Source organism: Mustelus asterias, chromosome 17, assembly GCF_964213995.1.
Source record: "Mustelus asterias chromosome 17, sMusAst1.hap1.1, whole genome shotgun sequence".
NCBI lineage: Eukaryota > Metazoa > Chordata > Chondrichthyes > Carcharhiniformes > Triakidae > Mustelus > Mustelus asterias.
In genome coordinates this window covers 59,375,327-59,445,436 of record NC_135817.1, presented here as the reverse complement: position 1 = coordinate 59,445,436, position 70,110 = coordinate 59,375,327, and the positions used below count along the sequence as shown (strand labels likewise).

The window sequence follows — 70,110 nt, the reverse complement described above, 5'->3', positions numbered from 1 at the left end:
ATAAACCCCAAGTCAATGCGCCAATTAATTTAACAGTCCAGGATATCTAACTAGGAAGGGCATCAGTAAAAATGCAGCAGTATATCCACAGGCACTAAGGAAACATTAAGGGCTAACTTTGCTAACCTATGCCAAAATTCTCTGGCCTTAGGTAAATGGGATGTGTCCAAAAGCAAAAGGTTGGGGCAGCATGGTGGTACAGTGATTAACACTGCTGCCTCAGAGCGCCAGAGACCCAGGTTCAATTCCAGCCTTGGGTCACTGTCTGTGTGGAGTTTGTACGTTCTCCCCATGTCTGTGTGGGTTTCCTCCCACAGTCCAAAGATGTGCGAGTTAGGTTGATTGGCCATGCTGAATTGACCCTAGTGTCAGGGGGATTAGCAGTGAGGATATGTGGGGTTACGGAAGTGGGGCCTGTGTGGGATTGTAGTCAGTGCAGAATTGATGGGCTGAATGGCCTCCTTCTGCACTGTAGGGATTCTATTCTATGATATTCCCTGTATATTGGTCAATCAGAATCTCTACCTTCTCATAAGAAGGGTTGTGGGATGAAGGGGGAGGATTCGGATGAGAGGAAATTTTATAAATCAAAGGAGGAAATTCATGGCCATAGAGCAGTGAAATGATGTGGGCAAAAATAAGAGCATAATAGGAAGGGACAAATAATTTAATGGTAATAATGCATTAGTGAGTAAGGTTCATTCAGGGAAAAGGGGTAAACTTTGGAAACTAAAGGCATTTTATCTGACTGCCCCAAGTATTCATTATAAGAGATAAATTAATAATGCAGATAAAAATTACTGTTTGATCTAATAGCCATCATGGAGAAGGGGTTGTACGGTGACCAAGATTGGCAAATAAACATTCCAGGGTATTTGACGTTTCAAATTGACTGATAAAATGGTAAACAAGGAGGTTAGTCCTGATAATAAAGAATGGCATAAGGTCAGTAGGAAGGAAGGATTCTTGGTTAGAAAGACCAGAAAGTAGAATTAGTATCGGTGGACTTTCGGAACATCGAGGGTTAGAAAACCTATTGAGAATAATTTATAGGTGCCTAACAGTAGCTGTACATTGGGAAGAGTGTTAGAGATTTACAGCATGGAAACAGGCCCTTCGGCCCAACTTGTCCATGCCGCCCTTTTTTTTTTTAAAACACCTAAGCTAATCCCAATTGCCCACATTTGGCCCATATCCCTCTATATCCATCTTACCCATCGCTTGTGCAAAGGCACTGTAACAATCATGGGAGATTTCATATAGACTGAACAAATCAAATTGGCAGAAGTTACCTTGGAGGAGGAGTTCATGGAATGCTTTTGAGGTGGTTTTCTCAAACTATATGTCGAGAAACCAACTAGGGAACAAGTTATTTTAAATCTTGTCTTCTGTAAGAGAGACTGGTTTAATTAGGAATCTTATTTTTATTCATACAAGGGAAGTGGGTTTCGCTATCTAGGCCAGCATCCACTTTCTATCCCTAAGGATGGCACGGTGGCACCGTGGTTAGCACTGCTGCCTCACAACGCCAGGGACCTGGGTTCAATTCCTGACTTGGGTCGCTGTCTGTGCGGAGTTGCACATTCTCCCGGTGTCTGTGTGAGTTTCCTCCGGGTGCTCCGATTTCCTCCCACAGTTGGAAAGACGCGCTGGTTAGGTGCATTGGCCATGCTAAATTCTCCCGAAGTGTACCCCAACAGGCGCCGGAGTGTGGCGACTACGGGATTTTCATAGTAACTTCATTGCAATGTTAATGTAAGCTTACTTGTGAAACAAGTAGATAAAACTAATTCCCCTTGAGAATGTGGTGGTGAGTTGACTTCTTGAACCCATAGTAAGGAATTCGCTGGGACAGAGTGATCACAATAGAATTTTGCATTATCACAAAAAGTGGTGAGCAAGAGGATTTGAAGCATTTTGGACACCAACAAAGGGTGACCTAAGATTAATGATGAGAAAATTAAATGAGAGTAATATATCACTATGAAAGGGAAATTATATTTGACAATCTTTGAGAATATAATTAGCAAGTAGAGAGCCAATGACTAACATATTTGAATTTCCAAAAGTCATTCAATAAGGTGAGACACAAAAAGTAAGTCTACTACATATGGGCTCATGGGTTTGGGGCAATATATTAGGATGGGAAGGATTGGTTAGATGACAGAAAATGCAGTAGAAATAGATGAATCATTTTCAAATTGGCTGGCTGTTGCTAGTGGGCTATTGCAAGAATCAGTGCTGGAGCCTCAGACACTTACAATATTTTATCTATAATGACTTAAATTAATTGATTTAGTGTAATATATCTAAGTTTTCTGATGATAGATAACTAGGCGGGAAAACAAGATGCGAGGAGAACACAAAATTTGCCAAGGGACATAGATAGGTTAAGTGAGCAGACAAGAGGGTGGCTGCTGAAGTACAATGTGAAGAGGCATGGTAGGAAGAATAGCAAACCAAATAAAACCTAAAAATTATTAAATGTCGGTGTTTAAAGGCATTTGGGCATCATTGCGCATGAATCACAGAACGTTAACATATAGGCACAGCAACTATAAGGAAAGTAAATTATATGTTGACCTCTATTGCAAAGAATTGAAGCAAGTAGGTATTGCTGCAAATGTTCAGGGCTTTGGTGATACTCCATCTGGACAACGGTGTATAGTTTTGGTCTCCATATCTAAAGAAGGGTAAACTTGCCTCAGAGACGGGGCGGCAAAGTTGGCCAGACTGATTTCTGGGATGAGAGGCTGTCCAAGGGGACAAGGTTGAGTAGAATGAACCAATACTCTCTGGAGATGAGGAGAAAAAAAAGAGGCGATACTATTGGAAAAGATAGAATTATGATGGGACTCACTCGGCGAGAAGCTGGGAGACTGTTTCCCCGGCTGAAGAGTCTATTAAGATGGGCCAGTGTCAGGATAAAGGGTTGGCCATTTAGGACTAAGATGAAAATAAATTTCTTTAGTCAGAGCGTAAATCTTTCCTCATTACCCAGGGTGGACACGGGTTTGTTGATGCTCAAATCATTAAATATGTTTTTGGCTGAAATTGATTAAATTTTGAACACTGAGGGAATCAAGGGAGATGGGAATCGGGCAGGAAAGTGGAATTAAGGTTGAAGATTAGCCATGACCATGGGAATCCTTCCACCTGAATTACAGAACAGGTTCAAGGTGCTGCATGGTCTACCCTCCTACTCATGTTCTTAAGTTGCTTATGAACAGAGATTTCTGTGACAGTGTCTCTCATGTGATGCATTGTCGATTTGTATCGTTATTCTTTTTAAAGTTCTATTCCGATTTGTTGTAAGAATGACACCACCTGAGCTTCAGCTGAATGAACAAGAATAATTCTTGAATGCAACCCTTGTGCTGGTTGTGGAAACATTTATTAAAATTGTTTGGAATCTTACTACAAAGAACTTTTGCACTGAAGTAATATAGGCTTGGCTATGCAAGTGTGAGAAAGAGATAATGGATCTCAGTTAATGTTTCGTTTAGCTTCTGGGAATATTTCATTACCGAAACATTCTTGTGATTCTGGGCAGTTAACAACCTTTTTGAAGGAAATTTTCCTGTTTCAAATGTCTTGTGTGCACCAGTACCTGGGAAGCTATCAGCTGAAAAAAAACAACTTACGAAGACCAGTTCCTCACAGATTTATGCTCTTGTTGTGCAGGGAATGTAAATCTTGGACAATCCTGGCAACATCCTCACAAATCTCCTTTCTATCCTCTCCTGTAATACGGTTAATTCTTAAGAGTGAGCCCAGCTTGTCACAGGCTCAATATCGTCAGTGGACAGGCACTATACTTCAACAATGAGCAGACCACTGGACAGGATCCAGCAAAGAACAATTTCTACAAACACTGAAATAAGCAATCAGATATGTCATCTAATGTTTCTATTGCCGTTAGAAAAAAGGTTTTGTGGCACGGTGGTAGTGTCCCTGACTCTAGACCAGAAGCTCCGGGACCAAGTCAACAGCAGGACTTATTGACCATGGAAAAAGCTTTATAACCTGGTTCAACAGGCTGACAATTAACTTGGGAATTCTTCCATCACTTCTCCCACTGTTTTTTTTTATACTTTTCCAATTCAATCAAATCAAATCCAATTCAGAGTCTCAACAAGTTGAGACATTTCAGATCCAGGCTGACAAGACAGGACGGGAGACCAAAACCACCCTGTCCTGGGCCTGATCTACATGAGTCAAGCTGATTGGAGAAGGGGGAGGATCCTCCTCCAAGACTTGAGCTCATTTGCATCTTAGCCAAAAGGCCGAGATGCCGCTTTTAAAAATTGCTTCATATGGAACATATGAAGCCTCAGCGTAACCCAATGACCTCGACCAAGTGCGGCCGACAATGGGGTGCCGACCATACACTTGATCTTAGCCAAAAGGCGCTCTGTTTCTCCAGGGACATTGGTGGTGGACGTTATGTTTCTCCAGGGAGAAACAGTGGAAGTGTGAAGATAAGCTGAAAACTGATAGGTTTCTAACTGACTTTAAAGTGACACTGATCACTACTTTGGTGTATACTTATTGCATGTATTTCTTCGAAACCAGTAAGTTAAAATTCGAACCACCTGAAATATTTGTCAAAGCTTTTTGTCTTGCGCTCATCAGGACAATTGCAAGAATACCAATGTCAGGGAAAACAACAACTTCATACAATTTGAGAAGAGGATGCTGATTGGTTGGCAAGTCAACTCTGATTGGTAGAGACATTGCAATGGAGAATGCACCAGTTAATGGTGAATGGCCAAGCACTGTTTGAAATTCAAACTAGGCAGCTTGACTCCGAATGGTCAATGAACCTGCGAATGGCTATCATTTATTTTGTCTAGCTGAAACAGGCGCAATATGTGTGCGTGTTCTTTCTATCTGCAAAGAACAGGGTCCCGTGTATGTAGCTTTCAGTACACACAAATGTGCCACACTGTGAACCAGACTAACAATCTGAAATTGTTTGTCAGCGTAATTTTTAACACACTGAGGATTATTTGCAAATGTTGTCCAATAGCAGAATCACATCTAATGGTGGACATTGTGTTTTGTAAGTAAGGGCTGGATGGGTCTGGTCAATACTCAGCTGTTGTAAACAGAAGAAGGGGCATGTTGTTTGATACAATCTGCCAGTCTTTGGGACGTATGGCCTATCATACCTAGCAGTACACTGGCGCTGAAATTCATATACCACCTTACTCCTGTTTCAGTGAAACAAAACAAGTGATAGCCATTCATGGTTCATTCCACAGGACAATGCCTTGACCAGACTCAATCTGCCTGGTTTAAATCTCAAAAATGCTTGGCAGTTAACTGTCAGTCACCATCAATTGGTGCATTCTCTATAGCAACAACCAGAGTCTACTTGCCACCCTCTTCTCATACAGTATAACGTTGCTGTTTTCCCTGACATTGGTATTCTTTTGATTGTCCTGATGACTGGAAGATGAAAAGCTTTGACAAAATGTATTTTTTCAACCTTTAAACAAGATGACAACAATTCAGTTTCAATTATTTCTGGCCCTTAATTTCACTATGCATGACATAGCCTATAGTAAACTAGGAGTACAATCAAAACAAGATAACTTACCAGAAGCTGCACTTGCAAGGTATATCTTTCTGTCGCAGTTCCAATTGAATTCTTATCTTCTCTTTCTTATTCCAACTATCTCCAGTCCAATAAAAGCCCAAGGACAATCTCATAAGATACAGAAAAAAAATTCTAATTAAATGAAGATGTAACTACTTGATGGCTTATGGTGTAAAATTTCACAGCTACCAAGCTACACAGATATTCAGACAGTATCTAGTAGATTGATGGAAGGAAAATAGGTCTAATCAGTCAACAACAGCAGCAACAACTTGCATTTAGTTGGTGCCCTTAGCATAGCAAAATGTCTCAAGATGCTTCAAACAAAATTTAACACCAAGCCCCATAAGGGGACATTAAGTGATGTTCTGAAAATCTTGGTCAAAGAGGTAGATTTTAAGGAGCATCTTAATGGAGGAAAGGGTGGTGGAGTGGTGGAAAGGGTTGAGGAAGGAATTCCAGAGTTTAGGGTCTTGGCAAATAAAGGCATAGCCACCAATGGTGGAGCGAGGAAAATCAGATATGCACAAGAGGTCAAAATTGGAGATGCCCAGAGATCCTGAAGGGTGGTAGAAAGTTACTGAGATGAGGAGGGGTGAAGCAATGGAGGAACATGTAAACATGGCTAACTATTTTAACATTATCAGGCTGATTCATTAAAAGACAAACTAAAAGTATGTTAGTTTTTTTTGTAATCTTACTTATGAAATAACTTTAAGCATAATTTTCACAAATCTTTTAATGACCTGAATGTGTATTCTTTTGAACTTGGCAGTTTGTATTGAAAGATAAACAATACAATACAAATTATACAGACTGATGTTTCCCCCTGGTGGCTAGTATACCTGTATGCAAGATTGTTTATTTATCCATGTGTGGGCATCGCTGGCTAGATCAGGTTTTACTGCCCATCCCTAATTGCCCTCGAAAAGCTGGTGGTGAGCTGCCTTCTTGAACTGCTGAAGTCCATGTGGTGTAGGCATATACACAGCACTGTTAGGAAGGGGGGTTCTGGAAATTTGACCCAGCAACGATGCGACATATTTCCAAGTCAGGATGGTATGTGGATTTAGGGGAAATTTCAGGTGATGGTATTCCTGTGCAGCTGCTGCCATTTTCTTTCTAGATGTTAATGGCCATGGGTTTGGAAGGTGCTGTTTAAGGAACCTTTAAGGAGATGAGTTATTCATTGCAAGACTCCTATCCTCGGACCTGCCCTTGTAACCACATTGTTTATATGACTAGTCCAATTTAGTTTCTGGTCAGTGGTAACTCTCAGAATGTTGAAGGGGTGGGAGGGGTTCAGCTATGGCAATGCCATTGAATGTCATGGGGTGAGATTCGTTCTGGTTGCAGATGGTCACTGCTTGGTGCCCGTGTGGTGTGAATGTTACTTAACACTTGTCAGCCCAAGCCTTGATATTTTCCAGGACTCTGAGCAGTGGCACAGTGGTTAGCACTGCTGCCTCACAGCGCCAGGGACCCAGGTTCGATTCCTGGCTTGGGTCACTGTCTGTGTGGAGTCTGCATGTTCTCCCCATGTCTGCGTGTGTATTCTCCGGGTGTTCTGGTTTCCTCCCACAGTCCAAAGACGTGCTGATTAGATGCATTGGCCATACTAAATTCTCCCTCAGTGTACCCAGAACAGGCACTGGAGTGTGGCGAGTAGGGGATTTTCACAGTAACCTAATTGCAGCATTAATGTAAGCCTACTTGTGACACTAATAAATTTTTTAATTTTAAAAGACATTTCCCAGACCTGACCATCTGCCTTGTATTGTGTGGTAACTATAAGCCGGATTTGACTTATAAATACTTAATTTGGATGGTGTCTGCGGACAGGAGAGGCTTAAGAAGTTCAGGGTTTGCAGTATTTTAGAACAAGGGGTAATTTCTGTACAAACAGTGTGTCTGTTTAGTAATCTGTGTATTTAATTGTATTACAGTGTTATAGTCCTAGTTGTCTGTATTTGTCGTTTCTTCAGTTTAATAAATAGTCTTTAGCAATTATTGCACGGTGACTGAGCTGGTTATTCTCACTGGGGGTTTCATGCCATTCCAAAACAAAACCATACACCACCACAAACCACCTGTTTCAAGTTGAGGTGCCCTCAAATATAACATCTATGTGGTTTGTGACAAGCCCTTCCTCTCAAATGTTTGAATTTGATCTGAGCATAGCATGGACCTGGGGTTGATAAATGGAAGTTCGAGGAGGAATTACTCATTCATGCCAAGGACAAAGACAAAATTAACCAGCTAAAAAGAGGAAAGTTATACACAAATTTTGATCGAACAGCCCCTGTCCAGTTCTCCAGCATTGCACTGCAAAGATGATGTCAATACTTGGATCAACATACACGTGTGAACAGACATTTTTCTGCCATGGGACACATCAAATGTAAGAAACGCAACCGACTAATGAATGGGAACCTCAGTGCTGAATTGTGAACCATCTGCACATCCCAGAGTCCTAATCTAAGAAAGGTTGTGAAGGACAGATCCAACCAGAAGTCGTATTAATGCAGGTAAGTGTAAATACCACATTTGTTTTTGCCATTTGAAGTTTATTACTTAAGCATGTTCCGTAACTGGTTATGAAATATTTGGCCTGTATTAAGTGGTATTTAGTTTTATTCATGAGGTCAGGGTTAGCTTCACTCACAAGAAACTACAAAGGATCATGAACAAAGCCCAGTCCATCACTCAAACCAGCCTCCCATCAATTGACATGGTCCATACTTCCATAACCACCATAACACTACACATCCTGGAAAAGCAGCCAGCATAATTAAGGACCCCTCACATACTCCCTTCCGCCTTTTTCCATCGGAAAAAAACCTCAAAAGTCTGAGGACACATACTAACTGACTCAAAAATAGCTTCTTCCCTGCTGCCACCAGACATTTGAATGGACCTACCTTGCATTAAGTTGATCTTTCTCTACACCCTAGCTATGACTGTAGCACTACATTCTGCACTCTCTCCTTTCCTTCCCTATGTACGGTATGTTTTGTCTGTATAGCACGCAAGAAACAATACTTTTCACTGTATATTAATACATGTGACAATAACAAATCAAATAAAAAACAATTTTGCAGCCCACTAAGTTGAAGGAGGGCAACTGATGTGGCCCACTCACTAGCCTAGGTTGTCCATCACTGGTGTATGTAGTGCATGTGCAGAGACTGACTAGAATCGGAAACAAGTTGGTAATGCATGAGAACAGTTATTGTAATGGGGTTAACTCAAATTACTCTCACTTCATCTTCCCCTTTGAATGCTGGCTTACTGCTGTTGCAAGGCAGGGTCTTATCTATTGCTGGGCAGATCAATGACAGGCTTCAAATCACTCGGAGAAGAAAAGCAATTCTCAAAACGCTCTGCCAGTGTATCCAGCACTTCTATGCGTACTGATGGATCAAATTAACTTCCTTGATCAGAGTGTTTTTCCAGCATTTTTTTACAAATTTGAGAAATGATCATAGTCACATGAAGGTAATTGATTGGACATTAACTGCAGGTGCAGCATGGATTGTCTTACACTAGCAACCAGTGTGGACAAGAGGTGATTTCCGCCCCCTCCCCCCCCCCGCCCGCCATTACTCATTCAACAAGTTCAGGTGTCCGCTGATGCCGGCCAGAAAAGCCACATCCAAAACCCAGCTTTCATCTTCTGACCCTCGGTATATTTGAGATTTCTGTGCAAGAAACTGCTGGATTCAAGTGCCAAGAAGCAGTTCAGTACTTTACCATGGATTAGCAAGCGCAGTGCACTTCAGTATACACAACAAGGTCTCCAAATTCTGCTTCAATTGGTGCACAAGTTCCACAAACCGATAGTGATGCAGAAAGTGAAAGCATATGATGTTGGGAATCTCTACCACTTTGCCCATTACAGCTTTCAGTCTGTCTTTTCAAGTTTAGCGCAGAAATCCTCTTGGTGTATTATTCAATGCACATTAAATAGGTCAAACAGTCAGCAAAACTACAAATCCATGGTGTATTCCTGTCATGGAGGGGCACCCACCTGTTGTAACTGATACAATTTTTTCTAAAAATAAAAAAATTAGTAAATGCCTCAAACAAAATACTGAGTCCTGTGCTCACTCGTGTATTCCCAAGAGATCTAAAAATTCTTCTGTCACGTTCAGATCACTGTAAACACAACAAAACCATTTGCAGAGCTGAGAAATGTCATTAAGATCTTTGCATTCATCCAGTGTTACACTTAAAGCCTCACCTGAGTGTACAGATCTGAAAAGCTGCTCTGCCCGATCGGCAGTGACTTCTTGCCCTCTGCCACTCACAGAATGCCTGCTAAGTTACAGATATTTAACACGTTTGATAATTTTGTGACGCGAGTGTACCTTTAAATATTTGTTTCCTGAAATCATGTTCTCTGCAGTTAAGCAGCTTTATTTTTTTTTATTGTTGCCGGGCTGTCTGCCAGAAGTCCTTTTATTGCTGCTTCAATGGTTTAAATGGGGTTTTGTTTACTTTTACTCTGGGCCTCAGGTACTTTCTGGGATTTTTTTATGACCCTGCATTATGGGAGGGAAGATCAATTGACAAGTCAAAGTAAGGTGGTTCCGCCCCAGAAGAATGCAAGGATTCACTTTCAGTTTTGATTTTGAGTCAGAAGCTCTCCTGGTTGTTAAGCGGCAGGCAGGTTTTTTTCTCTCTCGCTCTTCGGTCTTGTAAATTCTGCTGGCTAGCTGGAAACAGGTATTCTTGCCTTCCTGGAGTGACAATTCTGCTGTTGGCGGTTTGCTAGCTAGTACCTAGAGTCTCTCTCTCTCCCTGGTGTTTTGGGAAGCTGTTCTGACTCCAAGCTTGTCTGTGTGTGCATCAAGAGAACTGCAGCACCCAACCAAAGGACTAAGTTCCAGCATCATGTGAGCATTTGTATTTTCTGTGTTAAACCTGTGGCAAAGGTTTTGTTTATGGGACTTGTTTGGTTAGAACAGTATTTAGATGTTAAGGTTTATACAATATCATGGTTGGTTTTTTTTCTTGTTTGTAATTGGTAAATGTTATTGCTAATTTTCTTTCCAACCGTATTCCTAAATAAACTTTGTTTGGTAAAAGCTCCCTAGTGGGTCAGTTGAATCGTACCTGAAGTGAAACATCTCATGCTTACCCCAGCCAAATTCAAATCGCAAAGCTTATGATCCAGGCGGACTTCATAAAACACTTTGGAGTTCCTGACCTGAATTATAACAATTTCCTCTTGGTTTTTAAACCCAAGAAATAAAACATCTGAGGATTTGATGATGCAATCTTTCACTAATTCGCCTTCCAAGAATACCTTTCCATTTTTTTTGCAAGTAACCAAGCATAACAAAAGTTAGCCAAAGTCACTGCATCATTCAATGTTTGCCCAAGTACATTGGGCAGAACCCACTGGAAAGTTTGCCATGCGAGAGAAATGGCGTATTTCATAAGGTCTGTTAACATTGTATTTTTTTGGAACTGCTATCACCTCATTGCAAATTGGTCTCCCTTTCTGTTTAGAAACAAAATAATCCAGTTTCCAACTCTCTTTTACCATTCTGCCCTCATTACCGACTTCTCTTTTTGGCTACTTCTTCCTCTGGAATTTTAGTTTTGCATTTGATTCTTCTGCTTCACCATACCACTTCAACGCAAAGTGATCCATTGGGCGGGGCAAGGTAAACAGCTGCCAAAATGTAATATCAAAAAGTGCAACCTCCTCCATCTGGTGTCATGAACACACAGCAGTCTTCCTGCACATGCTTACCCAGAATGTGCTGTGCATGCTGTTTAAACTGCATCAACCGTAGCAGTGCGACCCAAGCATGAACTGTAGCAATGCAATTCATATGTCATTGTTTCAATAAAAATAAGCATACTGCAAAACAAAAGATTGGATTCTTGAATTGCACCTTGCGCCAAATATATTTATTAGATGAACTCAATACAAACACCTTTGTTTTTAAGAATATAAATTGCAGTTACATTAAAATTATTTTAAGACACAGGTACCTGGCATATTTTTCCCAGCCCTTAAATATGGAGTACGAGAATATTACTTTTATTTTTAATATAGAGTATTCCAATCTTCTATGAATAATTCGCACAACAAACTCGAGATAGGATAACATAAGTTTGTGTATTTCACACACGCACTCAACGCGGGGAAGCAGTTTCACAATATCTACCCCTTTTGCACTCATGCAATAAAGGAGAGATAAGGGAAAGAGGTACAGGGCCAGACCACAAGAAAAATACAAGTTATGGTTTTACCTGAATCCAGAATCAAAAGTCTAATGGAGCGTTTCTTCAGAGGGTTGTTTGGTTGACTGTCACAGGGTGATCAGTCACTCCAGATGTGAGACTTCCACAAAGAGAGATGGCACGTAGAGCTAAATTAGTCTTCAATGCACCAGATCCAATGTTCCAGTAATTCAGTGTAGATGAGTTCCTTCTGCTACTACCTGGTCGATGGTAAGATGGTAGACAGACACAGGCTGCTACCTTGAGTCCTGTGCTCTTTGGAGGTCAGACAATGACTGAAGACAAGATCCAACAGCTTATTCATTAAAGGAATTCAGACAGCTCAATCTCGGTCGTGTTACAGTGTAGTTTCAGGTTGACTAATGAGGTCCCTGATTCAAACCCATTGTGTTTGGGAGTAGGTAACAGGCAGGCCATTAACATAACATTGGATATTAGGAGTCACAGACAGCTACTTGTGTCCTTGTAGACACATCTCTGGTGGCCAAAATTCTTATTTAAAATGCAAAGAAGCTTTGTGCAACTCCAGGAGGGGCATTAATGCCTTTTAAAAAAAATAAGACTGCTGGTTTGTCTGAAGGTTAGAAATTTCTCTAGTATGAGTCATAGCTAGTCATGGTAATAAAAATAATAATTTTAGAGTCACCCAGCTGATATAGATATGTGTTTATATTTTCTTTCCCATCTCAACTGGGAGTCCAATTTCCTCCTCAGTATTTCAATCAACAAAGAACAAAGAACAAAACAGCGCAGGAACAGGCCCTTCGGCCCTCCATGCCCGTGCCGCTCCCTGGTCCAAACTAGACCATTCTTTTGTATCCCTCCATTCCCACTCCGTTCATATGGCTATCTAGATAAGTCTTAAACGTTCCCAGTGTGTCCGCCTCCACCACCTTGCCTGGCAGCGTATTCCAGGCCCCCACCACCCTCTGTGTAAAATATGTCCTTCTGATATCTGTGTTAAACCTCCCCCCCTTCACCTTGAACCTATGACCCCTCGTGAACGTCACCACCGACCTGGGGAAAAGCTTCCCACCGTTCACCCTATCTATGCCTTTCATAATTTTATACACCTCTATTAAGTCTCCCCTCATCCTCCGTCTTTCCAGGGAGAACAACCCCAGTTTACCCAATCTCTCCTCATAACTAAGCCCCTCCATACCAGGCAACATCCTGGTAAACCTCCTCTGTACTCTCTCCAAAGCCTCCACGTCCTTCTGGTAGTGTGGCGACCAGAACTGGACGCAGTATTCCAAATGTGGCCAAACCAACGTTCTATACATCTGCAACATCAGACCCCAACTTTTATACTCTATGCCCCATCCTATAAAGGCAAGCATGCCATATGCCTTCTTCACCACCTTCTCCACCTGTGACGTCACCTTCAAGGATCTGTGGACTTGCACACCCAGGTCCCTCTGCGTATCTACACCCTTTATGGTTCTGCCATTTATCGTATAGCTCCTCCCTACATTATTTCTACCAAAATGCATCACTTCGCATTTATCAGGATTGAACTCCATCTGCCATTTCTTTGCCCAAATTTCCAGCCTGTTTATATCCTTTTGTAGCTTCTGACAATTTTCCTCACTATCTGCAAGTGCTGCCAATTTTGTGTCGTCCACAAACTTACTGATCACCCCAGTTACACCTTCCAGATCATTTATATAAATCACAAACAGCAGAGGTTCCAATACAGAGCCCTGCGGAACACCACTAGTCACAGGCCTCCAGCCGGAAAAAGACCCTTCCACTACCACCCTCTGTCTTCTGTGACCAAGCCAGTTCTCCACCCATCTAGCCACCTCCCCCTTTATCCCATGAGATCCAACCTTTTGCACCAGCCTACCATGAGGGACCTTTGTGATCTTTCTGCTGTTAAGGCCTGGAATATTGATTAGCTTAAGACAAGGCCTGGTCTGTTCTGCCATGGATATGTCTGATGATTTACAACCTCAGCACTTCTGCACGTCAATCATTTTCTTGATAATTAGTTTCTCCTCTGTCAGTAGATATACTCTCAATGAAGGATCTCTTGCCCAAGACAAGCCTAGCTTAAATTAGATCATCTTTAAGTTGTCTAAATTCAACAGAATCTGCAAGCCATGCTACTGTAGTCACATAATAATCAATAAACTCTTCTTCCCCTTGAGGCCTAAAGTTAAACACATGATGTTCATAAGTTACTTTCACTACTAATTCAAAGCATGCCTTCAAGGCTTTAGGTAACATGGCTGTTTCCAATCAGTGTCTCATGGCAGAGGTCATCTGACTACAGCAAGCCACCAAATAAATACATCACAATAACCTTAACTTCAGTAGTGGGGAAGATTCTAGAAACAATTATTCAGGATAGAATTAGTAGTCGCATGGAAAAAAAAGTGGGTTGATTAGGAAAAGCCAGTATGGATTTCTAAAGGGGAAAATCACATTTAACTAACTTGCTTGAGTTTTTTGAAGAGGTAACAGAAAGGGTGAACGCTGTTGATGTGGTATATATGGACTTTCAAAACGCATTCAATACAGTTCCACAAAACTAACTTGTGAGAAAAGTTGTAGCTCATGGAATAAAAAGGACAGTAGCAACATGGATACAAAATTGGCTGAGTAATAGGAAGCAGAAAGTAATAGTCGATAGATATTTTTCAGCTGGGGGAAGGTTTTTAGTGGAGGTCCTCAGAAGTCAGTACTGAGACACTTGCTTTTACTTTATTGATATAGTTTTATGATCTAGATCTTGTTGTACAGAGGACAGATTACAATGTTTGCAGATTGCATGGAGCTTGAAAGCATTGTAAATTGTGAGGACAGAGTAGAACTTCAAAAGGACATAGATAAATTGGGGGAAGCAGGCAGATAAGTGACAGATTAAGTTCAATGCGGAAAAGTGTGAGGTGATGCATTTTGGTGGGAAGAACATGAGAGACAATATAAAATAAGGGGTACAATTCTTAAGGGAGTGCAGGAGCAGAGCGACCTGGATGTTTATGTGCATAGATCATTGGAGATAGCAGGACGGGTGGAGATAGCAGTTAATAAAGCATGCATTTTCCTGGACTGTAATAAGGGCATAGAATAAAAGACCATGGAAGTTACACTGAACTTATGCAAAACACTTGTTAGACCTTAGCGGGAGAATTGCATACAGTTCTGAGTACCACACTACAAGAAGGATGTGAGAACATTGGAGCGAGTGCAGAAGAGGTTTACAAGAATGGTTTGAGGGATGAGAAACTTCAGTTATGAAGATAAATTAGAGATTAGGACAGTTTTCCTTGAAGAGAAAGCCAAGAGGAGATTTGCTAGAGGTGTTCAAAATCATGAGAGAGAGGGTAGGTAGGGAGAAACTGTTCCCACTCGTAAAAAGACTGAGAGCGAGTGTGTGCACATTTAAAGCGATTTGCAAAAGAAGCAAACGTGATGTGAGAAAAAAACTTTTTCACACACAGCAAGTGATTCAAGCCTGAAATGCACTGCCCAGAAGTGTGATGGAGGCAACTTCAGTTGAGGTTTTCAAGAAGGTTTTAGATGATTATCTGAATAGAAACAATATGCAGGGGTATGGGGAAAAGACAGTAGAATGGCACAAAGTCATAATGCTCATTGGAGACCCAGTGCAGACATGATGGGCCAAACAAGTCTGTAATAACCATAGAATCCCTGCAGTGCAGAAGGAGGTCATTCAGCCCATCAAGTCTGCACCAAATTTCCGAAAGAGCATCCCACCCAAGCCTTTCCGCCCACCCTATCCCTGCAACCCCATGCATTACTTGGCTAATCCACTTAACTAAGGCAGCTTTGGATACAAAGGGGCCATTTAGCATGTCCAATGCGCTTAACCTTTTTGCTTCTTTTGCAAATCGCTTTAAAATGTGCACACTCTCGCTCTCAGTCTTTTTACGAGTGGGAACAGTTTCTCCCTATCTACCCTGTCTAGTCTCTCATGATTTTGAACACCTCTAGCAAATCTCTTCTTGGCCTTCTCTTCAAGGAAAACGGTCCTAATCTCTAATTTATCATCCCTATCACAGTGGTTAGCATTGCTGCCTGAAAGCACCAGGGACCCGGGTTCGATTCCTGCCTTAGATCACTGTTTGCACGTTCTCCCCATATCTGCGTGGGTTTCCTCCCACAGTCGGAATATTCTGTCTCTAATCTGTCAATTTGGCCTAATTCGTCAAATAAATTCCACTGCAGGGATACAAGACAACCATCAGACGATGAACACGAATCATACGGACTGCAAAGGCTAACTCTGTTTCCCTAACACTGCCGTCTGTTTGCAGCATTCAGTCGGTGGCCTCAACCCTGTGGGTGAGGGGAGAGGGACAGTCAGCTGCCTCTCGCGCGAGAGTTGTCCACCGATCCCGTGGGCCGCCTGGTGCCGCAGAGGCCGCCGGGAGCTGTAGTCGGTACTACCAAAGGTTTTATTCTTCCAGCCAACAGGTCCCAGGATGCATTGGGCGCAGCCGCGCCTGCGTAGAAAGCCTTCCTCCGGTCCCAGCCGCGCCTGCGTGGAAAGCCTTCCTCCCGTCCCAGCCGCGCCTGCGTGGAAAGCCTTCCTCCCGTCCCAGCCGCGCCTGCGTGGAAAGCCTTCCTCCCGTCCCAGCCGCGCCTGCGTGGAAAGCCTTCCTCTTGTGGCAGCAAGGCCTTGGGTTGACCTACATCAGGGGCAAAGAAGATGGCGACCACGGCTCGGCTGGGTTTGAAGGTGATGGAGAGATGCCTTAATTCAAGTCATGTCGCGGGTGAAATCTGTGTTGTTAAGTTTTCTATAGTTTCTAATGTTTGCAATAAATCCGCGTGTATTTAAGAAAACGGAAAATTCTGGAAAGTCTCAGCAGGTCTGACAGCATCTGTGGAGAGAGAATAAATCATAGAATCCCTACAGTGCGGAAAGAGGCCATTCGGTCCATCCAGTCTGCACTGGCGACAAGCCCACCCAGGCCCTATCCCTGTAGCCCTGCTAATCCCCCTGACACTAAGGGCCAATTTTCCATGGCCAGTCAACCTAACCTACACACCCTTGGGCTCTGGTTGGGACCGGAGGAAACCGGAGCACCTGGAGGAAACCCACGCCAATGTATCGAGTCTGGATGACCCTTTGTCAGAGCTGAAGACGAGGAATATCGGATAAGATTTATACTGAGGGAGAGGAGGGAAACATAGAGTCACCCTGACTTGAAATATTGGCACTGTTCTCTCGCTCCACAGATGCTTTTAGTTCATTTATTAGTGTCACAATTAGGCTTACATTAACACTGCAGTGAAGTTACTGTGAAAATCCCCTGTCAAACCTGCTGAGATTTTCCAGCCTTTTCTGTTTTTGTTTCAGATTCCAATATCTGCAGTGCATGCTTTTGTATTAAAATAAGGTTTAATTTAGTGAATTTACTTGTAACACCATTGCTGTCTGCTTGTGTCAAATTGAAATGTTGCAAATATATCATGGCCATTTATGGTTTTGATTTTTATAACATTTAATAATTTGCAGCCATGTTTTAAGTACAGCAGGTTTGTGACATGGTTTTCAAACCTACACATGGCTCTTCAAAGTGACCCACTCTAATTCACTTGTTATTTATTGTGTAACTACAGTATCTATTTTAATACAGCAGAAATTATGGCATGGTGGCACAGTGGTTAGCACTGCTACCTCACAGCTCCAGGGACGTGGGTTTAATTCTGGCCTTGAGTGACCGTGTGGAGTTTGCACATTCTCCCTGTATCTGCATGGATTTCCTTCGGGTGCACCGGTTTTCTTCCATAGCCCAAAGATGTGCAGGTTAGGTGAATTAGGAACCATGTTAATTTGCTGCTTAGTGTCCCAAAATGGATTAGATGGATTAGCCATGGGAAACTTTTGGGGTTATGTGAGATAGGGTGCGGGGGGGAGGGCCTGGGTAAGATGCTCTTTGAGTTTTAACAACACCAGGTTAAAGTCCAACAGGTTTATTTGGTAGCAAATGCCATTAGCTTTCGGAGCGCTACTCCTTCGTCAGATGGAGTGAAAAGATGCTCTTGACAGAGTGTCAATGCAGACTCAATGGGCCGAATGGTGTCTTCTGCACCATAGGGATTCTTTGATATCAACTGTGTTGATATCAACTGGACTGCATATTCTCCTGACAAACAAAGTCCACTTCTGGCTCGGAAGCAGTACTGCATGAAGTGTACAAAGGATGGTCTGAAAGTTGCCCGTAAATGTAGAGTCTCCAAATTTAGGTCTCTGCCTGACCGATTGAGGAATTGTGCCTTTTGGATTGAAAAATTGTAAATGTTATACCATGATCTAAGGAGGGAAAACCTACAGTTCAACATCAATTGTGGGCAAGTTACTGAATCTATTGTCAGAGACAATGATGAGCACTTTAGTCATCAACCAATCAGAGAAATTGTGTAATCATGCCTGTAGTCTAACTGAATTATTTGAGGTTATGCGTGTGGTGTGTCATGGAATGTCTATACCTGTTGTTTATTTTGGACTTCCAGAAGGCATTTGATAAGGCTTTGCCCAAGAGAATATTAGCAAATATGGGAGCATACAGAATTGTGGATAACCTTATGCCTCGCAACATTTAAGAAGCATTTAGATGAGCACTTGAAACGCCATAGCATATAAGGCTATAGACTGTTGATAACTTGACTGAAAAATGGTAAATGAAAAAGTTTGAACGTGCAGGCAACATTAAGTTAGGAGGGATGCTTTAAGTTGTGAGGACAGGAGCAAGAAATTACAAAGAAACATGAACAGATTAAATGAGTGGGTATAGGTATTGCAGATGCAAACAAAATGTTGCAAATACTCAGCAAATCAGATGGCATCTGTGGGGAAAGAAACAGTTAATGTTTCAATTTGGTAACCTTCCATTAGAACTGAAAAAATTTCCAGAGGCAATGGATTTTAAGCAGGTACAGAGACAGGAATGTGTCGGGGGAGAGGAGGAAAGAACAAAAGAAGTTAAACTTCGATAGGTTGAAAGGCAGAATGATTTAAATATCATGGGATGATGGTGCAAGGAAAAAGGATGGATAATGGGACGATAGATGGGTCAAGAGATGCTGTAAATGGCAAAAACAGAATCATTACCAACATCAGCAATCTGAAAAAGCAAAGAGCAGTTGTTGTTCTTTGAAATTGTTGAATCAATGTTGAACCCAGAAGTTATTGTAGAAGTCATTCAATCTGGAGAAATGTGTGGTCATTCACTTTGGATCTGATAAATTGGACAAATCTAATATAAAATATAGTGAACAGGCACAAAACACAATCAAAACGTTCTTCATCTCAAGTGTGTTCAAAATGTAAGTGTATAGAACTTTGGTGATATGAATCTGGTGCATCACATTCAGCTTGGATGTTGGATGGGCAACAGTGTAGATTCACAGAATGACATTGGGTCTGAAATATTTAATATTAAGGAAAGGTTTCATAGAATTAACTTGCATTACCTTGAATTAAGGCATTTTTGAGGGGTGATTTAATCAGTGTATGTAAAATTACAAATGGATTTGATCGGGCAGATGCAGAAAACTATTTGCTTTGGCAATCAGAAGAGGACATAATCTTAAAATTAGTGTCTGGTCAAAGAGGACTGAAATCAGGAAGCAATTTTTCATGCACAAGATGGTAGAAATCTGGAGCTTATTCCCGAGAACTAAATCCACACACAAGCACAAGCAGTTATGTACCCAGGTTACGTATCCTAATCTTTTATGTGCCTCAATAGCTTACATTGTACGCTAAACTATGTGCTTGATCCATGTCTACAGAATGTGACTCTAAATGTGAATTAAAGCTAACACATTTTCCTTGACAATTTTAGGTTCGTTACTTCAGCACCACGGTGGTCAAACCAGTGAGCAAACTGGTGACAGTAAGTGATTGGCTGCATTTTAAAGCTTTTAATTTATCTTTTAGTTTTGATAAAATCCAGTTGCGGAAGTAGTTTCGCAGGAGAGATCAATACTTTTACTGGCTGCCTACAAAACTGTTTCTCATAATACAGCAATAAAAGCTGGAAATACTGGGCTGGTCTGGCAGCAGCTCTGGAGTGGGAAACTTAATGTTTCAGATTGCATCATGAACCCTTTTATTATTTAATCGCTCCTGTTTTCCACCCTATCACACAGGCCTTGCCTCTTGTTTTTTTTTTGCCCATTCACACCCCTTTCTCACCCACACTTAAAATCTATTACATCTCCTTAAAGATATTCAATGACCCTATCTCCACCATCTTCTGAGGCAGCGAGTTCCAAAGTCACACAACCCTCAGAGAGAATTTTTCCTCATCTCTTTCCTAAAAGGGTGATCCCTAATTTTAAAACAGTGTCCCCTAGTTTGGGACTATGCCACAAGAGGAAAAGTTCTTTTCACATCCACATTGTGGAGACCTTCAGGATCTTATTTACTTGAACCAAGGCACCCCTCACTCTTCTGGAAACAGGCCCACTCTGTCCATCCTTAACACATAAGACACTCACTCATTCCAGGAATAAATCTAGTAAACCTCATCTGAACCGCCTCCAATGCATTTACATCTTTCCTTAAATAAGGAGACCAAAACTGCACACTGTTTTCAAGATGTGGTCTCACTAATCCCCTATCTAACTGAAGAACGATATCCTTTACTTTTATATTTAATTCCTCTCATAAAAATAAAGAACAGTATCCATTAGCCATAAGATATAGGAGCAGAATTAGGCCATTCAGCCCATCGAGTCTGCTCTGCTATTCAATCATGGCTGATCTTTTTCTCATCCCCATTCTCCTGCCTTTTCCCTATTACCCCTGACCCCCTTATTAATCGAGAACCTATCTATCTCTGTCTTAAAGACACTCAATGACCTGGCCTCCACAGCTTTCTGCAGCAAAGAGTTCCACAGATTCACCACTCTCTGGCTGAAGAAATTCCTCCTCATCTCTGTTTTAAAGGATCGTCCCTTTAGCCTGAGGTTGTGCCCTCTTCTTCCAGTTTTTCCTACTAGTGGAAACATCCTCTCTATCCAGGCCTTGCAGTATCCTGTAAGTTTCAATAAGATCCTCCCTCATCCTTCTAAACTCCAACAAGTACAGACCTAGGATCCTCAACCATTCCTCATACGACAAGCTCTTCATTCCAGGGATCATTCTTGTGAACCTCCTCTGGACCCTTTCCAAGGCCAGCACATCCTTCCTTAGATATGGGGCCCAAAACTGCTCACAATACTCCAAACAGGGTCTGACCAGTGCCTTATATGGCCTCAGAAGTACATTCCTGCTCTTGTACTCTAGCCCTCTCGACATGAATGCTAACATTGCATTTGCCTTCCTAACTGCTGACTGAACTTACATGTTAACCTTAAGAGAATCTTGAACAATGACTTCCAAGTACCTTTGTGTTTCTGATTTCCTAAGCATTTCCCCATTTAGAAAATAATCTATGCCTCCATTCCTCCTTCCAAAGTGCATAACCTTGCATTGTATTCCATCTGTCACTTCTTTGCCCAATCTCCAAACCTGTCCAAGTCCTTCTGCAGTCCCCCTGCTTCCTCAATACTACTTATCCCTCTACATATCTTTGTATCAGCTGCAAACTTAGCAACAGTGCCTTCAGTTCCTTCTTTCAAATCGTTAATGTATATTGTGAAAAGTCGTGGTCCCAGCACCGATCCCTGAGGCAGACCACGAGTCACCGACTGCCATGCTGAAAAAGACCCCTTTATCCCCACTCTGCTTTCTGCCAGTCAGCCAATCCTCTATCCATGCCAGGATCTTATCAACACCATGGGCTCTTAACTTATTTAACAATCTCCTATGTGGCACCTTTGGAAATCTGAATAAATCACGTCCACTGGTTCTCCTTCAACTTCCTTGTTACCTCCTCAAAGAACTCTAACAGATTTGTCAGACATGACCTCCCCTTCACGAAGCCGTGCTGACTCAGTCCTACTTTATCATGCACTTCCAAGTACTCCGCGATCTCATCTTTAATAATGGATTCTAAAATCTTGCCAATGACCGAAGTCAGGCTAACCGGCCTATAATTTCCCATCTGCTGCCTCCCTCCCTTCTTAAACAACAGTGTTACATTAGCTATTTTCCAGTCCTCTGGGACCCTCCCTGCCCGAAGCTCTAAGCCCCTTCTTCAGGTGAGTCACTCACCTGAAGAAGGGGCTTAGAGCTTCGAAAGCTTGTGTGGCTTTTGCTACCAAATAAACCTGTTGGACTTTAACCTGGTGTTGTTAAACTTCTTACTGTGTTTACCCCAGTCCAACGCCGGCATCTCCACATCACCCTCCCTGCCTCCAGTGATTCATGAAAGATCAGTCTTAGTTACTTGCTTTACCTGCATACCAACTTCTTGTGGCTCACGCATAATACCTAGATTTTCTGCATCTCAGAATTCTCCATTGAAGTAACATTCTGCTTTTTTATTTTTCCTGCTAAAGTGAACAACTTCACATTTTCCCACATTATTACTCCATCTGACAGATTTTTGCTCTTTCATTCAACCTATCTATCTCATCTGCGACCTCCTTATGTCCTTTTCACAGCATGTTTTTCTACCTATATTTGTGTCATCTGCATAGTTAGCTATCATGCCTTCACTCTCCTTATCTAAGTGATTGATATAAATTGTAAAAAGTTGAAGCATTATCACAGACTGCCGCGTGACTCCACCTGTCACATCCTGACAATCAGAAAAAGACCAATTTATGCATATTTGTTGTCTGGAGTCAAACAATCTTTTATCCATGCTAATATGTTACCACCTACACCGTGAGCTTTTTATTTTCTACAATAACCTTTGACGTGGCACCTTATCAAATGCCTTCTGGGAATCCAAGTCCAGTACATCCACAGGCTCACCTTTGACCACAGTGCATGTTACTCCTTCCAAGCCCTCTGATAAGCTGGTTAAACATAATTTCCCTTTCACAAAACCATGCTGACTCTTCTTGATTACCTTCATTTTTTCTAAATTTCAGCTATAATCTCTTTAATGATAGATTCTAACACCTTTCCCATGACAGACATTAGACCAATAGGCCTATAATTTTCTGTTTTCTGCCTCCCTCCCTTCTTGTATAGAAGGATTATATTTGTCACTTTCCAATCTGATGGAACCTTTCTAGTATGGCAAAATTTGGAAAATTAACATCAACGCATCTCATTTGCCACCTCTTTTAAGACCTTATGGTGAAGACCATCAGGACCCGGAGACTTGTTTGCCCACAGTTTCATCAGTTTACTCAGTACCGCTACCCTAGTGATATCTTTTACACTGAAGACAGAAGCAAAACATTTGTTCATTTCATCTGCCATTTCCTTATTATATACTGTTAACTCCCCATTGTCACTCTAGAGGACTAAACACTCACTTCACTTAGACATTTCCTTTATAAGTACCTGTCGAAACTCTTGCTACCTGTTTTACATTTCTAGCTGGCTTCTCCCATACTCTAATTCTTTCTCCTAATTAATTTTTTAGTCATGCTCTGATGTTGTTTATACTCTGACCAATCATCTGATTTGCCACCCATCTTTCCACAGTTATATGCTGTTTCCTCGAGTTTGATCATAGAGTCATGGAGGTTTACAGCATGGAAACAGGCCCTTCGGCCTAACTTGTCCATGCCGCCCTTTTTTTTTTAAAAACCCATAAGCTAATCTCAATTGCCTGCATTTGGCCCATATCCCTCTATACCCATCGTACCCATGTAACTACCTAAATGCTTTTTAAAAGACAAAATCGTACCCGTCTCTATTACTACCTCTGGCAGCTTGTTCCAGACACTCCCCACCCTCTGTGAAAAAATTGCCCCTCTGGACACTTTTGTATCTCTCCCCTCTCACCTTAAACCTATGCCCTCTAGTTTTAGACTCCCCTACCTTTGGGAAAAGATATTGACTATCTAGCTGATCTGTGCCCCTCATTATTTTATAGACCTCTATAAGATCACCCCTCAGCCTCCTATGCTCCAGAGAAAAAAGTCCCAGTCTATCCAGCCTCTCCTTATAACTCAATCCATCAAGTCCCAGTAGCATCCTAGTAAATCTTTTCTGCACTTTTTTTCTAGTTTAATAATATCCTTTCTATAATAGTGTGACCAGAATTGCACACAGTATTATAGACCTCTATAAGATCACCCCTCAGCCTCCTACACTCCAGAGAAAAAAGTCCCAGTCTATCCAGCCTCTCCTTATAACTCAATCCATCAAGTCCCAGTAGCATCCTAGTAAATCTTTTCTGCACTCTTTTTCTAGTTTAATAATATCCTTTCTATAATAGTGTGACCAGAATTGCACACAGTATTCCAAGTGTGGCCTTACCAATGTCTTTTACAACTTCAACAAGACATTCCAACTCCTGTATTCAATGTTCTGACCGATGAAACCAAGCATGCTGAATGCCTTCTTCACCACTCTGTCCACCTGTGACTCCATTTCCAAGGAGCTATGAACTTGTACCCCTAGATCTCTTTGTTCTGTAACTCTCCCCAACGCCCTACCATTAACTGAGTAAGTCAGTTCAATCTACCAAAATGCATCACCTCGCATTTGTCTAAATTAAACTCCATCTGCTATTCGTCAGCCCACTGGCCCAATTGATCAAGATCCCGCTGCAATCGGAGATAACTTTCTTTACTGTCCACTATGCCACCAATCTTAGTGTCATCTGCAAACTTACTAACCATGCCTCCTAAATTCTCATCCAAATCATTAATATAAATGACAAATAAAAGTGGACCCAGCACTGATCCCTGAGGCACACCGCTGGTCACAGGCCTCCAATTTAAAAAAACAATTCTCTGCAACCACCCTCTGGCGTCTGTCAATTCTCTGCAACCACCTGGCTTCTGTCCTTCCCTTAATTTATTTAATTAACCATAGATGGTGGGTCCTCCCCTTAGAATTGGAATATGCTTATTCTGGAACATCCGCTTTATTTGTCTGCCACTGCGTCTCTTTTGATCTAACCTCTAGGCTCGTATCCCAGTTCACTTCAGCTAACTCAACTGCCATGTCCACATAGTTGCCCTTATTTAAATTCAAAATACCTGCTTAGACCCACTCTTCTCCCTTTCAAACTCAATGTAAAATTTAATCATATTCTGGTCACTGCTAACTAGGGGTGCCTCTACTCTGAGGACATTAATTAATCCTGTCATGTTACATAATACGAAATCTAATATAACCTGCTCAGTGGTTGTTTCTAAAACATGCTCTTCTAAGAAACTATCTCAAAATCATTCTATGAACTCCTCATCCAGGCTACTACTGTCAATCTGATTTTTGATGTGTAGATCAAAATCCTCCATGATTATTACCGTCTCTTTATCGCAAGCAACCAATATTTCTTCTTGTGTGCTTTGTTCTGTCTTGTGGTTACTGTAATGGGACCTGTAGACCACTCCCACTGGTGACTTCTTTCTCCTGCATTTCCACCCAAGCCAACTCTACATCTCATCTCCTGAACCAAGGTCATCTCTAACTACTGCACCAATACCATCCTTGATTAACAGTGCTAACCCCCATCTTTACCTAGTTTCCTGTTCTTTTGAATGTCGTATGCCCCTCAATGTTCAGGACCCACTCTTGTCATCCTGCAGACACCACCTCCGTAATGGCTATCAGATCAAATTTATTGTCTTCAATGTGTGCTATTAACTAATTTACTTTGTGACAAATGCTGCACACAATCAGATACAGAACCTGTAGTTTGTCTTTTTGTTATCAATGTAAAATCTAGTCTTGAGTCTTGGTATATTCTTAGGGGTTTTTTTTCCTCATTGTCCCTTCTTACCATTCTCCAATCCTTATGTCCCATATTACTATTTTGTCCACCTGCCTTGACTCTACCCCTTGATGTGCGACCTATATCCAAGCTTGATTCCCTCACCTAGATGACATTCTACTACAAATTACTTTCTAATTTATTCCCACTCATATACCCTTTTGGAGGAGATGGCAATAAAATTCTGTTCTAGTCTACCTATATGACTCATTCCCATAGTAATATAGCGTGAGAAACATTTTTTTAAAGATTATTAAAGTTACTGTTGCAGCATTGATTCAATGTTTTGATCCATCAATGCACTTGTACTGGTGGTGGAGATGCCCTTGTTCCCCCTTCCCTCCCTGACTACCTCAAACAAGATGTGCATTAAGAATGGAAGGGATTAAGGGTGAATAGACTCCATCCATTACTTGCAATCTCGTTGATGGAGTATTAGGGTTGGTTTTCTGTGCAGGGTCCAGTGTCTCCAAGATGACGGGAAGAATTGGAAATTAACATTACTGTTTGGAGCTGGGGGGTGATGGTGGAAAATGATTTTCAACAAGAAACAGCTTTAAAATATGTGAATGTTATTTAAATTAATTGGCAACCAAATTGTTCTCGTCCTCTCCTGCCACCCCAACATATTGCGGTGAAGTCAAATCCCAAATTGTCAGTAAAGCATATTGTTGAGCGCTTGAAATGTTCTTACAATGTTCACTTTATCTGTGTGAAAAACATTGAGCACTATAATTATAGATTATTGCCTTTCCCGCTCCTTCTACAAGCCTGGACTGTTAACTGGGCAGCATTTTGGGATGTATGATATTAAGATGATGGTGATTACAAATGACAATGTGAGGTAATAAATTATGGCTTATCACACAAGGCAGCATGCATCACAATAAGTTCATTAGCTTGAATCAATTTTGCTGCAGCAAAATAGATGCTATAATAAATCACTTCACTGTGTATCATTGGTACGTATTTAATTGTGAAATTTAGAGAACTATTACTTTTCATTTATTATTTGCTGTACTGAAATTTGCCATGTATTTAATAGTGGATCTTTTTACCCCTAGCCACCTATTCAAGTCTATGGAGTTGAAGGTAGATATGCCACAGCTTTATACTCTGCTGCTAGCAAGCAGAAGAAACTAGACCAAGTGGAACAGGAACTACACAAGATAGTTGTAAGTTGGATATTCTTTCCAGCCTTTATATTGAATGAAAGAGAGATTAATTTAAAGTTGTAGAACCTTGGCGTTTTAAAGGTAACTGTAAAATTGGGGTCAAAATGAAAAACATTGTCATGGAGTGGTAAAGATTCCTAATTTCTGATGCTGCTCAGAGAGGCAACATCAATGAGAAGAAGCAGCATCTTTCCCCTTGATGCAGATGATACCAAGTTATGTGGAGGGTGAACTGTAAGGATGATGCAAAGATGCTTCAGCATGATTTGGACAGGTTGAGTGGTGGGCATATGCATGGCAGTTGCAGTATAATGTGGATAAATGTGAGGTTATCCACTTTGATAGCAAAAATAGGAAGGCCGATTATTATTTGAAGAGGTGGATATTCAGCGAGACCCTGGTGTCCTTGTGCATCAGTCGCTGAAAGTAAGCACACAGGTACACGAAGCAGTAAAGAAGGCCAATGACCTTCATAGCGAGAGGATTTGAGTATAGAAATAAGGATTTTTTACTGCAATTGTATAGGGCATTGGTGAGTTTAAAATTATTTATAAGTGTCCCAAGTAGGCTTACATTAACATTGCAATGAAGTGATTGTGAAAATCCCCTAGTCGCCACACTCCGGTACACTGAGGGAGAATTTAGCATGACAATGCACCTAACCAGCACGTCTTTTGGACTGGGAGGAAGCCGGAGGACCCAGAGGAACCCCACGCAGACACGGGGAGAATGTGCAGACTCCAGACAGACTGTGACCCAAACCAGAAATCGAACCCAGGTCCCTGGTGCTGTGAGGCAGCAGCGCTAATCACTGCGCCACCCATATTTCCATCATTCTGGATATCGTCTTTAAAAAAACACTCTTATTTGCTATGATTTGACTTGTTAACAGTTTCATCTCCTTGTTTATGTTGCAGTTGCTGATGAAAGATCCCAAGTTCTTTGGAGTGGTCAACAATCCCCACATTAAGCGCAATATCAAGCAAAAAACTGTGAGTGACGTCTTGTCGAAGCAGAAAATTTCCCCAATGATGCTCAACTTTGTCAGTAAGTGATTGTCAGTACTTTTGCATTTGACAATATTTTCAGTAATCCGTACAACATTGCAAAAACAGAGGGTGAAATTTTACCGGCATGCCCGCCCGAATTTTGTACAATCCCGCCCAAGGCCAGCAAAGAATGCCACTCTCCGAGCCTCGCCCGCCTCAGGAATCGGGACAGGCGTGCCAGTAAAATTCCGGCTAGAATGTTTGAATAAGAAGTCATAATACAACTGTAGCTAGTCAATATTTCGATAATTTTAATGTCAAATCATTGATAACAGCATCTCAATATAGATGGGTAGCATGGTGGCACAGTGGTTAGTATTGCTGCTTCACAGCATCAGGGACCCGGGTTCAATTACCGGCTTGGGTCACTGTCTGTGCGGAGTCTGCACGTTCTCCCCGTGTCTGCGTGGGTTTCCTCCGGGTGCTCTGGTTTCCTTCCACAATCGGAAAGATGTGCTGGTTAGGTGCATCGGCCTTGCTATATTCTCCCTCACTGTACCCAAACAGGCACCGGAGTGTGGCGACTCGGGGATTTTCACAGTAACTTCATTGCAATGTTAATGTGAGCCTACTTGTGACGTTAATAAATAAACTTAAACTTAAAACTAACTTAAATTGAGTAGCTACTTTATAAACACAATAGTGTCAGTTAGAAAACTGTATTTCCGCTATAGTGAGAAAATATTTTTATTGATTGGCCATAAAGGGGACACAATTGTTGTCTGATTATGTGCGAACTGAACATGTTTACCTAATCCTACCTGAACGATGAATCAGCTGGTAATAAAGGAACAATCTCAAAACAGTATTAACTAAGTACATCAGCCATAATTTTCTGGTCATTGTGTTAAAATGGATGCATTCTTGAAGAAATAATCAGAAAAGGAAGCCCTGATGTCTTAATTGTTGCCCTGCATTAGTCTATAAACATAGCTTTTAAGTAGTATGAAAATTGATGCAAAAAGCAGGGTTATCTTCCAGTTATCTGATAGATAAATAGAGGAACATAACTTTGCAGACTGGAAGGAGGCTGTTTGGCTCTTTAAATTTCTGCTGGCTGTAGAGCACTCTGAAATTAATTGCACCTTCCTATAATACATCATCTTCCTCCACTTCAAATGTTTATCCAGTTTTACTTCAGAAGTTACAATATTCCTCACGATTTCCTTCATGATTTATTAACCTTAATTTTATCATTTGCCACCTTTTGAAATTTCAAACAACGCAAAAACCATTTCAAATAGCTCCTAATATTGAACTGGTAAAATTGGTTGATTAAATACAAAATAGATCAAAAAGATTTCATGAATGATATCCCAACCTCTCTGTGACTAAATTCTCCTACTTTTGCACTCCACTTGGTTCTTGCAGCTTAAGATTGTGTATTTGTCCAAAGTTCAGTGCACTGTACACAGGCAGATGGACAGCAGCCATTCAAGGAGATGGCCCATCACCACTTTCTCAAGGGCAATTAGGGATGGCAACACATGCTGGCCTTTCCAGTGACACCGTAAGAACTAAAAAAATTAAAACACATCTTCCAAGCGCAAAAATATATAATATATTTGTCTCAATTCATAATGCAACATTCCTGTGGAAGATCTCAATACACTGTAAACCCTCCAGTCCAGAATGCTTGGGGCCAAGTAATTTTTGGATTTCTGAATTTTCTATGCATAACCACAATTGCGTAAACAGAAAAGTACCAAAGCTATAAATATTTACCTGAAGCGATAAAACATTTTGGGCATAAAAATTATTTTATTTATCCAAATACTGTATCTTCCATGTTTCCACTCCCAAAGTACAATACTGAAATGATGTCACAAGTTGCTTGGGTTTGCTCAAAAGATTTCTGGACAAATGGTATTTCCAAACAATAGATTTCAGGACTGGAGAGGTTAAATTTTAAATTATTTTACATGTAAGTATTGCAAAAAGCATATAATTGTCATTTCAGGTGAAATTGAAATCCCTCTTCAATTGCAGAGCTGAAGACATATTTGGAACCAAATCCCAGTATGAGTTTCTACCTCCAGACCAAAGCATTTTAACCTTTCTGTTAACTCTTCATTACAGTTGAAAAGTGCTGATAACTGGCCTTCAAGATTAAGTGTTAAGTGGTGGTTATGTAGAGATCTTATTTATTTTTTCAGATTTGCTAGCTGAGAATGGCCGGTTGCGCCAGACCTCTGATGTTGCTTCTGCTTTTGGTAAGATCATGAGTGCGCATCGTGGGGAAGTTCTCTGCTCAGTCACTACTGCTCAGGTAAAATGATTTCTTTAGTGTAAAGTTGTATTGGTAAAGTGTGTTAAATGTTAAGATCTGCACTGTCGGTGTATTTACACCAGATGGTCTGCATGTTTCAAGAAGGCCTCTCACCATCACCATTTCCAGGGCAATTTGCAATGAGCAGCGGATACTGGTTTTGCCAATAATGTTTATATTCCCATGAAGGAATTTTAAAAAAGACTTCGAGCAGTTTTTCTCACTTATATTGGTCACTAGGGAAGAGAATCATAGAATCTCTACAGTGCAGAAGGAAGCCATTTGGCCCATCGAAACTACACCGACAACAAACCCACCCAGGCCCTAACACCATATCCCCATGTATTTACCCTGCTAATCTCCCCGACACTGAGGGGCAATTCAGCATGACCAATCAACCTAACCTGCATATCTTTGGAGTTTGGAATTAAACCAGAGCACCCGGAGAAAACCCATGCAGAAACAGGGAGCATATGCAACTCCACAAAGACAATCACCCGAGGCCAGAATTGAACCTGGGTCCCTGGCACTGTGAGGCAGCAATGCTATCCACTGTACCGCCGTGCTGCCCTTTTTATTGTTTTTATTGAAAAAGTGAGGTAAAGCACCAAGGATTAAAGTTAAAGTTTATTTATTAGTCACAAGTAGGCTTATATTCACACTGCAATGAAGTTACTGTGAAAATCCCCTCGCAGGGGATTCTCCAACCACATTGAAAAGAGAGGATGAGGTAACACAAAGTTTAGACTTCTAAGCCTCAAGAATATTAGAGAAATGAAGAGAAAGGACAAAATAATGAAAGATGCAGAATATTACAATGGGAAGAGAGAGTTGATGGTGAAGCTTTTTCCTGTACATATCTAGGGCTGAAAAAAATTCCCACTTATGGGAAAAATATAATAGTCTCAGATCAATTTGTGCTCTTGTACAGATTTAATAGTTATCGAAGGGGAAAACAGTATTTGGCTTGAAGAAGTAAAAACTGAGCACTTGGAGATGACATTAGTAACAGAAAATTTGAGATAAGCGAAAGTGAGGCCAAAAATCCTGATGGGGTTAAGGAGAATTGAGGATGAAAGCTAAGCACTGCTGGCTAATATTTGAAAGGTGTAAAAAACAAAATGTAATGATCCAGCCAAATTGTTTGTACTAGGAGTACTTGAGCCAAAGGAAATTAACAAAGATAAAATGGGCCAGTTACCAAGAGAGAATTGAGCAGAAGAGGTAATTGATGTGAAGGCCTAGGGAAACTTGAGATTTAGCAGGAAAGGGCTGAGTTTGAAGACAAGTGGAGCCATTTGAGCGAAAAACAGAACATTAATTTGCTGGGAATCTATATGGGTCAGCAAGATTTAGAGTGTCAGCTTTAAAGCTATTTCTTCTCTGAGCACAGTGAGAATTAATTGACGGAAGAAGCAGTCACTGACCTGTACAAGCAAAGGAACATTGCAGGAAATGAAATCAGCTGTTGGGCGCCATGGACTGCCACAACTGTTTGTTGTATGGATACCAGAGTAATTATTGAGCCTGATTGTGAAGTTAGTTAGTTACATAGATAACTAAACCATGTAAGGAACTGCAAGTTGAACAAAGGCTGCTTGATAATCTAAATTGCACATTTTCTTTCTTCGTTTGGCAGCCCCTGGATGAAGTAAATCTTTCAGAGCTAAAATCTGCTCTTAATGGTTTTCTGAAGAAAAATGAAACCCTGAAACTGGAGACCAAGGTAAGAAGCATAAACAATTGGCCAGAATTGGCTGTGGCTCTTTTTGCTAAAAAGCAGAAAGCTGAAGGGTGACCTATAAGAGGACTTCAAGATTATGAAAGCGTTTGATATTGAAGATGCAGAGGAAACATTTCCACTTAAGTGGGGACCACTTTCTGCTATAACACTAACTACTTTCCTGTCATGCTTATATATTTATCTTCATGTTTAGCCAAGACAGGCAACTTAAAAACCAAAATAAAGAAGTTTATTGGAGCATAGAAGTCTTCTTGTGGTACAGGGAGATGTAAAACCTCAACGTCAAGTTGCTACTGTTGAGGGAAGGTGTAATTACAGCACGACAAGTTTTCTTAAGTCAGTTTCATTAGAAATGTGGACACATTTTAATGGGAATATTTAAAACTCAGTTTGGTGAACAAGAGCGGACATGAACAGAAAAACTTTAAAGTTTTTTATAATAAAATAACAATACATGGACACAATTTATTTCATTTTGAGGGTGGTAAAGCAAATTGTGATTGGATCCTAGCATCTACTGACTAGTTTACACTCAAGCTCCCACCGCCATATTATTCATGCAGATATTCAATTTCTAAAATTTTTGTTTTCAATTTTTCTGTCTTTTCCTAAATTCCAATTTTAATTTTTATCATCTTCTCTTCCCAGAAGAAATAGTGAGCAAGTCAAAAAAAAGTGACGAATTACAGAAAACAAAAGGGAGAAAATCCCCAAAACAGTAAACGTTCAAGCAACATTTGTACCTTTTTCAGCTCATTTTTATCTTGCCCTTCCTGAGAAGTTTACTTCTTGCTACAGTACATGTCTACATGTGCTAGCCTGACTCAAAATTTGGTGGCTGAATAAATCAAAATCGACTTTACCTGGATTATTTGTGATTCTGTTTATATTACCACGTGAACCACAAATTATGCCCCTGCTGCTCAGCTGCTGTTCACACAGATGCACTTCCAGTAGAAGTTACTAGAAAGCACTCTGTTGGTTTTCCGACTGTACCCCCACCACCCTGCCCTTCGTACCTCCACATTAAACAAATCAAGTGCTAGTGTAGCTAGTTATATAATTCCTGCCACTTGTCCAGGTGAGATCAACTAACTTGACATAGATTGGAAATTATCTTTCTTGTTTGTCTGCTTCAAGTATTTGTTGCTTAAAATCAGCGAGTTATCAAGAGAACCAGATGAATACTTCTCACGTTTCATATGATTTATCATCAAGCACTAACTTTGAAAGCACATCATAAGAAAGTAACAAACTTTTTTTTAAATTGTAGACTGATCCGTCAATCCTGGGTGGAATGATTGTCAGTGTTGGTGATAAGTACGCTGATATGTCCACGAAAACCAAGATTCAAAAACTCAGCAAACTAATAAATGAAGCTGTATAACTGCATCGCCTAAATCTGAGGAATTTTCTGTTGGATGTTATTGTAAATCAGCTGCACTGTGTACAGTGATCACCGTCTGTGTGATTGACTTTCATTAGTGTGTTAAAGATTTAATAAAAGTACCTTTGAAACTGTTTGCCACCTCCGTTAATACACATAATAGAGAACTTTATTTTGCAGCATGTCATGATGTTTAGAACAGTAGTAGCATCCTGCTAGAAACTCCAGGTTTGAATTCCACTCCAGGACTTGATGACTTGTTCATAATGTGGTCAACCAGATTGAGTATCAACCTGCAAATCCTATGCCTATGATGTAGTAAAATTGGGAGAGTGCACTGGTGGGCTACAACATGTAAAAGGCAACTGCAAGCCCCTGCAGTACTTTATCAAGAATAATCATGGACCAACACATGGAAGTCCATGGTCGCCAATGCCCTCTTAGGGCATGGTATCTGAAGAGAGAGAGAGAATGACATTCATGATCTGAACATAATGGGACAGAAATTGCTAGCACGACGCATTTCACAGCAAGTACCTTAGATTGGACTTTTTTCACCTTGACCTTCAGATCATATTTATCATAAAGAACTAGAAATCAAATTGGAAATGATGCAGCTATGTCATTTTGGGCATTGACCTCAGGAACATCAGGTGAAATGATCAGGTCGGAAAACAATTATATGTATGAATGGAGAAAGAATCTGCAAATGACAGAAGGAGATGGGGTGAATTAAGGGGAAAAGATTGGAGTGAGAGAAAAAAAAAAGTAAAAATCCTCCAGAAACAGTTTACAGTCCGTAGAATTGAGACTCCCAAGGTTTAAGTTGATCCCTTTCTGGATCTCCAAGGTTATTTTTCAGTCTAGACCATAAATCATGTCATTACGGGGCCCTTGTGACTTGGAAGTATCAGCTCTAATATCTGTTCTGAGCTTAATTTAAATTAATGGTGCAAAGCCAGCAATTTCCTGAAGCTCAGAGAAGGTTGACAGTTCTGTTTCTTGTGAGGCAGTAACACCATTGTGAATTGTACAGCAACATGTGATTTGCACCTATCAACACATTTCTCCCCACAATTTGCTGGACTTTTATGCATTAATAATGATGGACACCCTGAATTTGGTATTATTTGTCCGGCAATATTTGGGCCATTTAACAGAGCGCACACATTTTGAAATTGCATGATTAGAGCCACTGAACTGGTATGGCGACAATAATCTCTCCCTCAATGTCAACAAAACGAAGGAGATTGTCATTGACTTCAGGAAGCATAAAGGAGAACATGCCCCTGTCTACATCAACGTGGACAAAGTAGAAAGGGTCGAGAGCTTCAAGTTTTTAGGTGCCCAGATCATCAACAATCTGTCCTGGTCCTTCCATGCTGACACAATAGTCAAGAAAGCCCACCAATGCCTCTACTTTTTCAGAGGACTAAGGAAATTTGGCATATCAGCTATGATTCTCACCAACCTTTACAGATGCACCATAGAAAGCATCCTTTCTGGTTGTATCACAGTTTGATATGGCTTCTGCTCTGCCGAAGACCACAAGAAACTATAAAAGGTCGTGAATGTAGCCCAATCCATTACGCAAACCAGCCTCCCATCCATTGACTTTGACTACACTTCCCGCTGCCTAGGCAAAGCAGCCAGCATAATTAAGGACCCCATGCACCCCAGACTCTCTCTTCCACCTTCTTCCATTGGGAAAAAGATACAAAAGTCTGAGGTCATGTACCAACCGACTCAAGAACAGCTTCTTCCCTGCTGCCATTTTGAATGGACCTACTTTGCATAAAGTTGATTTTTTTTCTACACCCTAGTTATGACTGTAACACTATATTCTGCACTCTCTTGTTTCCTTCTCTATGAACGGTATGCTCTGTATAGCGCGCAAGAAACAATACTTTTCACAATATACTAATACATGTGACAATAATAAATCAAATCAAATGAATATGATAGTACTAAGTTAATTTAAATAAGCCTAGACAGAATTGGGAGGCATTGGCCTCTGCATCAGAGAAAAGGAGGATGGTAATCAACCAGAGTCATTGCCCTGTTGGAACATACTCACGAGTGGACACTTGAGGGCAGCAATACACCCGGCTGTAATGTCTTCCACTGTCTTTTCTCCTTCACTGTCAAGGACACATGCAGAATGATAACTAGGGTAAAGTATGAGAAGACTGCCAGCAATTCCAGAACCAAACTTCAGTATGAATCAAATGAGGAGAGGAAATCAGTAAACAAAAAACAATTATTGCAGAATATCTGTGTTGCACACTGCCTGCCTCCTATTTGAAGAAACTGAAGTTAACAGTTCAAGTTGAAAATTAGCAATTGCCTTTTCAGTCTAATGTTCATTAAAGTATAACAGGAATTTGTTTCACATGATCATGATCTGTTGCAGCAAGGGCTCTCCATATGTGTAGCATGCTAGCCATTTTGCTAAGTATCTGACCAGTAATATAAGCAAATCATGTTCGTTGTGCTCTGCAATTAATACATTTTTGTTGTAAACTGATATTTGGCATGTCCAACAACTTCTGTACAATCTCCTCAACATAAAATTGGCTCTGGAAACATAGTCATTGCAATTGACATAGTTGAACCCTACTGTAAGTTGTATGAATAGCTGCAAATTGATGATGTTGCACTGACTCGCAATAGAATCAAACTGTACTCCAATTAGTTCTGAAGATTTCCTGGAACAAAGTTTTTTTAAAAGATATGTTTCATAATTACAGATAGCAGATCAGACACTTACTCTATTCAATGTTGTGTTTGCCCATAAAATTACATCTGCTAAACACATTATTTAAAAAGCTTATAATTGAGTGATTTCTCCCCAAGAAACTTGTGCAGGAAATTTATACTTGTTCAACAGCTATCAGGAACATGCTGGATAAAATGACCCGAATGGCTCTGCACATGAGAGGCATCATTCACATTAATGACCACAGAACACAAGACTGGGATGTGTATAATATATATATATATATATATTCTTTGTAGCCTACAGAAATAGCTAACAAAGACCAACTTTAACTCGTGAGAAAGATATGATCCTGAGAAAGATACCAAAAAAATCAAGGCAGATACATCGGCCGGAATTTTACCAGCACGCCCACTCAGATTCCAGGGGTGGGCGAGGCTAGGAGAACAGTACTCCCCGTTGGTCTCGGGCGGGATCGTATGAACCTTGGGCGGACGTGCTGGTAAAATTCCACCGATTAAGTACAGCTAAAATTACTGGGATGGAGAGCAATATTTTTTGTAATCATTTAGGCACCTTACTTGACAGATAATCTAGCTCTATCAGTCAAAATTATAGTTAGTGCAGATGAGTCTTCACTCGTAACAGTGAAAACAATGAACATTAGAGCTGCTGAAAATTATGATAGATCTCATCCTGATTTGCTACATTTACTAATTTGCCATAGTCAGTCGATACAGGATCCAAAACAGCAACTGGCCATACACCCACTAAATAAAAATGAGTTGGACGTTAACCTGGTGTTGTGAGACTTCTTACTCTGCCTACCCCAGTCAACGCTGGCATCTCCACATCATAAATAAAAATATACTGTTAAAAGTCCCATGGAATATTTGCAATTAAATGAATTATTGCAGTTCATTCATTTTATAAATACCTAAACAATAGCCACACCGAGATCTTGTTAACTGAGTAGGAGGTTGTATTCCTGGTATTATTGGGCTAAACATGTTGGCCTACATTTTATGAATGTAATACTCCCAGTAATTTCAGCATTTTCATGAGTTACCATTGGCATTTTTATTCAAGGCTCAATAAATGATGTACTAACTTGGAAGCTCTGATTTTTAATAGTGTTTTAGCTACTTGGAGTGCTAACCTTTCCTTCCATGAATTCTCATTTACATTTGTTGCAAAGTATATGAAGGTCAGGTGCTTATCTTTTGACAGCATTGATGGTAGAAGAAAATGTATTCTTCATAAAGAGCTTTTACCTCTGCAATTAAATTTGAAAGTACTAATTAATAGTTTCATATATTCACGGCTGGGAAGACGAGGGCCTAGTGGTATTATCGCTAGACTATTAATCCAGAAACTCAGCTAATGTTCTGGGGACCCGGGTTTGAATCCCGCCATGGCAGATGGTGGAATTTGAATTCAATAAAATATATCTGGAATGAAGAATCTACTGATGACCATGAAACCATTGTCAATTGTCGGAACAACCCATCTGGTTCACTACTGTCCCTTAGGGAAGGAAATCTGCTGTCCTTACCTGGTCTGGCCTACATGCGACTCCAGCACCACAGCAATGTGGTTGACTCTCTCGGGCAATAGGGATGGGTAATAAATGCTGGCCAGCCAGCGACGTCCATGTCCCATGAATGTAAAAAAGCTAAGAAGCTGCCTTTTGATGTAACTTTTGAAATATTAAAAAATGAATTTTTAAAGTTTGTTTACAGTCTTAGAATTTCACAGCACAAAAAGGCCCTTCGGTCCATCATGTCTGTGCCAGCTACCAAGCATCTATTCTATTCCCATTTCCAGAACTTGGTCTGTAGCCTTGTATGCGATGGCGTTTCAAGTGCTCATCTAAATACAGCTTAAATGTTGTGAGGGTTCCTGCCTCCACCATTCTTTCAGGCAGTGAATTCCAGATTCCCACCACCTTCTGGGTGAAAAAGTTTTTCCTCAAATCCCCTCTAAATCTCCTATCCCTTTAAATCTATGCCCCTGGTTATTGAGCCCTTTGCTAAGGGCGGGGGATAGTTTCTTCCTATCTACCTTATCTATAGCCTAATAATTTTGCACACCTCAACCTTCTCTGCTCTAAGGAGAACAGCCCCACCCTGACCAGCATTTCTTCCTAGCTGAAATGCTCCAGCCCATGTAACATCCTGGTGAATCCCCTCTGCACCCTTTATAGTACAATCGCATCCATTCTATAGCACGGTGACCAGGACTGCTCAGCTGTGGGCTAACAAGCATTTTATACAGCTCCATCATAACTTCCCTGTTCTTAAATTCAATGTCTCAGCTAATAATATATTTCAACTTATTCCATGTGTACCTGCCAATTATCCATTTTGGTCTCTCAAATCTTAATTAAAAGTGAAATATTTAAAGCATTTTACTTCCTGGTTTGCACTCTGAATACACTTCCAGGTGATTGTCTATTTACCCTGCTTGTTGGTGGACACCAGGAGGTCCCCTTGACTTGTGACAGGTTCAAACTCACATTTGAAAAGGGAAATCCACACCACAGTGATCTTTCTGGGCAGGTTTTTTTGAAGACGGGTAAGCATTACTGCCTCACCTTGACCACAAAATCCAGACCAATAATAGTCTTCATTGTGACCATTTTAAAGTACAAGGTAAGGTGTGGTATCTCTTTAACTATGTCACAATATTCCACTCTGACTGGCTAGACTTGTATGCTTTTAGTTTACTCATAACATTTCTAAGCAATTATAAGACTGATATTTTTTACTCAACTCAAATCTGAAGCATTTAATGAATTTTGTTGCTTTTTACACAAGTGAAAGTTTTCAATGTTACAAATTATAGAAGGAAAATATCTGACACATAGTTACTTTGTCATGAAAAAAAAGTAACACTATCTCATGAGGATTCAAGCTCTTCTGTTCTCAAGGTTGAGTTGAACTTTTCTTTCTGTTGGCTTGTTCTCACAGCAGTTCAGAATACAAGCATTAAATAAACTGGTATTTTTAAGAACGTGCAGTTGTCTATTTAAAATCTATTCATATCCTTGTATATAAAAGTTCTTTTGAACTTACTATAAAAATCCAATAGTTATATTTACAATGCCTTATACATAATTGACATGTCAATAAGATGTGAGGAAAAATCATAAACTATTAAATCAAATTTTATTATTTTTGTTTACCTTAAAATAAATTTTGCTGAACAAAAAGATGGTCACCACAAGTCACCTGATGTCAGAAATTATAAGGTGACCACTAGAGCATTATATGGATTGCACTGGAAACATTCCTTGACATGTTGCTCATGGAATCTCACGCCTTGGACTGCCATTTTGAAAAGGAACTACTGAAAGGAAATGGATGTCATTCGCATCTTTATAAGCTTACCTCTCTAGTGGAGTGCAAGGGTCAACCAAGTCGTAGTTACCTGGAACAGCTTCACTAATATGGATAATGGCTCAGGAGCTAATGACTGGGATGTTATGAGCCATAAAACAAAAGCCTGATTCAGACACCAGATATCCATCTCTTAGTGAAATCATTGTGGAGGAAGAGGGGTCATGTGACACATGTGACCTCAGTTTGAAATCCCCTTATAAGTTTCAGAACTCAGAAGCAGGCCAGTCTGTTGATTTAACTCCAACCTGCAAGAAAAAAAAACAACAGGACTGTGGGTTAACAAAGCCGCCTGTGACAACTCTCAGCATCTCGCAGTCTGTTCATCTGGTCATTGCTTGCCAGGCAACCAATTTTATGTACAGCAATTGCATTTCACTGTATTTCTGTCCATTTGAAAGAAATTCTGTGCTGCTGTCTTCAGCCAGGAATCCGCTGGAATGGAACGTCTCCTTGGAGGAGCCCCTTCTGGACCCTGGAAATCACCGTGAATGGATATCTATTTCTGTGGTCCATTTTACTATTATTTAATTATTTATAGTTGTAACCACCCTTCTTTTCAACCCCCTTCCCCTTTCGAGTATACTTATGTGTGCGTTTGAAGTTGCAATCACTCCCTAGATTTGAATGTATAAATAAACTAAACTTCAGAGAGTTTGCAGTGAGTTACATATAAAAAAATGACACCAACAAAGGATTTTTGGAATAAGCACCACAGCCTATTTTCAAAGCAAAGACATCTTTGCTTACAGACAGATGGCAAGAGAATAAAGGAATTCAGTTCTGCCCCTCTCTCCTGTCTGGAACATAAGCAAATGAGACAAAAACAGAAAATGCTGGAAAATCTCAGGTCTGACAGCATCTGTGGAGAGAGAATAGAGCCAATGTTTTGAGTCTAGATGACCCTTTGAAGGGTCATCTAGACTTGAAACGTTGGCTCTATGCTGTCCCTACAAATGCTGTCAGGCCTGCTGAGATTTTCCAGCATTTTCTGTTTTCATTTCAGATTCGAGCATCTGCAGATTTTGCTTTTATATAAGCAAATGAGAGATGGTTTAAAAGGATCAAGTTTCATAGGCATATAGCAACATTAAATGTATTTATTTTTGACTTGCTAAATCTGAAGAGAATAATGAGAGTTATATGAAAAGCATAATTGTAACCAAACACATTTAGCCTGCCAACCATCTATTTCTATTTAAATATTGGAAAGGTCAAAGGCTCCTCCTCAAATTCTGTACCCTTGCCACCAATTCTGTCATCTTGCACAGCCACTGTCTCAGGTTGAAACTGACTGTTTAAAACCTCCATCCTATCTGACAACTAACTGAGATTCCAACGCAATATCCTTTCCATCACATAAGCTCTGACTTTGATTCCTATAACATTGCCCCACCAGCTCCCCTGCCTCAACCCACTGGCTGCCAAAATTTTCATCCATCCTCCTGTCAACTACAGGCAAGACTGATCCACTGTCAGCAAGTATGGGCTCAGGGCATCCTTTGGGCTCTAATGTTGGGCTCCCTCAAAGACCATGGTAAAATGCTCACCTATCATCACTGTGCTCACTGACCTACACTGGCTCCCAATCCCCCAGTACATCCAATTTTAAATTCTCATCATCCCTATCTCTGCGATCACCTCAGCCCACTGAGTACTCTGCATTGCTCCAATTTTGGTCTTTTTACTGCCTCGCACTTTCTGTTCTCCTTCAAGAAACTCATTTAAGACTTTACGTAAAACTTCAGAGATTAACGCATCTGATATACCACTTGACTAACCATGTCTGGAATTGTCAGAACTGAGCTGTCTTTTGTCATTGGAGAATTGTAAATATCTCATTTTGAAAGGCAGTTCGGTAAACATTCTTTTTACCAAGTTTATTGTGAAGAATAATCTATATTGAAGTTGCCTCCCTTTTTCCCTTTTGAGAGTGACATTCCCCTTTAAAAGTGAAATATGCAAAATAACCGCCTCTTTTCCGTCCCGATATAAAAGCGAATTTTCACTTCAGTCTGCACAAGAAAATTACCTAAAGTAAACCCTTTTAAGCATGACATGGCCTATTACGCCAGTGAGGTGCTTTTATGTCAAACTAACAGATGCCCCCAAAGTTTTACAGGGCAAAACTATGCAACAATGTTCTGTTATGTCTTTCCGAATAAAAAAAACCATGTAAAATACAAAACAGATAATTTTAGACTCAGGAAGGGGTTGGTGGGACAGGTTTTCCACTCCAAACTTTCCTCTAAATCACGGGTTGCTGCAATTTCGATTCATAAAAATATCCCACTTGTTTCCTCACATATCATAGCAGATCCTCATGGCCACTATGTGATTGTATCTGGTTATAAACAAGTAATTCTGGACAACCTATATGAAATAATGCTCAGTTTTTTTTAACCAATTTTTTCACCTCTTTGCCTAACTTGCACAATCATCATCTGTCTCTGGGTGGGGACTTCAATTACGGTTAAATCCTTCTCTTGAATGCTCTCAAAACTGGTTCATGCTCTGTTGCTAGATCAGCTTCTGTTATTAACACCTTTCTACAACTTTACGAGATTACAGATCCCTGGCATTTTCTTTTGCTACTGCAAGCGATTTTTCTTTTTTCTCTCCAGTTCATTATTATTATTCAAGAATAGATTTTTTTCTTTTGGACACAACTTATTTCACTTGTAGACTCCAGTGAATATCATAAAATTGTTATATCTGACCATGTCCCATTATTATCTGAAACTGTGCCCTCTCAACGTACTTGCCTTTTGATCCTGATGAAGAATTTATTAACTCTATTTCCCCCCAGATTGATTTGTACTTAGACTTCAATAGAACCTCTGATCTTACTGTACCCACTATTTGAGAAGCATTTAAGGTTTATATCCGTGGTCAAATTATTTCTTACACTGTGAACAGCACTCAAATTGCCTCTCTGGATTAGTTGAATTTATGCTCCAAGTTAACTGGCAATCCAAACACTGAGCATTATAAGGGCAAAATTTTCCCGATATCAAGAAAGGCCAATACTGGGCAGAAAAAGAGGCACTGAAGCAGCTAACAGCATCAGTGGCTTTCTTCAGTATATGGTCCAGAATTCCCCCCTCCCTCCACCCCCCACCATGCTCTCACCCCCACACAACACTGCCCAGGCACTTCTCTAGCATTTCCTTGGCACTGCCCCGGCACTGTCCCCTCTCAGTGCCAGGGCACCACCAGAGGCTGTGGCCAGGGGCCATACCCAGACATGACCCTCTCACCCCTGAATGATGCAGTAACCTGAGCTCCTCTGGGGGATCTGCTCACCAGGTGTACGGCTTGGGAGAACAGTCAGATTTCATATGTTCTGCCTTCACACCAACGTGAATGGACTTTCTTACCAGGGTGGTGGTGGAGAATGGAAGTGATTCAGACATAGAGGCCTGATAATGAGTTGATAATGTATTCAAATGATGTTCCTGACTTTGAGTGTCACGAAACGTGGTACGTTGCTGATGGGGGAAGGAGAAAATCACGGGCCCTGCTAAAGGTCCACATTAGATAATCTCCTTTCAACTCAAGGAATAGATCAATCCATCACGGCGTGAGGAAGTCATAAGGCTTCAGGACTTGGTGGTTTTTCTGTTGATTTTTATTTAAAATTCTCTTCCCATTTATCGCCCCTGCTTAGCTTAGTCTTCTCAGAATGGCTTTCTCACAATAATCTTCCTTTTACTTTAAATCAGGCTAACATCTCACTATTAGTGAAAAAGGGTAAGGACCAAATAGTGTGAAGCTCCTATCGCCCTATATCTTGGCCAAACACAGATTACAAGACACTAGCCAACGCTTGTGCCCTCCCTTGGGAGCACGTTTTGGCAGCTATTATCTTTCCTGATTAATTTAGCTTTATTAAGTGTTGACAGTCATTCTTTAATTTAAGGCGACTATTTAATGTTATTTATTCTGAGACTCCTCCTCCTCTTCCAGAAGTTATCATGTCCTTAGATGCTGAAAAAACATTCAACATTGTAGATGGGACCATTTATTCAAAGTTTTAGAAAAATTTGGTTTTTTTTCCAATTTTTATCTTGTGGATTACATTTTTTTATTAATCACCTGTAGGTTAAATCTGCCTCCAATACAGCAGCTCCCAGAGAACGATATATCCTCAGACAGCAGAACTTCAGATAAATAGTTTCTGGAAGATCCCAGACTTCAGAGACTCAGAGCTATTTGTTCTTCTACAGTTCTCAAAAAGCAACTGACTCCATTTGTCTGTGTAAACCTAGTCCCACCCAGTCACCTGACCTTACTTGTCAATCAACCTAATCAAGCCCTACTCTGCAAAAACCCCAGTGGAAAAACACTAAAATAACAGGACAACATTAGTCCATATTAAAACAAACATTCTAGCAATTAGGACCAATTATGCTGCTGCAGTTACAACAGAGGCTACCAGTTACAGTCCAAGTGGCACTGGTGTTAGAACAGACTGTTTAAAAAACATACTGCATAGAAACATGACTCAAATACATTTCTTCAAGGCACAGTATCGTCACACAAATCTATTTAAATTTGCCCTAATATTGGTATTTTTGAGGTAATTCCTGATGAGATAGCTGTAGATCATCACCAGTCAGATGCCTTGGCCTTCCTTCATTGCTTGCATGTTGACTTGTTTTATTCAGTTGGAGGTTTGCTGTTGCGCCCTCCCATTCACAATGGGTAAAAGAGATGATGACATTTCTTAAACTTGTAAAGAATAAATATACCTTACTTGAATCAATTAAAAATTTGATTCAGTCTTGCAACCTTTTATTTGTTATTTTGACAACCTTTCTTTTATGAGTTGAATAATTCTATCTATCCCTCTTCTCTTTTTACTTTTTTTCACCCCCTTTTCTTCTAACTTTTTCTCTGCCTGTATTTTATGATTTACCTTTTTGTAAAAACAAATAAATAAAGTTTGAAAAAAACCGACCAGCTAATACAGTAATGAGTCAACATGGGTGATGGCATAGTGCTAATGTCACTGGATTAGTAATCCAGGGTAATTTCCTGGGTGCACAGGTTCAAATTCCAAAATGGCAGCTGGTAAAATTCAAATTCATTTAATAACTCTGAAATATAAAGCTAGTCTCAGTAATGGTGATTGTGGCAACTTTCGTCGATTGTTGTTCTCTAATGTCATTTAGGGTGGGAAATCTGCCATCCTTACCTGGTCTGACCTACATGTGACTCCAGACCTACAGAAATGTGGTTGACTCTTAACTGCCCTCTGAAATGACTCAGCCTGCCATTCAGTTGAAGAGCAATTAGGGATGGGCTATAAATGCTGGCCTTGCCAGTTACACCCATGACAGCTGAAAGGATAAAAAAGATGTGAGGAAAGAGTTAATGGAGAGAAAGAGATATGCGCTAAGTACAAGGACAGCAGGGTAGAGCATGGGAGAATACGCAAAGATTAGAAAAGAAGTAAAAAAACAATTAGAGGGAAAAGAGGAACCATGAAATTAAATCAAGGAACATAAAATAGAAAAATATTTTACAGGCACATAAAGAAAAAATGAAAGTTGTGGTGGGAATAGGGTCACTTAATGATGGACAGGACAGGTAACAATAATGAAGCGGCAGAAATTTAAAATAATAACTTTGCTTAAGTATATCCCATGTAAACATGTCAGGTGAACATGACACTGGATGATGAGGTTAGAAATGAGAGGCTATAACTTCTGCTGGAGTGGCAATTGAGTTGGATTGACATTCCACTCACAGTTCCTTACCTGGAAATCCAGCTGCTCCTATTTCACTTGACTTTCTCATTCAGGTGGGGTGAAATTTGGGTAGCAACAGTAGGTTTCCATGGTCTTCTGTCCAGGGCTGCAGCATCAGAATTAAGGAGGATACACCCCCTTTTTACAGCACTAGCTGCTATAAAGCAGGTAAGTTTATAGGTTCAACCACTGAGATGCCAGAGAGAAGGTAAGTTTATAAAATGTGAGCAGGATTGGGTCAGGACTGGGGGTTAGGGTTAGGGCATGGAGTACAGTTAGGCGGTCCTGTGGGTGTTCTGGGTGTGCTCGGCGATGGAGCAGTCAGGTAGTCCTGGACAGGTTAAGGTCAGGGGGTAATCAAGGGTTGGGGTGGGGGCTTGTAGAGTGATCGGGAAGCGGAGGGGAGTCCTGTGGCCAATTAGTGTTTGGGGCGGGGGGTGTGAGGTAGGGGCTCTTATAAGGGTGGGGTGGGTCAATGTTATAGTTATCCAGAAGCTAACCGTGGTTATAATTCTTCTAACTTTTTCTGATTAACTATTACCATAACACAATTGGAATCATTTGAGGTTTGTGATTATTGGATGGTTCCCAGTGCAGGGCAATTGCCCATCAGAAGTTTGAACTTCCTGGCCATGCAATCCTTACCTGGAAACTTGGGAACTTCCAGGGTCGGGGGGGGGGGGGGGGGGGTGTACAAGATATTAGAGAAAGGGAAAAATCAAGAATTGAGTAAAATCAAGTTTAAAAATAAAACTGGAATAAAATAAAGAGTTGGATAAAAGGGGAACCGATAAGAGTGCATCTGTTTGAAAGTGTTTTGATATGCAAATTAGCTTAGCATTAGTGCTTACCTAAGTCACCTAAGTGAACAATGGTGTATAGAAATAGCCACTAGAACTGTAGAACAGATGAGTTCAAAGTGGAGAGAGTAGAATACAATTTGCATCTATATGCTAAAAGCCTAGTCCAAGTTATTGTGGAGATAGAATAACATCAAAGTGAAAAACAATATATCCAAAGCAGGGTTAATTGGTGACAGGAGGAGAGGAGAAGAGAGAAGCAAGATGAGATACTGAGATGCTTCTCTGTATCTATCAAGTCAAGCCCCCTCAGAATCATATATGTTTCAATGAGACCACCTTTCATTATTTTAAATTGCTGAGAATATATGCCCATTCATTCAATGTACAGTTTAGTCATCCCAGTTGCAGCTCACAAGAACAATGATTTTCTTCCTTTTGTACAGAGACCAAAACTGTACAGAATGCTCCAGGTGTGATCTCACCAGTATGATTGTGGTAAGATTTCCCTTCTCTTGTACTGCAAGCTCTATGCAACAAAGACCAACATACCATTTTTTCCCTAGCAGTGCTACATTTGCTATCTTCCAATCCACTAAGACCATTACAGAAGCTTGCAAATTTTGGAAGATCACAAACAATGCATCCCTGCTGCCACATTTCTGTTTTCATTGTAAGAATGTAGAAATCAGATCCAGAGAACTTTTCCACTTTTGAACTCATTAATTTCCTCAGTTGTTTTTCTTTAGTGAAACTGAGATGATGAGAAATTTCTTTACTCAAAGGGTTGTGATTCTTTGACGTTCTCTACTCCAGAGGGCTGTGGATGCTCAGCCACTGGATATATTCAAGATCAGGTTCTGCAGAGAAAGGCCACAGGTTCGATAGGCCAAATACCCTCCTTCTGTGCTGCAATCATTCTATGATTCTACAACCTTTGTAAGAAGTCTCACAACACCAGGTTAAAGTCCAACAGGTTTACTTGGAATCATGAGCTTTCGGAGCGCTGCTCCTTCGCCTGATGAAGGAGCAGCGCTCCGAAAGCTCATGATTCCAAATAAACCTGTTGGACTTTAACCTGGAGTTGTGAGATTTCTTACTGTGCCCACCCCAGTCCAACGCTGGCATCTCCACATCATGTCTACAATCTTTGGACTCTGAGGAAATCATGTGGTATGGGGATTGGGTGCAAAGTGAAGTTGAGGTTGAAGATCAGTCATGATCTGATTAAATGGCAGAGCAGGTTGAGGGGAGGAGAGAGAGAGAGAAAAACAACATAAGATACTGAGAGGCTTCTCTGCATCTACCATGTCAAGCCCCCTCAGAATCATATATATTTCAATGAGATCACCTTTCATTCTTTTAAATTCCAGAGAATATGAACCCATTCATTCAACCTCTCTTCAGTGTACAACCCAGTATCCCAGGTGAACCCCTCAAGAGCAAGTATTTCCTTCCTTTGGTATGGGCAATTCCAGCTCTTATTTCTCATGTTCAAACTTGTATTTATGTCACTCCTCTAACATAGTGACATGTCCCAAGACACTTAACAACTATGTACTTAGTTCATTATAGAATGAATTCTTGTTCTACATAAGCATGTTGCTTTAAAGACAAGATGCCCTTCAGTATGGCACTCTTAAGATATGGTGCCTCTGAGGTCATACTTTCAAATGATGCTTTTGATAGGTACGACATGACCAAGATCAAAGACGCCTAATGTTAATAGACTAGTTGATCTCAGATAAAAAGAAAACTTCTCTCTTTCTCCCTGTAATTATTTTCCATATGCCTCCTTCTTGCCGGTGTTCTTCATCTCTCTTTTTATGCTAATCCACATTCATTATTATTTTTTCTGTCTCTGTACATGGTTCACATGCATTTTTTCCTAATCACTCATTCTGCCATCAAATCTTCCTCTTCCTATCTCCTATTTGCTTATTGGAACCACTAGAAATGGTATGGGCAAATTTGTAATTTTCTAGATATTCATTATGTTACAAATGTTATTTTTTAGAGAAAATATGATGGAATGGGTGAGAGTCCACCATTACAGTTGTACTTCAGAGTCATTTTTTGCTACAATGTGATTACGTTTGAGCAGTTAACCCACAATTTGGAGGACACGTTCAGCTCGTTTGTTTCTGGCTGTATTCCAGCGAGTATCATTTTTTCTCTCTGAAGAGCTGAATTTGCAGTAGTGTGACTTACTGCTTGATATTGCTGATTGAGCAATTTCCCAGGAAATTATTTATTGAAACAGCAGTTTCCCAGGAAACTATTTATTGGAACGGCATGATAATCACTGCTAATAATTTTATGGATGACTGATGCCAACACTTGCATAACAATGCACGCTGACTTCTAAAGGTGCAGACATGCAGAAATATGAAGGAATGCAAGCTGTGTGTGTGAAAAACAAGGTGGAATTGATAGATTGAGAAAAATATCAAACGGAATTTATTTCAGGAAAAACTGACGCAAAAAAATATTTTGCACTTTGCAAGCCCATAGCGATAAATGTCTGGTACATCCAGTGCTCATTGGTGATAACGTGCAGCTGATAACTTGTTTAAATTTGTGGTACAAGTGGTTGTGGAGAAGTGAAGTATATTGTAAATTGCAATGTAATTTGGAAAAGGTAAAAATCTCTCTAAAGATAATAGTGCTTAATTGATAGGACCAAAAGTTGGCCCTCAACTTGTGCAAACAAATTCGACTGTAAACTTGGAATTGGAAAGGATAAGGTTTCAAAATAAAATAAGTCACAATGGTGTTGATACATTTGTTATTTAAGAATGCAAGAGATAATAATTACTAAATAAATTATGACGATTGTTAAACATCAAGTGGATATATAGGATGATGGATTGTAAGAAATTTTAAGTAGCATGCGTATATAGAAATAATTAACCTAATTTCTGTACTTCAGTACAATGCTACTGAATGCTGCACTGTTAGAGGAGCAGCCTTTCAGATGAAACATTAAGTCAAGTCCCGTCTTGCCCTTTCTTGCGCATGTAAAAAATTTCACAGCACCATTTTGAAGAAGGGCATGGGGCTTCTTCCTGGTGACCTGGCCAATCCCCCAACTAACATCACTCAAACACAATATCTAGCCATAATCACATTATTGGGTTATGGGACTTTGCAGGGTCCAAACTAGCTGCTTCAGAAGTACTTAATTGGCTTTAGATGTCCTAAGATCATGAAAGGAGCAATATATAAATGTAAGTTTGTTCTTCTTAATAGGCAACATGGTAAGTGGTTTAGTTTTAACTAGTCAATTAAAAAAAATACCCTTTTCTACTACATGTCATTTTGTTCTCAATAATTGACTTCATTTTAATGACCTGCCTTCCTCATAGCTACAAGCAAAGTGTTTTCCATTGCTATATATTCAGGAAATTATTGTACTGTAGTCTCATCGGGGGTATTCTGGAATTCCTTGAAGATCGTGCTGTTGTTGATGCACTGTTTTTAATCACCAGAGTTAGTTCGTGGGCTGATGCTAAGACTTAAGGGGTGATCATACCGGCTCACCCACCGGTCAATTGGCATAGCAAGCCAGTAAGATCACGAGAGAGGCAAAAGCATGGGTTCGCACCCAGTTTTTCACTTCTCATGATATTACCGGCACTGTGAAGCAGGTGTAATCAGCCTTGTGCCCGGGAAGGGTGTAAAGCTGATTATAATATTTAAGTCAGAATGTAAATATTATTAGTTAGCCTGAGACGGAATCATCCGGACTCACTTGCCTTAACGGCCTCGCCAATGGAAGTCCTCACTGGTGAGGATCACGTATGGTCCTCAACAACGGGGTTCAGATGTAATAAACTCGTTGGTGGGACCAGAGGTCTATGAGACCCCTGTCTAGTCAGAGGCGGGGGGGGGCAGAAATACTCCTTGGACAATGCCAGCCTGGAAGTGCCAGCCTGGGACCCTGGAAGTACCAGCCTGGCACCCTGGCAGGCCCAGCCTCACACTTCCCATTGGACACTGGTACCAAGGGGTGGGGTGAGGACTAAGGGGAAGCGGAGGGGCTGCACACTCTGCAATTTGCAATTTGGGGTTTGCCGCAATCGGGGAGGGGGGTTTGATTTGGTGAGGGAATATCTCCCAGTGCATTACCTGTGTACTTTTGTAAACAATTAGTGTACTGGAAGATCAGCGCACATGCAATGGTGCATTCTTGCTTTCAGCAACCAGCTTCCGGGCAAGAATAGACTCCGTCCACTCCCCCTACTGACGTGAATTACACTTTGACTCTTTTTTTGCACCATGTGTCATAAGTTCATGTCTGAGAGCTCGTCCAAAAAATAGGTGTGATTCTTTCCCATGTTCACACTAGTTTGGCACTTAAAATTCTTTTGGTAAGATCCCTGCCCCCCCCACTAGAAAAAAAACCTGGATTCCTGGCCACAGATCAAACATGCTGGTGTAGAATGTCACATCAGGAGGAGCACTACACTTTCTAAGATCCTCTTTACATCATTTTTCAAACCACAATACACAACCAGGGATCACTAACATCCACAGGTGACAACTGATAGCTGCCCCTTCATAATTTTTAAGTGGCTAAATTGTAAAACTTGCTACCAAATGGTGCAGCTAAAGCGAATAGCATAGATGCATTTAAGAGGATGCCGGAGAAATATATGAGGCAGAAAGGAATGGTGATAAGCCCCAGGACTTAAATGGGGAATCCCTGATTGACCTTCCAGTAGGACTCGTGAAATACAAGTTCCTGTAATGATTGGTAATTGCCTAACCAGGTGGAACTCGAATCCCGAGCCTTTGGTGAAATGGACCCCTGAGAGGATCCGGTATTCTATCGTCCCAGATGGGACATATGTACATGCACCACAGGCTTGTGGTTTAACTTGTACTTTATCAAATAAAACACAGTTCCTTTGCAGTTGGCTTCCTGTATTATTACAGGAACAGAAGCATATATTGATGAAGTTATATGAAATATAATGGAAGGAGGCTTCTGTGAAGCATAAACTCTTGTATGAATCAGTTGCTATGCTGTAAATCCATTGTAATTCTATATAAAATCTGGCTATAAACTTTCTTTGACCACTGGTTAGCCAAACTGCAGCCAATATACAGACAGCAAAAAGATAGAAGTAAACTTGGAGAGGAGTACTCACTGTTCCTTTTAAGGGAGAGCTATGTTCAAGGTTATTTTGCTATCTATGTAGAGTCTATTTCTAACAGGTCAGCATGAATCTGTAAATATATTTCAACATCTTCTGAACAATAGACAATTTGAGTACAAGGCAAAACTAAACTAGGTTTGGGATAGTTGGGAATGACCAGGATGATTACACAAGTTCAAACACATGGCTTGGAAAATGGCTTTTTAAGAATGGCCTTTCTGCCATTCTTAAAAAGCCATTCAAATGACATTTGGTTTGTTTTCCATCTGGTATTGTTTGCTAGCCAGGAATGTGATTTCAAATTCCATTTCACTAACCCCGCAAGTAGCACTGCAACAAACTGTACAAGTAGTTGTGCAAAGGCAACCTAGAGTGAAAAATCTCTGATTTCCACCACTTGCACCCCCTCAGTATTTTCCCACACAATAGATTGAGGCTGAGCTGGGAACACTCGCCGCATAAAAAGTCCAACAGAAAGTTGTATTGAACCTTTCCTTTTCAGCACAAAAAAATTAAAATATCAAGAGCAAACTATGTGTAGCAGAAACTTAGATAACTTAATCAGTAGCACAAATTATATAATTGTGCTACTGATTATAACTGACACTAAACATTTATTATTGTAATATTTTTATTAAGCATTTAGAAAAACTAGGCTGGAGGATATTTGCAAATTGCCTCCTAAAATTAAGGGTTTGCAATTATGGTAATGTTAGGCAGAATTGGAGAGTCTATGGGAGTTCAGCATAACTTTCTTTCATTTAAATTTTGCGAATATGTAGTTCCTAAACACAAGCAGCGTGATGGCACCACCCTTCTGGCTAAATTCTTCCAATTTCAGGTGATCATAGAACCATGGAACCATAGAATCCCTACAGTGCAGAAGGAGGCCATTCGGTCTATCGAGTCTGCACCGACCACAATCCCACCCAGGCCCTATTCTCATAACCCCACATATTTACCCTGCTAACCCCCTGACACTAGGGTCAATTTACCATGGCCAATCAACGTAACCCGCACATTTTTGGACTATGGGAGGAACCCTGAGCACCCGGAGAAAACACACCAAGTTGGACAACAAAAGTAAGTTCAATATTCCTACACCACCACAGTCTATGCAACAAAGGATTTTGGCAGAGAATACCCTGTCCTGCACTCCCCATCTCTTAAAAACTCAGTATACGAATACTCAGCACTTCTATTTCTAGAATCAGACCTTTTGGATGACTCCAAGTGCATCCTTAACCCAGCCCTGATCAATGTATGTTTGACAATGAATCTCATGGCCTGATTCCTCGTGTGGTCTCTTGTGTAACCCCAATTTTCTTTGTCTCATTATTGGGCCCAGGATATTACCTTCTGATTATCCATCTTTCACTTCCTGCTCCTTTGTCTTGCATAGTATAGACCATTGCCATTAAATGCTCTTGGGCATTTTTACCAAAGGCTTATAAATTTAAGTTATTGATAATCAGAACATATTATACATAAACTTTGTCAATCCACAACCATCCAAAAATTTGAGTTCCTTTGATTATCAATAACTAAAAACATTGGCCTAAATATTCCATTGACTTCAAGAAAGAATTCCTGGGCCCGGGGTGGATGGGACTGGAAAATCCTGCCAATTATCTTTACACGAAGATGTTGGCTGGAATTCTCCAACCCCACCTGCGGCTGAGGTTCCCTGGTCCCACAGCTGTGAATGGAGATTTGGCTGAGTGCCAAATTCTCTGCTCTTGCTGGCAGCTGTCAGATCAGGGAATTCTGGTCACTATGGCCGGAATTTTACCGTCCCACCTGCCACAGGAATCGGAGCGGGCGAGGGGCGGACAATGGGAAGGTCAAAATTAGTCAACCCAAAATAACAATGTCACATGACTGAAACTTGAGCTGTCTGAATTCCTTTAATTAATAAACTGTTGGATCTTATAGTCAGTTTCTGTTTGACCTCTGAAGGGAACAATAACCCCAGGCAAAAAGCCTGTTGCTGTCAACCATCATTCAATCAAACAGATAGCAGCCAAAGGAGCTCTGTCCAGGTACAATTACCGGGCCCTCATCTACACTGTCGACTACTGGAACATTAGAACTGATGCCCTCAGAACTAATTCAGCTCTACTTGTCTTCTGCCCTCATTGAAGTCCTCACTTCTGGGAAGACGGATCACCCTGTGACAACAGTTAACCAACCTAACCTAGAAGTGGGCTGCTAAGGAGTCTGGGAAGGGTTTTTGAACCGCGCGAAGTATAAAAGGTAGGCCGCAGTATACAGCGGGCAGCGTCGGGAGCGGGCAGTGGAGTGTGTGGGAAGCAGAGTGTGAGCTATAAGGGCTTTGGCTCACAGGGCTTAGGCAGAAAGGGCGAGCAGGGGTGAGTTTAATTCATTTTTGCTGTTTCTACCTGGTACTGGCAAGGTATCTAGAGGGGATGGGTGTGCAGGCAGTGCTATGTTCCTCTTGCACTATGTTTGAGGTGAGGGACTCCGTCAGTGTCCCTGCTGATTACACCTGTGGGAAGTGCACCCATCTGCAGCTCCTCCAAAACCATGTTAGGGAACTGGAGCTGGAGTTGGATGAACTTAGGATCATTAGGGACGCAGAGGTGGCCATAGACAGAAGCTTTAGGGATACAGTTACTCCGAGGAATGAAAACAGATGGGTGACGGTGAGAGGGGCTGGGAGGAAGCAGTCCGTGCAGGGATCCCCTGTGGTTGTTCCCCTTAGCAACAAGTATTCCGCTTTGGATACGGTTGAGGGGGACGACATACCAGTGGTGAGCCGCAGTGAGAGGATATCCAGCACTGTGTCCGTCTCTGTGGCTCGGGAGGGTAAGGGGCAGAGCGGGAGGGCAATAGTTATTGGGGACTCGTTAGTTAGAGGGATAGATAGGAGGTTCTGTGGCAGCAAAAGAGACTCACGGATGGTATGTTGCCTACCGGATGCCAAGGCCCGTGATGTCTCAGACCGTGTTTTCCGGATTCTTAAGGGGGAGGGGAAACAGTCACAAGTCGTGGTACACATTGGTACCAATGACATAGGTAAGAGAAGGGACGGGGATTTAAAACAGGAATTTCGGGAGCTGGGCTGGAAGCTGAGAGCCAAGACAAAACATGTGGTCATCTCTGGTATGTTGCTGGTGCCACGTGATAGCGAGTTGAGGAACAGGGAGAGAGTGCAGTTAAACATGTGGTTGCAGGGATGGTGTAGGAGGGAGGGTTTCAGATACGTGGATAATTTGAATGAATACTTTTCTTCAGTGTTCACCAAGGAGAGGGGCCATGTTTTTGAGGAAGAGAAGGTGTTACAGGCTATTAGGCTGGAGGAAATAGTTGTTCGGAGGGAGGATGTCCTGGCAGTTTTGAATAAACTGAAGGTCCATAAGTCCCCTGGGCCTGATTAAATATATCCTAGGATTCTTTGGGAGGCAAGGGATGAGATTGCAGAGCCTTTGGCTTTGATCTTTGGGTCCTCACTGTCCACGGGGATGGTGCCAGAGGACTGGAGAGTGGCGAATATTGTTCCTCTGTTTAAGAAAGGGAATAGAAATGACCCTGGTAATTATAGACCGGTTAGTCTTACTTCGGTGGTTGGTAAATTGATGGAAAAGGTCCTTAGGGATGGGATTTGCGACCATTTAGAAAGATGCGGATTAATCCGGGATAGTCAGCACGGATTCGTGAAGGGCAAGTCGTTCCTCACTAATTTGATTGAATTTTTTGAGGAGGTAACTAAGTGTGTTGATGAAGGTAGGGCAGTTGATGTCATATACATGGATTTTAGTAAGGCGTTTGATAAGGTCCCCCATGGTCGGCTTATGATGAAAGTGAGGAGGTGTGGGATAGAGGGAAAGTTGGCCGATTGGATAGGTAACTGGCTATCTGATCGAAGACAGAGGATGGTGGTGGATGGAAAATTTTCGGATTGGAGGCAGGTTGCTAGCGGCGTGCCGCAGGGATCAGTGCTTGGTCCTTTGCTCTTTGTGATTTTTATTAATGACTTAGAGGAGGGGGCTGAAGGGTGGATCAGTAAATTTGCTGATGACACCAAGATTGGTGGAGTAGTGGATGAGGTGGAGGGCTGTTGTAGGCTGCAAAGAGACATAGATAGGATGCAAAGCTGGGCTGAAAACTGGCAAATGGAGTTTAACCCTGATAAATGTGAGGTGATTCATTTTGGTAGGACTAATTTAAATGTGGATTACAGGGTCAAAGGTAGGGTTCTGAAGACTGTGGAGGAAAAGAGAGATCTTGGGGTCTATATCCACAGATCTCTAAAGGTTGCCACTCAAGTGGATAGAGCTGTGAAGAAGGCCTATAGTGTGTTAGCTTTCATTAACAGGGGGTTGGAGTTTAAGAGCCGTGGGGTTATGCTGCAACTGTACAGGACCTTGGTGAGACCACATTTGGAATATTGTGTGCAGTTCTGGTCACCTCACTATAAGAAGGATGTGGAAGCGCTGGAAAGAGTACAGAGGAGATTTACCAGGATGCTGCCTGGTTTGGAGGGTAGGTCTTATGAGGAAAGGTTGAGGGAGCTAGGGCTGTTCTCTCTGGAGCGGAGGAGGCTGAGGGGAGACTTAATAGAGGTTTATAAAATGATGAAGGGGATAGATAGAGTGAACGTTGAAAGACTATTTCCTCGGGTGGATGGAGCTATTACAAGGGGGCATAACTATAGGGTTCCTGGTGGGAGATATAGGAAGGATATCAGAGGTAAGTTCTTTACGCAGAGAGTGGTTGGGGTGTGGAATGGACTGCCTGCAGTGATAGTGGAGTCAGACACTTTAGGAACATTTAAGCGGTTATTGGATAGGCACATGGAGCACACCAGGATGATAGGGAGTGGGATAGCTTGATCTTGGTTTCAGATAAAGCTCGGCACAACATCGTGGGCCGAAGGGCCTGTTCTGTGCTGTACTGTTCTATGTTCTATGTTCTTAACCCTCTGAACAAACACTCCATTGGACTTTTGATTCTGGATTCTGGACTCAGGTAAAAACATAACTTGTATTTTCACTGTGTTCTGGCCCTGTACCTCTTTCTTTCTCTTTTATTGTTTGAGTGGAAAAAGGGGCAGACATTGTGAAACCCCTTTCCCATGTTTTGTATGTGTGAAATATACCAATCCTTTCATTTTATCTTATCTTGGATTTGCTGTGAAAGTTATTAATTCAAGTACCGGAACACTGCAAAATAAAGGCTGGGGAAAATATGCCACCACTTAAAAGGGGGGAAATCAAAAATATGTTTCTGTTTATGGATGGCTCGTGAGAGGAGAAATCAGAACTGTTTAAATTAATTCCCTCCTGTCTGTAACAATATCCTTCAAATTTATTTTCTTCCACATTCTACAATAGTGTAGTGGTATTGTTGCTGGACTAGTAATCCAGAGGCCCAGGGTAATGCTGTGGGGACCTGGGTTCAAATCCCACCATGGCAGATGGTGAAATTTGAATTCAAAAAATCTGGAATTAAAAATCTAATAATGACCATGCAACCATTGTCAATTGTTGTTAAAAACACATCTGGCCCCCTTTAAGGAGGGAAAAATACTATCCTTACTTGGTCTGGCCGACATGTGACTCCAGATCCATAACAATGTGGTTGGGTCTTAACTGACCCTCAAGGATAATTAGGGATTGACAATAATAACTGGCCCAGCCAGTGATGCTCATGTAAAGTTATTTATTAGTCACAATTAAGGCTTACATTAACACTGCAATGAAGTTACTGTGAAATTCCCCGAGTCGCACTAATCATTCAGATCAATGCACCTAACCAGCACATCTTTTAGACTGTGGGAGGAAACCGGGACACCCAGAGGAAACCCACGCAGACATGGGGAGAACGTGCAAACTCCACACAGACAGTGACCCAAGCCGGGAATCGAACCCAGGTCCCTGGCACTGCGAGGCAGCAGTGCTAACCACTGTGCCGCATGAAATAGTTTTTTAAAAACTTTACTATGTATACCAAGGTTCCCTACCTGGGTAGTGGAAGCAGAGGCATTCAATTACTTAACAGAAAATTGGGTGAGCACTTAAAGGAAATAAACTTGCAGGGCTATGGGTGGGTTGCCAATTGTGATTACATGGAGATTTCATGACTTGTCCCCATGTATTAGGGTACCAGATCAGAAACTCTGGGCCCGATTTTATCATTGGGCGTGAAAACTTGGTAAAGTCGGGCATGAGGAGATTAGCATGATCCGCGCCCATGTCCACACAGATGCCCACTTTACCAAGGCCCGAAAATGGCCGCGATCCAAACCATGCCCGAAATGCATTTAAATTGACTTGATGAGCTGGACACCCAATCTTACCTGCATTTCCCCTTTACTATTGCGTTTGCCCGTCCAGATTCGGCACGAAACAGACATGCTCGGCAAAGGCCTGTATCGGGTGCTCCAGCTTCTGAAGAGGTACATTCACAGTTCCAACAACACAGTTTAACTATAATAAATGAATTAGCTTAACTTTTTAACAATTAAACAATACTTAAACATGGAAAGAAACAATTCTTAACTGCTAAGTTATCACTATTCGTCCCAATTAAGCAATATTGCTCTTATAGACTTAAACCCCTCTTTAAAATTAATTAGCAAAACTCAGGCATACTTTCTTTGATGTAAATTAACAGTCTTGGATCTTTCAGAAATTCTCTGGAGAGAGAGAGACAGAAAAACAGTTATTTCTTCTATCAGCTCCAGGCAACAACATTTTAAAAATGAAAATGAAACTTTTTTCCTGCAAGGTTAACTTCTCCCATTAACCATATGACTCTGTCCCTGTCAATTAACCTAATCAAAACTCACATGACTCTGCATATCTCGTCTAAAATCCAAGTAGAACTGAAATAAACAAAAGGTCCATTAACACATTCCTAGCTAACATCAGTTATTTTCCTGCATTCTTAGCACCTGCTACATGTTTCCCAGACAAATCAACTCTTGCAACGCAACACTATCCCTTAAAGCAACCCTACCTCAACCATACAATATATCAAATAGCACAGTATCATCACAGCTCCCCCTTCAAAAAAATGAACCAACTATATGAAAAGATGGCTTCATTTTCCAAAACCTCTAGTTTTCACACTCTAGAATTTTAAGATATATACATCTTATTACATCTAAGCATGCAAATTTAACAATAGTATTGTCCAGTTCAGTCTTTCTCTTCCAACATTGAACATTTCCATCCTTCTTTCATCAAAGTCATAATAAAGTATTTGCAAACACATTCTCTCTTCCTCCAAATGCGCAGCATGCTGCTGTTATTCAGCTGCTTCCACTTTCTTTTCAGAGGCCTCTTTCTGTTCTTGATCCTACTTTGATTCCAAGTTCAAGCCCGGTTCCATTGTCATGATTGTAAATTAATTCTGGTGAGGTCCTCATAGAGCTGGGCAAGATCCGGAGGGTAAAACATTGTATGCAAACTGGCACAAACCACTTTGGATTTGCTTCTTCATTTCCTTTGCTGAGTCCAAGCAGTTCTTTTGATTTTTAGAGTCCTAAAATGTTCAACCAAAGTAATCTTTTACAGAAGGCCAAGCTGCTCACAGACTTTGTCACAGAGACCCCGTCCCTTTGCACATTTTCTCAACTTCACATGTGTGTTCAGGGCCATCCAGAACGGCCACTTTATCTCTGATCTCTTTATTTTTAACTGGCCTTAGTTCCTCTGTCAAGTATTCCAATTCTCCTCTGTTGCCACCAATATTTTTCCAGAGTCTCCAATGATGTATCTTTCTGTTCCAATGTAGTTTACTAACTCATATGTTTGTTCTGGATCATCATCATCATTTTCTGCATATTAAATTTGGCAAAATTATATAGCAGTTCTTTGAAGTCAGGATTTGTTGTAATTATGGTTTTAGTGATCATTGTGGCAGTCATGCTGTTGCGAAAAGCATCGTAATTTGGTCGAGCATGAGCAATGAACAATACTGTTCTCTGGGTAGCCATGTCTGTGCAAACTGTATAGATTCATTATTCCAGCAGTTCATTAGGAATGATGGTAGTTTCATCGAACAGTTTTACTTCACGTTGTTTTCCTTTTCTTTTTCCTGTGGTAGTACAATGCTTCTGCTCCTTAATCTCCATCTTGAGATGACATATGATTGCTAACTGATCTACATTTTTCTTCTCATGAGCTGCTGTTGACAGTCCTGCAATTTGTGCTCAGGTAATTTCAACAACGCAGTAACAAGCTCCAAATCAGTCAATGTTTTCTGCATCTGTCTCTGCACATGCTCACTTTCTTTATTCACATCACTGTCCAGTAACTTGTTTTCCTTTTCTGCCTTCGCCATTTCACTTTGCACTCATCTGCCTCCATTTGTGTTTTCATTAACCGAGATTTGTAACTACCCACCAGCCCTTCATAGGGCCTGATTTTACCAAAACTTCGCGCCTGAAAACGGGTGCGAAATCGCGGTAAAGTTGGGCATCGGGCCTTTAACGCAATCTGCACCCGAATCCGAGCAGATTTAATGACACCCGATTCGGGCGCAGGCTGGACCCGCGCCCGAACTGGGCGGCCCAACAATTTAAATGCATTTGCATGCATTTAAATCGACTTAATGAACCATGCGCCCAACTCTACCACCAAATCCCACTTTACCGTCTTCTGGCCCAATCCGCGTCCGCGCTCTTACCGACCTGCCGAATAAAAGTCCGAAGTCGCCGCTGCAGCTTCCGAAGAGCGGGGTCAGAGACTGCATCTGTTCTTTGGCCCAGGTCATCCGCTGGTCGGGGCGGGAGAGGGGTGGGAGGAGGAGAGGGGATGTGACGTCTCATCCCCTGGGGGTCGGGGGGTCGGAGGGGAGGGGGTGTGATGTCTCATCCCCTGGGGGGAGGGGGGGGGTGGGAGGGGAGGGCATGTGATGTCTCATCCCCTGGGGGGGGGGGGGGACATCTCATCCCCTGGGAAGGGGGGGGGGGGGGGGTGTGGGAGGGGGGATGTGGTGTGATGTCTCATCCTCGGGGGGGGGGGGGGCGGGTTGGGAGGAGAGGGGGTGTGACGTCACATCCTCTGGTCGGGGAGGGGGGGTCGGCTGCCAGTCTGTGGCCGATGCCTCCTGGCACCATCACTGGTACACTACCAGCCACAGATTACTCTCCCCTGCAGGAGAGATGGCTGTGGCTGGTAGTGTACCAGTGATGGTGTATCCCTTTACACTGTGGAATCGGCCACTGTGGAATCGGCCAGTTCTGCTTCATCTTCTTAGCGAGGAATCGCTTCATCCTGAAGGTTTTGTGGGATGGCATGGCTGCACGTCCACTCCGGCAGGAGGCATCAGCCGCAGACTGGCAGCGGACCCCCCTCCCGCCCCCGACCAGAGGATGAGACGTCACACCCCCTCTCCTCCCCCCCCAGGGGATGATATGTCACACACCCTCCCCCCCCCCCCCCCACCGTAGGGGATGATCGGTCACACCCCCTCCCCTCCCACACCCTCCCCACCCCCCGACCAGAGGATGACCATCAGAGAGCCGCTCTCTCCGCATTCTGCTTTTTTTTCCGAGCCCGGGCGCACTCTGTCAGATTTTTTTCGAACTGCGCATGCGCAGTTCAGAGCACTGATCGGTCCGGCAGTGCTAAGCCCCGCCCACAGCGCGGATCGGACCGGAGCCGGCAAAACACGTATGGGCGCGCTGGAAAGAGGATTCCAGGCACGGATCTATTTGACGTCCAGATTCGGCACTCAGACTCAAAATGGTAAAATTCCCCCCATAGTGTTTAATCAAGACTTTTGGCTGCTGCATCTCAGACTGAGCAAATGTCAACTTCTCCTTCTGCACCTGTGTCGTCTTGAGTGAATTAATTCTATATGGATGAAGCTTATTTGGAACAGCATTTTCCCACATTTAGCTCCATATGACTGTAATAATCTTTCAGATAATTTTGATTTACCTCCAGAAGGTAATTCAATAATTTATCGGAATTTCTTATTACTTCCTCATTGTCCAATTTAATTTGAGGAAAGCCAAATTCCGAATCATCTGGATTTGTTTCTTCACTCTGAGTTGTTACAACTAACACACCCTCTTCTGCTTTTCTTCCCTATCAAAATAATATTTGAGCATATTAGCATGGCACACTCTGTGAGTCTTCCTTCTATCTGGCGTTCCTATCAAATCATTGACCTCACTTGATTTTCTTTCCAATTGATAAGGCCCACTAATGTTATAAGTCAGGTTAGAAATTTCAAACTTTATGGAGGCCGCCTGAACCATAAGTTTTGTATCTTGAATTTGGCTCGGGTGAGTATGATATGTTTCACTTCAGGTATGGTTCAACAACCCACTAGAGACCTTTAATCAAACAAAGTTTATTTAAAAATATAGTTAACATGTATAGAAAGAAAATTAGCAATACCTTTTATCAATTACAAACAAAAAACCAGAAAGAAAACAACCACAATAATGTATTAACCCTTAATTGAATATTAAAGCTGTTCCAACAAACCAAAACCTTTCATAGGCAAAATATTTTTCACAGGCTTAACACAGCATAGATTAAAATCTCACTTGATTGGAATTGGGTCTTTTTGAAGCCTACACTTTCCTTCCGGAAGGCAAAGCATTGCCTTGAGATAACCAGCAGAATTTTCAAATAGAACAGGGAGAACAGCTACTTTCTTGCTTGATGCCCCTGCGAAAATTAAAAATTAAATTGCAGCTCCAGAACACTCAAAGCTGATACCTTAAACCCACTGGAAAGAAAATAAACTGTCCAAAAACACATGACCTTTCCTCCTAATAATGCAGGATCATAAAACTAATCCCAGAGTAAACATAAATAACCCCAATTAAGCCTCTTTAGAAGCATTAAAAGGACAATTCCAGTCAAGTCAGCAAAAATAACATCACTGAAACTGTGAGCTAAGAAACCACTGAAGCCGTGAGAGCTGCAAAAATCATGATTTGTTTCTTAAAGGTACACTAATATCACACTAAACCTTGTTTTTAATTGTTCGCTTAGCACTGGTAATAATACCAATATTTTTTCCTTACTAGCAAAACTAAGAATTTATGATTTCTTATCCACTTCTTGTTTCATCACATGCTGTGCCACTTTTCTATGCTATCTAGCCAACTCACTAGCCCTCGTTAATCACACCCGAAAATTTGACCCATTATCCAAAAAGGTAGTTTCACAAAGTTGATTCATTCGTAGCTAAAATCAGTTATCATCCTGCATTCTGAGCATCTGCTGCATGTTTCCCAAACAAATCAGTCCTTGTAACAAAACACTGCCTCTTAAGGCAGCCCCACCTTAAACGTAAAATGCATTAAAATAACACAGCAGCATCATCAGTCAGCTGTAAGCCGATGATTAATTTCTAATGGTTTTTCTCCACGATTGTGCACCATAGTGTTGAGGATATTGATCTTCAATTTTAGGCCAATTCTGGAGGGTTGGCAATCCATGATTTGATTTGATTTATTATTGTCACATGTATTAGTATACAGTAAAAAATATTGTTTCTTGCGCACTATACAGACAAAGCATACCGTTCATAGAGAAGGAAAGGAGAGAGTGCAGAATGTAGTGTTACAATCATAGCTAGGGTGCAGAGAAAGATCAACCTAATGTGCAGTAGGTCCATTCAAAAGTCTGACAGCAGCAGGAAAGAAGCTGTTCTTGAGTCGGTTGGTACGTGACCTCAGACTTTTGTATCTTTTTCCCGATTGAAGAAGGTGGAAGAGAGTATGTCTGGGGTGCATGGGGTACTTAATTATGTTGGCTGTTTTCCTGTGGCAGCGGGAAGTGTAGATGGAGTCAATGGGTGGGAGGCTGGTTTGAGTGATGGATTGGGCTTCGTTCATGACCTTTTGTAGTTTCTTGCAATCTTGGACAGAGCAGGAGCCATACCAAGCTGTGATACAACCAGAAAGAATGCTTTCTATGGTGCATCTCTAAAAGTTGGTGAAAATCGTAGCGGATATGCCAAATTTTCTTAGTCTTCTGAAAAAGTAGCAGCGTTGGTGGGCTTTCTTAACTATAACAATCCTGGCAATGGGGATAGAATGGGAGAATGGGACTGACTGGGTTTCTCTGTGGAGAGCCAGTACGGTCTCAATGGGCCAAATGGTCTCCTCTGTGGCGTAAATGATTTGACAGGGCAAATAAAATGTTTCCTCTTGTAGGAGAATCTAGAACTAGTGACCACCTTTTAAAAATAAGGGATCGCCCATTTAAGACAGATGAGGAAAGTTTTTTGTTCTCAGATGGTTGTGAAACTTTAGGAATTTTCTTCCTCAAGGTCATTTGGCCCATTGAGCCTGCAGTGACAACAATCGCATCCAGGCCCAATCCCTGTAAGCCATAAATTCATAAGATATAGGAGCAGAAGTAGGCCATTCAGCCCATTGAATCTGCTCTGCCATTCGATCATGGCTGACCTGCTCTTCATCCCCATTGTTCTGCGTTCTCCTCATAACCTTTCAGCCAATTATCAATTAGAAATCTGTCTAACTCCTCCTTAAACATACTCGCTGTCGTAGCATCCACTGCACTTTGGGGTAGCGAATTCCACAGATTCACAACCCTTTGGAGAAGTAGTTTCTCCTCAACTCTGTTTTAAATTTGCTACCCTTTACCCTAAGACTATGATCTCTCATTCTTCTAAATTCTTGACAGTATAGGCCTAAACTGTTCAATCTCTCTTCATACAACAAACCCCTCATCTCTGGAATCAATCTAGTGAACCTCCTCTGAACTGCCTCCAATGCCACTACATCTTTTCTCAAATATGGGGACCAAAACTGTGCACAATACTCCAGATGTGACATCACCAATGCTTTGTATAGTTGCAACAATGCTTCCTTACCTTACATTCTATTCCTTTAGCTATAAATGTCAACATTCCATTTGCTTTCTTTATTATCTGCTGTACCTGCATGCCAGTTTTCCGTGACTCATGAACGAGGACACCCAGATCCCTCTGCAGCGGAGCACCCTGAAGTCTCTCCCCATTTAGATAATAAGTCGCCTTTCCATTTTTACGACCAAAATGCATGACCTCACACTTATCCACCTTAAACTCCATCTGCCACATTTTGGCCCACTCTCCTAACCTATCTATATCCATTTGTTAGGTTCTCATTTCCTCATCTCAAGTATTTACCATGTATTTACCCTGCTAATTTCCCTATCACCAGGGCAACACTTATCACGGCCAATCAACATAACCTGCACATCTTTGTAGTGTGGGAGGAAACCGAAGCATCTGAAGGAAACCCACACAGATGCGGGGAGAATGTGCAAACTCCACACAGGCAGACACCTAAGGCTGGAATTGAACCCAGGTTCCTGGCGCTGTGACGCAGCAGTGCTACCTGATTGTTGGGAAGCAAGGGAGTGAAAGATTATCAGAGTAGGCAAGAATGTCAAATTCAGGTTAAAATGAGATCAACCATTATTGAAAGGCGAAACAGGCTTAAAGGGCTGAGTGGCCTACTCCTGCTCCTAATTTGTATGTTTGTAAATTCTAAAGGACAGCATGGTGGCACAGTGGTTAGCTCTATTGCCTCACAATGCCAGGGACCAGGGTTCAATTCCTGGCTTGGGTTACTGTCTGTGCGGAGTCTGCATGTTCTCCCCGTGTCTGCATGGGTTTCCTCTGGGTGCTCCAGTTTCCTCCCACAGTCCGAAAGATGTGCTGGTTAGGTGCATTGGCCGTGCTAAATTCTCCCTCAGTGTAACTGAAAAGGAGCCAGAGTGTAGCGACTAGGGGATTTTCACAGTAACTTCATTGCAGTGTTAATGTAAGTCTACTTGTGACACTAATAAATAAACTTAAAAACTGTGCCACCTGATTGTTGGGAAGCAAGGGGGGAAAGATTATCGGGGTAGGCAGGGATGTAAAGTTGAGGTTAACATTAGATCAACCACAATCAGTGCCGGATTTCGGCATTAGCTAAACAAGCTACAGCTTAGGGCCTCACAATCCGCAGGGGCCTCACAAAATTTCAGAAGGTTTACAATGAAGAGAACATTTAAGAGCGGATACCAGAAAAGAAAAAGAAAACACCAGCTTGAAGAGCAACTCAAAAAATTACCAAAATCTATGAGAGATCATGCCAGCCAAATGATAAATATGTAATCAGTAAATGCATTCATTTGAAAATAATTTGTATTTTTCACTTTAAATACCTTGCTATTAAATGATTAAAAGGAATAATTATGTTTTCAATTTTTTTGTGGCGACCCAGGGTCCTGTTTTGGTACGCACCTTTGTGAGACCTTTTGGTGTAACTTTTTAACAAGGGGCCTCCAAGCTTTATATAGCTTAGGGCCTCACCAAGTCTAAATCCGGCACTGAATCTTACTGAATGGTGGAACAGGCTCAAAGGACAAAGGCCTACCCCTGCTCCTAATTTGTGTGTTCATGTGTCTTTATTGGAAATCAGACCTTTAGAGCTGGACTTCAGTTCACTAATCCTACTGCCAAGATGCATCACGTCACATTTCTCTCCATTGCTGCAATGAAGCACGTTGTGCCAGTGGCTGAATGGGTCATCCCACCAAGCCCCAAACACACGCTGAGGATCTCAATGCCAACCCGTTGACACAAGTGCCAGTCCAAGAGCCCGGGGGAGGATGCTGTGATTGACAGCGAGCGTGGCGAATGGCAAGCCAGTTGGCTCTGATTGACAAGGGGGCGAGACCAATGAGTGAGCCGGACCCGCCCGTCGGCGCCTGCTGATTGGCGGAAGGCTGGCCGCCCGCCCGCCTCCTCTTGCATGGGTCATTCTGGGCGAGCCGGTTCAGTTTGTTTATTCAAATTTAACGGCCGGAGCTGCACGTGAGGCGGTGCCTGGGATCGGAACGGGTAAGTAATGCGGCACTCAGAATACAAACAAAACCAGGGGCTTCGATGCTGTAATCGAATAAAAATGAAAATAAAAACGGAGCGAATTTTTTTTTTGGGGGGGGGGAGAGGAAAAATAAACTTCAATTTCCAGCAGCGTCAAATATAAAGCAGCCGCTGTCAGTCAGTGAATCGCTTCATTTTCCTCCAAACCCGGAGGAAAATAAAAGATGGAGAGACCGTTGAATGGGAGGAAGATTGGAGAAGAATAGAGGGAGGAAGATAGGAGGAGAAAAGAGGGAGGAAGATAGGAGAAGAATAGAGGGAGGAAGATAGGAGGAGAAAAGAGGGAGGAAGATAGGAGAAGAATAGAGGGAGGAAGATAGGAGGAGAAAGAGGGAGAGGGGTAAAGGACGATTCGAGATGGGGACGTGAAGGAAGATTCGAGAAGGCAATTTTCTGCCGCCCAAAGTGCAAACAGCTTCGGTTGGTGGGCGGGGTGGAGTGAGGTGGACGAAGCTTCTAGAAGTGTCTGGATGCTGGGCTTGGAGAAGGAGGACAACAGCTTCGAATAGATTTTTTTTGGGGGGGGAGTTTAGAGCCCGAGCGAGGAAACTGGAAACAAAATCGGTAAGAAGGGAAATTAAAGAGTCTGCCTCTAAATAATTGTTTTTCTTTGCAAATGCTCTACCATAAGCACACACAACAGGAGAAATCACCGTCCCTCCTCTTGTTTTTCTTGTTAAACCCATTACAGAATTCAATACCATTTTATTTATATAAAATATATACACATACACACACATGTGTAACTCCTGGTTCACCCGGCTGCCATCCACGACTGTCCGAAGCGTTTATTCCGATCTTCCTCCATTTTACAGGAATGAGTCGTGCCCCTTGATTTTTCGAGGCTCCGTGTTATTGTTTGGCTCCCCTTGGGCAGGGGGAGGGTCTCATATTTCCTCAGCAACTGGAAAGCGAGAAATCAACGTCGTCCTCTTCCCCCCCCACCCGGCTGCGAAATTTGCATTCCCATTTGTGAAAACGCGGGGCTTTTATTTATTCCCTATCGCCCAATGAATCTGCCGAAAGTCATTTTGCCCTCCCTCCTTGGGTGGCAATAATTTTCATTTGTCGCACATACACGCACACGGCTTTGCCCAGAAATCTACTTAAAAATCTTTTTTGAGTTTCATTTCGCTAAAGCCGAAAATAAGTCAAGGATTTAACTGAAGGGAAGAACTGAATGGTTCACCTTTACATTTGTAGGAATGTAAGAACTGGAATAGGTCATTAAGCCTCTTTCGCCAGTTAGGCAAATAGTGGCCGATTTGTCTATTTTACCCACCTTTTCTCCACGTCTCTTTATCTGAAAATCATCCTCAGATGAAAATTGTAGTCAACAGCAGCCACAGCCTTCTTGAAATCTATTTTTTTTGCGTGGATTTCCATTCCCACCCCCACAAGTTTAAAGTTTCCCCACTGCTCTATTTGCCCTTTCTTCAAGGACTCTGGTTGCTCTCTTGTTTAGGTGATGACCACGGCACGATAGCACAGTGGTTAGCACTGCTTCTTCACAGCTCCAGGGACCTGGGTTCGATTCCCGGCTTGGGTCACTGTCTGTGAGGAGTTTGCACATTCTCCTCGTGTCTGCGTGGGTTTCCTCCGGGTGCTCCGGTTTCCTCCCACAGTCCAAAGATGTGCGGGTTAGGTTGATTGGCCATGCTAAAATTGCCCCTTAGTGTCCTGAGATACGTAGGTTAGAGGGATTAGCAGGTAAATATGTAGGGATAAGGGGGTAGGGCCTGGGTGGGATTGTGGTCGGTGCAGACTCGATGGGCCGAATGGCCTCTTTCTGCACTGTAGGGTTTCTATGATTCTATCATGCCTATATAGACCTTTCTGGTTCCAAAAGGCATCCTGGTGTCCCTGGATTACAGAACTGTCCATTTTGCATGATACATCCTGCCAAGTGTGAAAAGTTCTTTCTTTGTCTTATCCAGTAGAGAACTTGGAATTTGAACCACAATTACTTCCCTAGGTTCTGCTTCTTAATTTGGAACTGAACTCTTTGCAATCTCCTGGTAGGTCCTTAAATCTACTCCAAGCCATGCTATTGATTCCCATCGTGAAGTATGATGCTGGTTGCTCACTGCTTTCCAGGACCTTTTGATTTGTCGCCATTATGCTTATGTCTCTGACACCTGAGAAGTGCCATATAATTTCAAACTGTAGATTAAGACAAAAATATTTGATCTTGAATCCCACACAACTATTATTTTCCTGTTCTTACTATCTACACTGTTATCCTCCATGGGTAACTACTCATTGCTCACTATGGTGAAATTACTCATGAGTGTCCTCTTCACGAACATCGGAATTGTTAAATGCAAAAAGAACAAGGTATGTCTAGTTTACCTCGTGCTCTCCTGGTCATTGCATAATGCAAAGAAAAATTATTTTTGTAGTTTTTTTATCCACGTCACTGGTACCTAAACAGCTATGCCTATTTGACAATTTCAGCTCAGCAGATGATCCCCTTTCTACCCTCATCTGTGGCTTCTTGACCTAACTGCTGATGGTCACTCAGTCTCCTGTGAATGCTTCACTACTAGCAACCTGTGAGGTGTCAACCTTCTGGAATGCCTGCTCCAGAAAGCCGCCTCCCTGCCAAATGTTACTGTGTGTCCAGTTGCCCCTCGAGGCCTGGATTGTGGTTAGCTACCTTGGATTTGTGTTGTTTTCCATTGCAAGATGAAGCAGTATCATTATTTCTGATGAATAAACTAGCAAAATAAACTTTTTTAAAAAAACAGGTCAATTGCAAATTATGTTTATAATTTCATGGTTAAAGCAGGTGTTGGGTGCTCCATCCAATTAAGATGGTATGTGAGCCATATCCTCCTGTTGTATCTTCTGGATTTCTGTTGCCAGGAGCAGTTCGGACTGGGAATAAGTGACGAATGCTTCAGTTCACTTGAGAGACGGCAGGTCCAAGTCACGATACGAAGAAAGGACCCTGTGGGATTAATTTTTCACATTCCTCATGAATATGTGGCCCAGGCAGTGACAGAGGACTGTTAAGATTTTGGAGTTTTTATTTTTAAACATGGAGAAATGCTAAGTGAAGTACGGTAATCAACTTGAAACTTTTTTGTTTGATTTTTAAATACAAATTTGTAGCTCTAGTTTGACCTAACAGTCTGTTATGTTCTTTATGTAAGTCAGATAAAGATGAACTTATGTACAACTACCAATGCACATCTGAACTGTTCTTGTATGTCAGCAAGAGACTTTGCATATTTTGTTCATAAGATCAAGTTTTGGTTCTTGGAAAGTTCTTGATGCTTATGAAAGATAAGCTTTTGCTTTGAACGTGATTAAAAGATATTGGGACAAAGATCAATCAAAAATGGTGGCCTCCTATTTCTGAAACACATGTTAACTGGAGGCACTCAATGCTGTAAACCGAAACATCAATTTGTATATGCGTGTTTGTGTTCAGTCGAAGGGTATTGTACCCAGGGCAACATTACTCCTCCCCCCCCCCCCAAACTGGCACATTTTTTAATGCTTTCATGTCTGTGCTTATCCTTTGCAAATGGGATGCCACGTTATTTACATTACAACAGTGCATATACTTTTCTTTAACAAGTATGTCTGTAAATTAATTTGGGAGCATCCCAAGGTGGTGAAAGGCGCTGTGTAAAATGTAAGGACTTTAATTCCCCCTTTTCCTGTCTTTTAAATTGACCAGATAGCACTAACCATTTTCTTTTTCATTTGTAATAAATTATAAAGTTGCCACTTGCAACATGTTAAACACTTCATTAAATGAAATGAAGTTTCACTGCTTATACTTAAGCAAGAAGCTTGATTACTGCAACTTGATGAAATGTTGACCATTAATCTTTGAATTTTTCCAGTTATTGATTGTTCTGTTTCTCAGCTTTCTTTTGCCTTATTTTCCTGGCTGTGAACTCTCATCAATTGGATCAGTTGTCCCTACTCTCCCATCACAGCTATGTTTCTTTCCCTCTGAGGATGCTCTTTATTTCCAGATGCCCATTTATTTTCAAGCTTGAGCCAATTGTTTTCTTGTGGTCCAAATGTCTTTGCTACATTCAAACTAGTGAATAGGATCTTGACTGCTGGATGCAGAGGTCTTCTGCTGA

At 41.5% G+C, this 70,110-nt stretch overlaps 1 protein-coding gene across 2 annotated transcripts; it reads left to right on the top strand.

The window, feature by feature from the left end:
• Window positions 1-16,333: 16,333 nt before the first annotated feature.
• On the top strand, window positions 16,334-33,412 carry atp5po (ATP synthase peripheral stalk subunit OSCP). 2 transcript variants are annotated; one of them, XM_078232781.1, is made up of 7 exons: window positions 16,334-16,577; window positions 19,693-19,743; window positions 26,712-26,822; window positions 27,740-27,869; window positions 30,028-30,140; window positions 31,780-31,866; window positions 33,158-33,412. In XM_078232781.1, the coding sequence occupies exons 1-7, from the start codon at window positions 16,548-16,550 to the stop codon at window positions 33,269-33,271; spliced, it is 636 nt and encodes a 211-aa protein (XP_078088907.1). In that variant the 5' UTR covers window positions 16,334-16,547; the 3' UTR covers window positions 33,272-33,412. The 2 variants fall into 2 exon arrangements, with proteins under 2 accessions (XP_078088907.1, XP_078088908.1); XM_078232782.1 differs by lacking the exon at window positions 26,712-26,822 and having other exon boundaries at window positions 16,432-16,577.
• Window positions 33,413-70,110: the final 36,698 nt, after the last annotated feature.

Bases quoted from the DNA above. Each gene is read 5' to 3' on its own strand.
- atp5po (XM_078232781.1), top strand. From the start codon at position 16,548: ATGGCGACCACGGCTCGGCTGGGTTTGAAG. The intron at 16,578-19,692 runs GTGATGGAGAGA...TGACAATTTTAG, and splicing joins CGGCTCGGCTGGGTTTGAAG to GTTCGTTACTTCAGCACCAC. The intron at 27,870-30,027 runs GTAAGTGATTGT...TTATTTTTTCAG, and splicing joins AATGATGCTCAACTTTGTCA to ATTTGCTAGCTGAGAATGGC.